The sequence below is a fragment of the Perca fluviatilis genome, chromosome 10 (genome assembly GCF_010015445.1).
Source record: "Perca fluviatilis chromosome 10, GENO_Pfluv_1.0, whole genome shotgun sequence".
NCBI lineage: Eukaryota > Metazoa > Chordata > Actinopteri > Perciformes > Percidae > Perca > Perca fluviatilis.
The window spans coordinates 19,257,049-19,318,877 of record NC_053121.1 but is presented as its reverse complement, the minus strand read 5'-3'; the positions used below and the strand labels follow the sequence as shown (position 1 = coordinate 19,318,877).

General features: G+C 39.5%; 3 protein-coding genes and 4 long non-coding RNA genes across 10 annotated transcripts; 5 read left to right on the top strand and 2 right to left on the bottom strand.

Moving 5' to 3' along the window:
- Positions 1-587: 587 nt before the first annotated feature.
- Positions 588-6,128, bottom strand: tcof1 (treacle ribosome biogenesis factor 1). Of its 2 annotated transcripts, XM_039812545.1 has the most exons (9): positions 6,029-6,128; positions 5,810-5,910; positions 4,453-4,505; positions 4,299-4,351; positions 3,729-3,787; positions 3,424-3,598; positions 1,258-2,367; positions 1,058-1,170; positions 588-965 (listed from the first exon to the last, which is right to left on the bottom strand). In XM_039812545.1, coding segments are annotated over exons 1-9 (1,701 nt in total). In that variant the 5' UTR covers positions 6,030-6,128; the 3' UTR covers positions 588-929. The 2 variants fall into 2 exon arrangements, with proteins under 2 accessions (XP_039668479.1, XP_039668478.1); XM_039812544.1 differs by having other exon boundaries at positions 5,810-6,070.
- A 7,684-nt stretch (positions 6,129-13,812) lies between these two features.
- Positions 13,813-17,073, top strand: arsia (arylsulfatase family, member Ia). The gene is made up of 2 exons (XM_039812734.1): positions 13,813-14,468; positions 15,433-17,073. The coding sequence occupies exons 1-2, from the start codon at positions 14,131-14,133 to the stop codon at positions 16,826-16,828; spliced, it is 1,734 nt and encodes a 577-aa protein (XP_039668668.1). The 5' UTR covers positions 13,813-14,130; the 3' UTR covers positions 16,829-17,073.
- Positions 17,074-23,797: 6,724 nt separating this feature from the next.
- On the bottom strand, positions 23,798-24,580 carry LOC120566719. Its single transcript, XR_005640449.1, has 2 exons — positions 24,476-24,580; positions 23,798-24,168 (listed from the first exon to the last, which is right to left on the bottom strand). It is a non-coding gene; the product is annotated as an uncharacterized LOC120566719 (long non-coding RNA).
- Positions 24,581-30,408: 5,828 nt separating this feature from the next.
- LOC120566721 lies at positions 30,409-31,802 on the top strand. Its single transcript, XR_005640451.1, has 3 exons — positions 30,409-31,097; positions 31,276-31,380; positions 31,470-31,802. It is a non-coding gene; the product is annotated as an uncharacterized LOC120566721 (long non-coding RNA).
- Positions 31,803-36,203: 4,401 nt separating this feature from the next.
- Positions 36,204-41,747, top strand: LOC120566716 (hepatocyte cell adhesion molecule-like). Of its 3 annotated transcripts, XM_039813322.1 has the most exons (5): positions 36,204-36,389; positions 37,852-38,199; positions 38,388-38,627; positions 38,712-38,834; positions 40,671-41,747. In XM_039813322.1, exons 1-5 carry the CDS (start codon positions 36,341-36,343, stop codon positions 40,829-40,831), a joined length of 921 nt encoding a protein of 306 aa, XP_039669256.1. In that variant the 5' UTR covers positions 36,204-36,340; the 3' UTR covers positions 40,832-41,747. The 3 variants fall into 3 exon arrangements, with proteins under 3 accessions (XP_039669256.1, XP_039669257.1, XP_039669258.1); XM_039813323.1 differs by lacking the exon at positions 40,671-41,747 and having other exon boundaries at positions 38,388-38,605; positions 38,712-38,942; XM_039813324.1 differs by lacking the exon at positions 38,712-38,834 and having other exon boundaries at positions 36,205-36,389.
- An 11,654-nt stretch (positions 41,748-53,401) lies between these two features.
- Positions 53,402-55,965, top strand: LOC120566720. The gene is made up of 3 exons (XR_005640450.1): positions 53,402-53,502; positions 54,538-54,713; positions 55,799-55,965. It is a non-coding gene; the product is annotated as an uncharacterized LOC120566720 (long non-coding RNA).
- Positions 55,966-56,005: 40 nt separating this feature from the next.
- Positions 56,006-56,848, top strand: LOC120566722. Its single transcript, XR_005640452.1, has 2 exons — positions 56,006-56,076; positions 56,171-56,848. It is a non-coding gene; the product is annotated as an uncharacterized LOC120566722 (long non-coding RNA).
- The last annotated feature ends 4,981 nt before the right edge of the window (positions 56,849-61,829 follow it).

Here is a 61,829-nt window from a genome sequence, read left to right as displayed (position 1 = left end):
TGGAGTTTAATTTGTATTAAAAGCACAATGTACAATGCATATGCGAAAGCTTTATCAAATATTTAAAACTTTTGTTTACAAAACATGTTTTTCACAAACATAGGAATTTAACAGCCTTTTAAAACAATTGTCCATATATTTTTTAATAAATATAAAACTGGTCAAAAGTTGTGATGTGTTCTTTTTTTTTTTTTTCCCAAAAAACAAAAAAAAAAAAAAAAAAAAAAAAAAAAAAAAAAAAAATGTGTTAAGAATCGACATTTTTCGGTTCAATCAATGACCGGATTTCACTCAAAGAAATATCACGAGAGGGCTCATCCATTCCATTCAACAATCAGGTATAAATCCCTTTCATATATTCATGCCATTAAAATGGCAATATCAGATAAAACCATAGACTGTATATTAATGGACAGTGCATGTGTGACATCACCCGTTGGTTTGTGGAGATCTGTTATGAGTCGTCGAGTTTGCCGTTATGGGCGCAGCCATCCTGGTTGCGGATGTGACGATTTTAGACGAGAGGGAGGAGTGAGGGAGGAGCTGCTTACACTCTACGTTACGTTACACACTTTCACTGGCAATCACATCATAGCCTTTCTACAGAAACAGACCTCCTTTTGCAACCGCACGTGTCGCCCCCTGCTGGAATTCAGATAGAATGCAGGTTCAAGGCACTTCCGCATTTGCAGCACTTGGCCGAACCGGATGCGCTGTCCCTTAATATTAACAGTCTATGGATAAAACAGTGAAAAATAACAGCAGTACACACAAAACAAATGAAAAAGATTTTAAAAAAATGTACCAAAATAGAAAAGTAATTTTCTCTTTACAATGTTTAAGTGATCCTTCTAACCATTAAAATATGATTAGAAATAAGGCAGACCGGATGTGTTGCCTTCATCCTTTGGTTCCGTAGGGATGAAGAATCAAACATCTTCACAACTCTTGGAGGATTTCTTTTTCTGTGAAGAATGACAGAAAAAGAAAAAAAGATTCAAGCAACTGAAGAACTATCTAAAGCAGAGAGTTGGTTCAGACCGGGGTTCTGGGATACCTTTTTGTGGCTGGTGTCACTTGAGGGCGTTTGGAGGGTTAGTGTGGCCGAAGCATCTTGGACAGAAACTGCAGGGGTTTCTGGGACCTCGGCGGATTTCAACTTGCTTTTTTCTGACAGAATGACAAATTAAAAGGTGAATACAAACGTGCAAAAAAACAACTGCATTTTGTCATGATTAATGTGACTTATCTACTCACTTTTCTTCTTCTCTGTTGGAGGACTTGATGTCTCGGGGTCAGGTGGAGGTAGTGGTTCTGGGTTATTATTTTTCAATGATGAGTCCTTTTTCTTTTTCTTCTTCTTCACTTCAGTCACCTGCTCTGGCGTCTCGGATTCATTGGTCATTGTTGCATTTTCTTCAAATATCTGCTCTGACGTCTCCTCATTATGACCAGATTTGTGCTTTTTTTTCTTTTTCTTTTCTTCAACTGTCTGCTCTGAATTTTCTTCATCAGGTTTCTCCTTTTTCTTCTTCTTTGCTTTCTTTTCTTGAACTACCGGCTCTGAATTTTCTCCGTCTTCTACTACTGTTTGCTCTGAATGTTCCTCACTACCAGCTGTCCTTTTCTTCTTTGCTTTCTTTTCTTCTTCTTCTTTATTTTCCTCACTGTCAGTTTTCTCCTTTTTCTTCTTCTTGGCCTTCTTTTCTTGCACTGTCGGTTCGGAAATTTCCTCGTTCTCAACGTCCCCATTTTTGTTCCGCATGATTTCTTCTTCCGTCTTGCTCATTTCACTATCTCCCTTTGTTCCTTTTGCCTTTTTCTTCTCCTCTGCAGGTTTATCAGCAAACTCTTGCTCTGTGACTACAGTCTTCCTCTGCTCTTCACTGTCGTCTTTTCCATCTCCACCGGCCTCATTTGGATTCTCTTCCACCTTATCTTCAGTCATCTCCTTTTTCTTCTTCTTCTTCTTGGGCTCAGACGTCTCATCCGTTTTTTCTTCAATCTGGGTTACATCTTTTTTTCTTTTCTCTTTCTGTGGTGTCGGTTTTGACGAGGAGAGAGTGGATGCTGCTGGCCTGTCCTCTACAGTGTTGATGTTTTGCTCTTGGCTCGGGGGGGCAGACGAGGTCACAGGTGAACTCTTTTTTGGCCTGCTCCTCTTGGGTTTACTATTCTTTGTTGCCGTTTGTGTCGTGGCTTTCTCCTCCGCCATTTCATTCTTTCCAACTGTCCTGTTATTCTGTTGAACTGGAGTGTCGGTTTTGGCAGGAGGCTTAGCCCGCGGCTTCCTCACTCTCTTTTTAATGGCGGGCGGTGCAGACGAGTCCAGAGCATTGATGGTGTCCATCTTGGCCATGTCAGACTCTGTGGACAGAGTAAACACGGTGAAGGCATGGAACAAACATTGCTAGGTGGCACAAATGCTTAAAATAAAAAAAAAAAAAAAAGGGCAGCCACACGGCTACTGTACACAGCTCTGTTAGTATGACATCACTGTTTTCCCATGGTGGAGTCGTTCACGGGAGGGGTTCTTGTCTTTCTCCCTTTAAGTGAGAGGACCCAGATTTTCCTGTCTTTTTATTTCCCACCATGTCCTGCGTTAGTCAATCCCCTTAATGATGTCAACCTCGCCACCCTTCATTCGGTCTCGTTCAAATGTAAACAACAGAAATTACCTAGACTAGAGTATCTGGCTATCTGAACTGGGGGTCAGCCCTATGGTCCCACATTTCTAAGAACTATTTTTCACTGAAAATTAGGCCCTATGATCCCACATTTCTAAGATTTTTCTTAAAATTAGGCCTTATGTTAGGGTTACATTCCATCTGTAGTCCATTACTACTGGATAATAGGTTGGGTATATTTGGCTACCAAATTGGGAGAAAGGGGGATAAAATCTGATACAAATTTATGAAAAACTAAATGTGGGAACATAGGGCCTAATTTTGGAAAACAATCTTGGAACTGTTGGAACATAGGGACTAATTTTGAAAAAAACGTGGGAACATAGGGCTTGGGGAATGTAGAGCCTAATTTTCAGTGAAAAAAAACATAGGCACGCTCCCCTGAACTGTTTCAGTGCTTGGTCTTTGGAAATATTAGCAGTAACTTACAAACCCCAATTACAATGAAGTTGGGACATTGTGTAAATGTAAATAAAAACAGAATACAATGATTTGCAAATCCTTTTCAACCTATATTCAATTTAATACGCTACAAAGACAATATATTTAATGTTCAATCTGATCAACTTTGTCTTTTTTTGTGCAAATATTAACTCATTTGAATTTGCAACACGTTCCAAAAAAGCTGGGACAGGGGCATGTTTACCACTGTGTTACCTTTCCTTTTAACAACACTCAATAAGAATTTGGGAACTGAGGACACTAATTGTTGAAGAATTTAGTCTGTGGCACCTACCTGTCATCTGTAAGACCATTTTCTTCCATTTATCTACATCCAGACTGCTGTCAGAGTCTGAATCATCCCCTCCAGCGGCCACCAACTTGTCGTTTGTTTGGGTCTTTGATTTTTTCGCATTGATGACATTTTCTGCAGATTTACCTTCACTTTTTTTCCTTTTCGCTGGCACAGGCTAAAAAAGAAAAGAACAGACTAATTAGTAAAAAAGTTAAAGAACATGTTGAAGACCAGTTGTTAGACCAGTGGCTTAAATGTCACATTCAAAAAAACTTTACGGCTGAAAAAACAAAATAAGAAATCACCTTCTTTTTTTGTGTCTCTGCTTTGTTTGCAGGTTTGTCCTTCTTTTTCTTTAGAGTGGCTGTACATAAAAAGTTTGTAGAAAGGGTTAAAAAAGTATTGAAGTGCACAACCAGATTATCATTTCGTAGTTCTTCTGTGACTGGGGTAAACCTCGTAGCAACAGGAGGTGCTGTTAAAACTGCTGATGATGCAGCAGCAGCTGGAGCTTCCCGCTCAGAGGTGCTGCTGCGTTTCTTTCTTTGATTCACACAATCATTTAACTTCCTGTAATTTAAACTTGACTTAACCACTCAAATGTCAATGCAAGTTGAGGAACATTGAATAATAAACAGTAGATCAGAAGGTTTTTTGATAGAAGGAAAAACCCAAGTCATCCTGAAACAAGTTGGAGGCAAAGAAGGAATGAAACGGGGACTAGTCTGACAAATCAGACCTCTCAACAGCCCCCCACATCTCCGGTTTTGACAGGATTCAAAAATGAAAAAGCAATTCAATCTAATTATCAAACAATGCACAAAGAGTTGGACCATCTCCATGCTGTGTAAGGTTGAAGAAAGAAGCAGTCATACCCTTAACTGGAGTCCCTTTGGCTGACTCCAGCTGCTTTTTCTTTTTTGAGGCCCTGACGGGAATAGAAACAATACTTGGTACACATGTCATCACTACCAACAAAGTCAAATTGAGATGTTTGATTCCTGCAAAGAATTAAGAAATCATACTCACTTTAACCACGAACTGTAGATGTCCAATAATGTTGCAGATGTTTTTTTCTCCCCCTGCAGAAAAATAACATCTAAATATCAAACCATGCAATGATTAGGCAGTTTATTAGGTATACTATTTAATACCATTATACAGTCCTGATGTTGATAGCCTTACTAGCACGACAATATTTTTTCAACATTTCCACATGAATCAAATTCACAGATCTGTTTTTGACATGTTATAGCAGGAAAAGCACTTGATCACTGATCACATTATTGATGCCTCCATTCCAGCAATAATTGTTATGCAATGGAGCAAGTAATAATGATATTACTCAATCCTGTGTTTGACAAAAAAGGGTGTGGTTTTTTAAATTGCTCTGTGTTTACCAACTACAGTAAGGTTAGATTTAGCTGGCTGGGCCTTATGAACTAAAGGCAACTCGTATTATTAATTTCATCTTTTAAAATGTCCCAGATTAAGTTTGAACTGTACAGTACAACTATACACTTTCCATTCTTTTCTCTCTCACAATTTGAACTGCTGAAAAAAAACATGATGTGGGCAGCACTTAGGTCTGTCTACACATGTCATAATTACTGTGAAACCATTTTTAAGACCTAATCACCAGCAACATTACTAGGTCCTGACTGGCTGACAATAACAGCTCCTAAATGCACCCCCAAAAAAAAAACATGAATGCACATGAAACAAAAATACAGTGGGATGAACAGAAGACTAGCAGTTTGAAAACTGCAGTGTGGGAGTTAACTCTGAAAGAGTGTAGGAATGTAAGTAAGCACACTGTTACACTATATTTTAAGTAATGTTATACATTATCATAACAACGTCTGTGTGACGATAACTGGAGGATAGTTTCAGGGTTCTAAATTAGCACCGTTTACCAGCCAAATGCTGGTGAAATATGCAAGTGGCTGGTAGATTTGCTTCACTCACCAGCCAAAAAACCCAATGGTAATCTATTGAATGGCTGGTAATATTTGAACATTCATTAGCCATTTGGCTGGTAGACGAAAATGTTAATTTTGAAGCCTGGATAGTTTAACGCGTGACAAAATACTGTAGTAGCCTACCTAGACTGTAAAAAAGAAACTAAAGTCGTTGTACACTTAACAGGTTGTAACGGCAATTCAACTTTTCAAGTGAGTGATCACTGGAAGTGTTTCCATTTCATCACCGGAAACATTGATGCAAACTCCACCAGAGTACGTTACACAATGTGTGTGTGTGTGTGTGTGTGTGTGTGTGTGTGTGTGTGTGTGTGTGTGTGTGTGTGTGTGTGTGTGTGTGTGTGTGTGTGTGTGTGTGTGTGTGTGTGTGTGTGTGTGTGTGTGTGTGTGTGCGTGTTGTTGACCTGTAGGCTGTGCCTCTGTAGCTCATCTGCAGCTGAGTGGAAACCATGCTCCTTCAAATGGCGGTAGATTAGATGGGTCAGCTCGTGCTTTGATGCGTCCACTGACATGTTCGACACACGAAGACAAAATAAACACGCAAAAGTCACGACTAACTTAAAAGTATATTCATATTAAAACAAACTGTACACACACTGCAGAGTCACTGCTACTCCACTTACTGAAACAAGCATGTTAGCATGTTGAACTCTGAACTCAGGACGTGGTTCCTTTTGCCGCAGCAATGCACTGTGGGATATGTAGTTCTTCCGCGAAACAGCCCATATTAAACCAGGGCACAGGCTGTCAGAAGTCCATGCAAAATATTTATATTTCAAATAAAGCCCTCCTCTGCTAATACAAAATATCCCATTAAGTTATTATGTAGGGAAGTCTTTTCAGGGTCCTTTGTAGTTTCTGGTCAGATTCTTTTTTTGACTGTCTGGAAGATATGTGGCTTCACACCAAATGTTAAACATGTATTATTAGCTGATTTATGGGGAAATGCTAGGAGTGTGCACATAGCCTGTAGTCAACTTACACCAATTAAAAATCCAATATTGACTGTAGGCCTATGTGCTGTTGAACTGGTAACATATAATAGGATTAATACATCATTCCTTAATATTGACCTTGGATTTTGGGATTGTATGATCGATTATTATTTAAACGTCGGATTTGTATATTGTTAAAAAAAATTCATTCATTAGTGGGGCTTTTTTTTTTACCCATTAGGTTTAGCAAACATTGTTGTTCCAGTGGTTTTTGGAGAGGGATACTTGCATTGACTGCATAAGCACTTGCCTCCGGTAGCCTAATGACAAAGAATAGCCTCCTGCAGACTGGACTATAATCATTTTCCCTGCCTGATTTGGCTGGAGGGCGCATGGTCAGAACATTTGGCAGCAACCAGATTAAAATACTTGGCGAAGGTTGATTTAAAGAATTTAAGCGCTGACCCTTTTTCGTCAGGAACGAGCGCAGTTACGTCGGAAGAGCAGCACGAGCCGGTATTGCGGTGACTTTATTAGACAGAAACCCCAATTAATCTGTTCGATAGCCTAATAGATAATAATAACGCGAGAGTTTGCAAGTTGCCTCAAGACTGTAGTTGCAATTAACTGTCAAAGGTGGAGTGGATACGCGCATGACCCAACACACATTACTGTAATACTGTAGGCCGCCGAGATAATATCCGTATAAAAAGCGAAATAATCCCGAGGTAAGGAACCGAGGAGTGAACCAAAACCGACCGAGGTTTGGCGTTTCTGCTCATTTTCAAAGCAAATAGGTGAAACAACAGACTGATCAGTTGCATATTCTGTCTCAGGAAAGAAACTTGTTAACAGATGAGCGACTCCCTTTGGTGGTGGTTCCACATCATTGATAATATTGACATACTTGGCTCTAGTAAAAGTCTAGCAACTGATCTGATGGCTTGTTCTCATTTCCTTTAGATTTTGTTGTTCATTTAGTCTACTTGTTCTTGGAACTTTTAAAATACAAACTTACAGACACTTTGTCTTAGAATAAAATTAACTTCTGTCCTGGATGACAAAGATCCCCTAAAATCATAGTATAACAAAAACCTTGTCAAGTGACCAGTGGTGGAGGATGTATTCAAATTATATTCATTCAATAGCTTACTTAAATAAAACGGATTTTCAACAAATTAAAGCAACGTTGTCTGTAGTTGACTGCCTGTCCCTGTTAAAGGTGCATAACTGAACGGTGGCATTTAGCGAGCAAAGCAGGGCCTGATATCTCCAGCTGTGATGACTGTGTGCACACACAAAAAGGTGAGAAATAAAAGAGAGGACCAACATAGACCACTGGGTCGTACTTTGGGAAATAACACTGACATTATCCTGTAAGTCCTTAAACTGCCTCTTCTTGTCCCTTCTGGCTGCCATTTAAGTTGTTTTCTCTTGTGGTTCTAGGTTTCTTGACTCAGTTCTCTTCTCAAATCTCTTAATGTTGTAAAAACATCCTTCAACATCAGAACCAGACAATCCACAAGGTAAGTCAAACTGACAAATCAGACTAACTTTTCAAAGGCTGCCAGGAAGGTCGATCTTCTGTTGATCAGGTGTATTTGGATAAATGCATGTCTTTTTTTTTCCGCTGGTAAAGGTGTCTGGGCAGTGGATCTGAGAGAGCTGGTGGTGAGACCTTTGGTCAAACTGGAGGAGAGTATTGGGTAAGCAGAGGGTCAGCAGGAGCAAACAGCTGAAAGAGTCCCATTCATGGAGCAAAACCAGGAAAGGAAAGCAGTGTGTATTCCAAACTCAACATCAGTGCTCAGAGGGTCTCACCAAGCTTGACACACACACACACACACACACACACACACACACACACACACACACACACACACACACACACACACACACACACACACACACACACACACACACACACACACACACCATGGGTTTGGCAAAACGGTGTTGGTTATGAGGCTGACTCAGCTCCCATTCGTGTTGATGGGACAGACCACCAAGGATTTATGGAAGAATAACAATATGTAAAATGGGAAATGTAATATGTCCTTAGCCCACTTTTCTTCTAAATGTCATGATATATTAAACTAACAACTGATAGGTGTTACAGTAAATAGCATTTTAGAGAGTGAGGTAAAGTTATCTGAGATGCAGAGGAGACCAAATAACTTTACATCCTTGATCACAAGAAAAAAAGAAGCTGGACATTTCCCTCGGCTTTGATGACATGTCGCAGTAAAAATATTTGCACAGGTTACCCTTGTAAATGGCACTCTGTTTCACAGGAAATAAATCTACTTTACATTCCACATGTTTAGCAGCTCACGTCTGCGCTCACTCCGCAGGTAATTACCTACAACTATACCCGGTGAGACTTGTTATTCCTTTACTGTGCCACAGCCTGCCTTTTTGTAAGTAGAACACTTTAAGATGTATTAACATCTCGTTCTAAAAGATTATGACTGATTGCTTCATTAGTTAAAAAGCAAGAATCCTTTAAGGAAATTTCAAATACACCTACAAAAAGTTTCTAATTTTTTAAGTGTTAAAATAATAAAAGCCTTGTTATTGCTGTGTGCAAGATCTACCGTTCTCCTTATCTAAAGGTTACCACTATAAAGGTACGTGTAAGCTCAGCAGAGACTTCGAAGATGGAGCTCTCTCCAAATGGAACATTAAATATAATTCTGAATACATTCTATAATGTACATTTAAATTATGAATACTATAGTGCACAGCATCTATCTTTCTCCTTATCACACTTTTACTGACATGGCTCTTTTACAGTAATTATCTAATGTAATAGAGCTAGCTGTCATTATGTATCTGTCCGATTTGTTGCGTGATGCACCGCATGCTCTTCCGCTCTGCTCTGGAGCCTTGCGGTCTAAAACTAATTTAAAGTGATAACAACTAATTACTTAAAAAAAAAAATGAAATTATGAAACTCCCAAGTTTAAATTGATGTATATCAATATAGTTTAATACATTTTATCTATCCATTAAATAACCTGACACCTGCTTTACAGATGTCAGCTGACTCTGTGAAGTTTAACCTTAGTTTAAATATTGAGATGACCTTTCAGAGCCCTCAGAGGTCAGCTGAAAGAGAACTGTCCACAGTCTGAAGGTTGGGGGTTCAAATCCCACCTTTGCCATTTGTTTTTCTGTTTCAAAAAGGATTCTCTTATTGTGAAAAGCCTGTGCCTGAACTCATTAAAATGCCTCAGAGGAGGAAATCAGTCCCAACATTTTTCTGCCATCTTTTAGGATGAAGAGTAAACACATTTTATCAACTCACCAAACAGGAAGCGACTCATAACTCAGCTAAAACGTTTGGCCACGTTTTTGCAGTGCCACAAATACATACTGTCAGGTAGCCTATATTTTGAGAAACAAATGTCCACTAGAGGTGCCAAAGAGAAGAACTGTAATGTGTCTGAAATGGGTTGTACTTTTAATCAACATTATTTTTTTAATTTTTTTTATGACACAAATTACAAACTAATTTTAATTAGAAGTGGCTTATATTTTGTGCATGTACCACATATTGTCAGAAAACTTACTCAACTTTACTAATGATGGACTGCCACAACAGCAAAAAAAGTAAATAAAAAAAATAAAATCAAAGTTTATTTAGGTTTTCTCTCCAGAGGGATAACTCAGCCAATAAGGGCAAAAGAGCTGTTGCCCGGGCAACATCAGCCTGTACCTGTGCATGTCCCTTTCAGATGTCCATCCAGGTGGCTCTGCTAGAGGGACATAATGAAGTGTTGTGTCTGGCCTTCCTGCCCAGGTGCTGCTGCAGATCCACAAGAGCCAAATCAAACACACCTTCAGTCTGGGGCTGAGGCCAGCACTGGAGCCCTGGACTGCCTCACCTGTGAGGTCCCAACCTGGTACGGCATGATGTGTGGATGTTAAAATTGTCGCAGAGAAGAGACGTTATCTGAATACAACTGAGTGCTATTTATACGGATTGAAACAGAGCTTCATCTTTTTTTTCCAACATATACAAATGTTTTTTGCACTGCAGATCTACTGAAAGTTGTGGCTGTGGCTGTTGAAGGTGACATGGTAAACCACATCCACTGTTAGCGTGTGGCTTACCCACACCCACACCCAAATCTCGTAGACCATAACAACCAGATTAAGATTAGTTGTTACATTATTGTGCTGTTATTAGCATATATTTGTCATGTCTTTACAAAGGCAAAACAAGTAACTGCCTATTTGGTCCAAGTTGAATTAAGACCAGTGAAAACAACTTTTCTAATTAGCAGTGCAGTAACAAGCAAAAAACCAAGCCAGTAAATTGTAACTGCACACTGACTGCACTTTGTCACAGAGAAACTGCCAACTAGACAGCTTAAGCAGAGTGTGCTATACAGTATCAAGGGAAAGCTAGCTGGTGGTGCCACAGCTAAACTAAAACTACTGTGTAATTTGACATGCTGTTATAAGCCTGAATGAAGCCGAGGTCTTTGAAATTCAGTTTCTCATTCCACATAACTAAATGAAGCTGGAAATCCAACCATGATGGGAAAATCCAAAGAAAGGTTGTATCTGCATCCATGCATCTCCGTTTTTAAGTATTTTAGGGGTAAAATAATTAACCTTAAAAATCATTAAATTAAGGTATTACAAAGTTTCTATCTGTCATGCAGGCCAGCCAGAAAACATTAAACCTTTATCTCTCAACATCTGTGCTCCTGTAGTTACTGCTGTCTGCCTTTGTAGGGCAATATAATCATTGACTCTTGCCCTAAAATGACCGGATTTGATGAAGGGATGTTGAAAAATTATAACAGATGAAAAAAGAGATGTTGCTCAGACTCTCGAAACAAAGGTACTTTTGTAGTAGAGGGGCGACAAGCTGAATACACCCCTATTGAAGTGAAGGTTTTTGGCTCAAGGTTGGCGCACAGGAAGAAAGAAAACCTCCATCCACTCTCACTCAGATTAGAAAATTGGGCAAAGAGGGGGAGAAATGTGCAGGTTTACTGGCAGGGCTGCGTTGATTAGAAAGAGGGTAGTGTTCATGGCAAAGGGAAGCAGCTGTATTCAGTAACAGCCCCTCTTCCTTTAGCCAAAGCCAACATCTGGTGCCGACCGACACAGAGCAGCAGCAGCAGCACCCCCAGCCTCTGCTTCCCTTTCAACTCATTGTATTTTATGATTTCCCAGAAAAAGGCTTAGAACCTTGTCAGAAATTGGCGTACAAGTAAGGAGATGCTGTGAACGTGTATGTCTGTGTTTCTGTGTGTTTGTTGGAGTTGGTTAAAACTATTTCTTGGAGCTAATACACATATGAGTTTATACTGCTCTTGCGTTTTGTTCATTACGTCTAAACTCTTGATCTGACAACAGAAGAAAAGGTGAAAGTAGTTTGAAGTAATGAGCTCCTGTTTTATATATCCTCTTTCAATTAAGAAGTGGAAAAAAGGAAGCGTTGTTAAATTTACGATGTTCCACGACACTCTGTTCATATCCTCTAGAAGATGTTGGATAAATGAGGAGGGTATACTGCACAACTAACAAACACACCGCAGATGTTCACAGCACAATAAATGTAACTCAGAGTTTTCAAAGTAGCTTGATTTCAAAGTCACATCTATCTCCATTTACTGTAGTAAAGATATATTTTCCACTCAGAAGCTCACTTTGAAAACGTCCTTTTCGTATGTAGTCATTTAGGAAAGCAGGAGAGAGTGATCGAGGAGATGAAAAGACTAAACTAAGAGTCTGAGAATGCAATCTGCAGTTTAGACTTACATTTCCACTGAGTCACAAATGGGTCAACAACAACTCAACATGACTGGTTCATTAAAGGAGAGTGACCTTCTTCAGTGTGATTGCCCATTGTTTCTCTGATGTTTGGTGGGATTTTTGCGAAGACCTTCGGCTGTCCAAGCCATTCCCTCTAGGAAAACTACATAAATAAACACAAGCGTGTAAAACTTCAGGTGCAGCTCAATCATTTTTTCTTCTCCTTACATGCCCTAAACTCAAATGATGCTTTTGCTGCTGGGCAAACATCCCTGGCCGCAGCTTCATGCCCTTTACGGGAGGCTCATACTTCCTTTTGCTCCCCTCCAACCTCCACGCCCACAAGTCTCTCCGTAACCAATATCAACATTTGCAAGGTGTGATGTTTTACCTTCCAGCGTGTGTTTCTATGTGCAGGCCATGTTTCAACTCAACAACTTGAAGTCATTCAAAGGATTTAGGGTTTAATGTGAAAATGATATTCGGACATATACCACAGTGAATGTAGAAGCTGATCATATTTGGGCCTCCTAAACAATCAATACAGTATTTTTGCACAAAATCCATGGTGTCCCTGATTGTGGTAGCACACTTCACAAGGCCATGATGGGATGCCAGATTTTTTTTTCACCTAGTTTGGCAGTATGTAAGCTACAGCGTGCTCCATGACACCATGGTCGTTAATATTTCTGATCTTATAAGTCTGGGCCCTCCTGCCTGACCACCTTCTTCTCACATCATACAGAATGTGAAGTTTGACAGCACATGGTCAAAATGTTACAATTTAGCACATAAAAATGTGAAGTTCTTTCAAAATGACATATGAGAAACTAGATGTTTTTACCAAGTGGCTTGCCATAGTAAAAGACTGCAACATTAGTCCGGGTTCAATGTGTAGGCTGTTGTGTCTCTCGACAGGGTCACGGTAGGAGTTTAGGGCAACATGATCACTTAATCGTGACCATCTTAAAAGACATAAATGTTATGTTGCCTCACCTCGTACACTACATTATTAGCCATGTTCTTTAAAAATCGATAAAATCGAAAATGTATTTATCCTTCTTTACAAATGAGTGTCCTTAATTCCTTGTTTCACGACTCTCCACAGAACGTTCTTGGTTCCCAGTTAATCTGCAGCATGTTGAAGGTCTACAGACAACATGCTGTCGGGTAATACGTTCACACAGGATCTGTGGCTGAGGCTGTGCAGTCCTGCTGCTCTCTGTTGACACGCTGGATGATTTGTAAAGTGGCTCTTTGAGGCCTGGTTGGAGATGTTATCAGAGTCTGGGAAGCCTGCTCTGTCTCTCTCCTCGGGTCTGCAGCACTCATAAAACAGCAGGAATAATACGAGAGTGTTGGTGAGTGCAGGGGAGTGGAGTGTGGAACAGTGTCCGTGATTGTGTCTGTAGGGCCCCGTAGCTGCCCACAGACTCAAATCTCCCCCACACATCGTGTTTTTCTGAGCGAGGGTCTTTCTGTGGAGTCTCTGTCACCAACGGCTAAACCAGGTCAGATGGGAATGCTTTTTTTCTTGGTTTCTAGTAATTTGTGCAGTGTGGTTCATTGAAATCCAACCACGAATGGTAATATGAAGTTTTCAGAAGAATATCCAAATTTAGCAAACATATCAGTGTTAACTGCCTAGATATTATATAGATAGATATATCTATATTAAAATGATACCACAAGAGATCAAATATGACATGTAAACTCACTGTTGGATGTAGCAGAAACATCACAATCTGTGAGTGTTTTTGGGTGCTAGGGCGCTGATGTTATTTCAGTGAGGCAGCGGGGCAAAGAGGCGGAGTTAATGGGACCACAAGGGAAAGTGAAATATTTTCAAAGGAGGCTGAAACAGTTTGGAGAGTCTGTAAGGATGGAGGTGTAGCTTTTCTTTCTGATTGCTGGACTGCATTTCAGTGCCAAGAGTTTGAAATTTGTTCACCCTCAGCCTCACTACACAATGATTTGCTGACGACATACTGAAAACTTGCTTAGTTTAACTGATGTCAAGTGTCACAGGAACCATGGCAACAACAGCTCTGACCGGGTTCTCTATGATGAGCCTGCTCAGCCTCGGGTACCTGACCTGGGACCTGAGTCTGAGTCCTAACCAGGTGGAAAACGAGCCCATGCACGCTTTTGTTGAGAGCTCTCCCGTCCCGCAGCCTCCTCACATCATTTTCATCATGACGGACGATCAGGGATTCAACGACATCGGCTATCACAGCTCTGACATCAGGACACCGTATCTGGATAAACTGGCTGCTGACGGAGTGAAGCTGGAGAATTATTACATTCAGCCCATCTGCACGCCCTCCCGCAGTCAGCTCATCACTGGCAGGTAAAGTGTTTGTCCTCGGACTTGAGACTGGTTTATTTAATTATATTGATGTACAACACAAATGTAGCTGCTATATATCTGCTGAGTTGTTATGATTTGATTAAATGTAAAACGTTTAGGCTGTGTTTTTGTATTCTATATTCTTTTGGACTGTGTGTCCTGCATGTTTCTGAGAAAATAACTGCAGTGGAAATGCCCTCTTATGCAGTATGTTTATGATAAAATCAAAAGGAGCATGATCATTTATCTGGGCTTGAAAACTGTATTATTACAAACCAGTAAATAACCTCATATTCCCATCTTAATTAAATAAATAAATTGAATGGAAATAATGTTTAAAACCTTTAGCCTTAAATGAGATCTGAGAATACATATGATAATATATTGCTATACATTTAATTAAATAATTCTTAAGGCCCTGATGATAGCCTACAACTACTGTTTATTGAGCACTGTTTATTTTTATGTGAATCTACCTTTTATTCACAGACATTTTGGCTTGTCATAGTAGGAAAAGCACAGGTCTAATTGATGACATCAAATATGACCGCATTCCATTTATGTGAGCCAGTTCCAGGGTGTTGGTATTGTGCATGCAGGCTCACTGTCATGGTTTTATGGGACATTTAAAAAGTAGTTTCACTTGTGTTTGAACTACTATGATGAGTCAAAATGTCTATTGTATATCTAACCTGGGATAACACAAATGTTCTGATCAAAGCTCTGATCAAGTTTGTTTGTTTTCACAGCTCTTTATGCTGCCTTTCTGTCTTCACCTATTCAACATTTGTTAACCGTACATGAAGTTGAGGGAGGAAATGGGAACAATCTCCCTCTCCCCTCCTCTCTTCCTTCCTGTCCCATTCCTGTGTGTAATGATCTAACCATCTGTTGGGTCTGATTATTCATTGATAACATCACACATTTGTCCCTCTAACAGTGGTCTGAATGATTAACCCTACAGGTACCAAATCCACACTGGCCTGCAGCACTCCATCATCCGTCCCCGCCAGCCCAACTGCCTGCCCTTTGACCAGGTCACCCTCCCTCAGAGACTGCAGGAGCTTGGCTACTCCACCCACATGGTCGGCAAGTGGCACCTGGGCTTCTACAAGAAGGAGTGCCTGCCCACTCGCCGTGGCTTTGACACATACTTTGGCTCCTTAACGGGCAGCGTGAACTACTACACGTACAACTCCTGTGACGGCCCCGGGCGGTGTGGCTTTGACCTCCACGAGGGGGAGTCGGTCGCCTGGGATCAGAGGGGCAAATACTCCACCCATCTCTACACACAGAGAGTCCGCAAAATCCTGGCAACCCACAATCCTCAGTCCCAGCCGCTGTTCATCTTCCTCTCCTTCCAAGCTGTTCATACGCCCCTGCAGTCTCCGCGGGAGTACATCTACCCGTACCGTGGGCTGGAAAACGTGGCCCGCAGGAAATACGCTGCTATGGTCTCAGCTGTAGACGAGGCAGTACATAATATAACGTACGCTCTTCGTAAGTATGGTTACTACCAGAACAGTGTCATCATCTTCTCCACTGACAACGGTGGCCAGCCGTTGTCTGGCGGCAGTAATTGGCCGCTCAGAGGACGTAAAGGCACCTACTGGGAAGGCGGCGTCCGGGGTCTGGGGTTTGTCCACAGCCCTCTGTTAAGGAAGAAGAGGAGGGTGAGTAAAGCCCTAGTGCACATCACTGACTGGTACCCCACACTGGTGGGATTAGCAGGTGGCAATGAGTCCCTGACGAAGGGGGTGGATGGGTATGATGTTTGGGAAGCCATCAGTGATGGGAAGGAGTCACCCAGGTTAGAGATCCTCCACAATATTGACCCTCTGTACAACCATGCACGCAGTGGCTCCCTGCAGAAAGGATATGGGATTTGGAACACAGCTGTTCAGGCCTCCATAAGAGCTGGAGACTGGAAACTCCTAACAGGAGACCCCGGCTACGGAGACTGGATTCCGCCGCAGATGCTTCCGGGTTTCCCCGGCAGCTGGTGGAACCTGGAGCGCCACACTGTACAGAAATCTGTGTGGCTTTTCAACATCTCCGGAGATCCCAACGAACGTTTTGACCTTTCTGAGCAAAGACCAGATGTTGTCAAAGAGCTGCTGGCTAGATTGGTGTTCTACAATCGCACAGCGGTGCCAGTAAGGTACCCATCAGAGGACCTACGGGCTGACCCCCACCTCAATGGAGGGGCCTGGGTGCCCTGGGTAGGAGATGAGGAGGAGGACAGCTGGGACACCGTCTACCAGAAAAAGAACAAGGATTGGACGAAGAAGCTGAAACTGTCCAAAAGCAGGTCGTTTTTCAGGAGACTCAACACTAGGATCATGTCCAATAGGATATAGAAAGGACATGACTAAAAACAGGTTCAGAGAAGACACTCCTAGGATAAGATTATATGAAGGAGAATATTTTTATTTTTGTTGAGTAAGGATCCAAGCTTCTGCAATCCAGCTGCAGTTACTGAGTTGTAGCTGCAAGTGTATGTTCAGTCTCTATAGAGGAACTGTCTGATGAAAGAAATCCAATGAAAGTATTAATTGTTCAACTGGTTTAATTATTTTGAATAAAAAATGTATGTGCCCCTAAATTTAAATTAATTAATTAATTCTGTAATGAAAAATTATTCCATCTTACAAGATGATACAAATATGTAAGCACATGTGTGCAAGAGAGACATACCAGATCGGGTTATTTTGTAAAATCAGAATTGCTGTATTTGACATGGATGGAAGGTGATAAGGAGAAATCATCTGCAACTATTTATAACTATAATGAATATAAATGATTTTAGTTGCAAGCTTTATTTCTTTTATTCAAACTCAAGTTCTCAACGTCTTCTACCTATTTATTTATACATTTTCAAATAAAAAAATACAAAACATATTAGTTATTTTCTACTCTGACTATGCCAAATGTGTTTTTGTATGTGTCATAACTCAGTTTTCTGATCCGAAGAGTTTTTTCTTCTACTTCTATTCCATTTAAATTAAAATGAGCTTTAGGTGTTCAGAAACATGACTCCAAATTAATGTTAATGTTGCAGTATCCGTTGGATGTGCTCACAACAGCAATATGATCTAGATTCAAGTCATTATTCTTGTGGACAGCCTGGTTTGAATCATTCACTCTACAAGCAGAAACAAAAAGCATCAAACCAATTCTGAAAAGGTCAAAACATTGTGTGAGTACTTGTGTTGGCTCATCAAGGGATACTAGCAAATCAGTGAATCTTTCATCATGTACAAAGTTGTGCAGAAATGTTTGCTGATCTGGAACTCAGATGGGAAACATAAAGTTGACCTTCTGCAAATTGGGCTGAAAGTTAAGGTTACCCTAACAGGTAGGTCTGTATGAAAGTTGTGTGACCATAATTATATTTTGATTAAGGGCACTGACAGATCTCTGGCTTCCTTTTTTTTTTTTTTTTCAAACAGTTTACTTTTGTCTCATGTAGTCACCCACATGTGCATGCATAGTTACAATTTTCACTTCAGTTTTTCCCAGCAGATGTACTAAAAACAGAACAAATCTCAAGGTTGCCTTGGCAAACTTAGCCTACTGTGGTTGAAACATGTTGAAACGGCCATCCCAGTCAAAGGATGTTGGCTATTGCAAACCTGAGACTCAGTTTCACATATTTCAACAGAGAGGGTTGAAATATGATTTCTTTACATGCGGTAAGTATTTCCGAAAATTGGTACACTGCCCTACAAAGACAATAAACAGTTACTACACATTTGGTCAAAATGTGATAAATTACCTTTATTTCACTTTCTGACATCTGTCTGTGTGACTCAAGTAAATTTAATGTGATTTAGTGTGGTTAGGTAATCACATAGCCTACTTAAATGTGCAATTGTAAAGACTTCAATACTTAAACTTAAACTTGAGCCAAACACAGAAACTACTTTCCTATACGAAATGTACTGTAAATATTAATACAAGTTCCTTTTATAAGAAAGCTGAGAACACATTTTGTTGGTAGATATGTCTTCAGTTTCTCAGAGCTAATCAATGCAGAGTGCAGTGTCTGCATTTATTAGGTAGGCCTATATGGATTCTATGGCAATGATTTTTTGGGGTAAAATAATCAGCCTATTAAGACATAAAATTATAGCTTTGTGGGGTACTACACATGTATACAGCATGTTGCTAAAGACTGTGTTTGCAGGGAGAAGTGAAACAGGTCCCTTCATTTCCTGCCTTCAGACCGCTGTATGAAACCGCCACTTTGTACTACTTCCTGTCAGTATCTGTGACAACCTGAGGTTCATCACCTCACTTTTATTTCAGTAACTTTAACAGTAATGAGTTTATCATTTCTCTTGAGCATTTCTTCTGGATGACAGATGAGTATGGAGCCAGTTGTAATTCTTCTTGTGATGTTAGCTGGAGTATCGCATGGTAAAATCCTTATTATTGAATACACATTGTAATAATGTGTAAAAGTTGAATTACTTAAGCTGATTTCTTTTGAATATGCCTTTTCCTAGCTTTCTCTTCAGCTGCTGGGACAAAATGTAATGCCACACAGAACACATCTCTGTGCTCTGTTACTCTCGGAGGATCTGTGTACATCCAAGTGATGACCAATGCCAGCGGCCATAAGCTGGAGTGTAAGAAGCAGCTTCCCACTGGATCCATAATTGTGTTCTCTGTGAAGGGATACAAAGTGAAGATAAAGGAGTCTTTTAGAAACAGGACAGAGTTTTTCATCAACAACGGGACCCTGAAGATCACAAATGTGGAGAAGAATGATTCAGGTCAATACATCGTAGATGTCTTTACTCAAGATGGGCTCTTCATGAGAAGCACGAACGTGACACTGGATGTTCAAGGCAAGTCTTTAATAATATAACCTTATCTTCCATCTTATTTATGCTTTAATAATGCTATAGTATTATAAAGTTAATCCAACAAAAAATAACAACACAATGAACCCACTTGTGCAAAAGAAGATTAAAGGAGAATGTATGTACTGTAATCCAAATACATGCCAGTATAAAGGCTGTATAGTATTTTTTCTACTTTCAAGAACTTCTTTAATTCCTCAATGTGGTCATAGTTACTGTTGCTATAGCAACATGTAGCCTACGAGTCAAAATCTTCAAAATGATGCAAAGTGTGTCCTGCATTGCACTGTAGCAAATTACTCCTGAGAACATTCTTAAAGATAAGATTTCCATTTGGTCACTGATTATTTATACATTACTAAATATACTCTGTGGGTGTCACTGAGGTAAGGTGCTGTGAAAAAGAGGTGCTGGGTTCACAGGAACTGGCTGTGGTTCAAAGGGAGCTTTCAGTATTTGTCAACTTGGGTCTCATTCTCATTTTAGTCCATCATTAATTTTGGTCATGATAACATCTACTGACTTTTTTGCAGGGGTGTGAACCTATTATAGTTTTTATTTATGCATTTTTTGAAGTGTTTGTTTTGTTGTCAGGCTAAATGTTGTGTTTGGTCTTTTGATGTAGGACAAATTGCAGAGAAATCTGACAGTAAAGTCAAATCAAAAAATCTAATTAATGCTTAGAAAAAGCTCAACAGTCACCTCTAACACGTCTTTAAGCGTGTAAACCTAAAGTACAGAAGGTATCCCTGTTGTTCTTGGAGTGATCTAAATACTTTAGCTCCTGCACACAAGGAGCAGCTGGAGATTTCTTGGTGTTTTTGGTGTTTTTAATCGGACTCGTCTGTCAGATGGAGCTCCTTGGTTCTTGTTGGATCTGTTAATAGAGCCCATACTGTAACTGCCACACTGCAGGGTGTGTACCTTTTCATTTTTTTTTTTGTAGTTATGAAACTTGCTGCGACAGCCTCAAACTAACATAACTGGTGCACGCTTATATAGTGGATCTAGTTCCTTTTTGTCATACTCTGCATCAGTGTTTACAGTTGAGGCGGTGAGCCGTGTAGTAAAATGTAATATATGATACCCAGGTTGACAAATACAAAATAATTACATTTATATATTGTAGAGGTTGTAAGTACATATAATAACCATTGTGGTCTCTTCTCCCCAGAATACATTTTGCCCATCTGGATCCCAGTCTGTTGTGCATTAGGTGCTCTACTGGTAGTGGTGGTGTGCTGCTGTGTCTGCCGGAGAGTGAGACGCCATAAGAAGTCAAGTAAGATATATATATTATAAAACAAATAAGATAATGGCAGCATTTCAATCAATACATAGTGTTGTTGTCAGAGCCTTTTGTTCTGCTTTAACTACAAAATAATTTAGCTTTATTCTGTCTTTTGTTCATCCTCAGGTAAATAACCAAGAATAAATGCCTTCAGTTTGGACTCAACTAAGGCTCAGTATCACCGATGGACTCTGACCTGAGGACTCCAAGAAAGAACAGGACTTTCTGCATAACTCGGGAACTGGAAAATCCATCTTTTATGTTTTATTTTTGTATCTTGCACGAGTGTTTAAATAGGAACCACTGACTTGAGCTATCACTGAAGTGTTATGTACAATTTGTTCTTCATGTTCTTAGTATAGCAGCAGCAGCAAGGTAACCTGAGGTCACTGATTTACAGAATAAAATGCTGTAAATCATTGTAATTTTGATCTGCTCTTTGTTAAACATAAATAAAAGATTGCTTTTCATAATTGACACCAACATTGTTTTAAAAAAGAATCTGTTGTATAAAATGACTAACTTCAGCTAAATCTCTTAGAACAGCAATTAATGTCATCTATTTTAAATACAAGTTAGGTTTTGTAATTCTAAAATTGCAATTTATAGAAAACCTACATTTTCGATCTCCTCTTAGACTATGCGACCGATTGGCACGAAATTTTGCAGGTAGCATTTCCAGATGGGCCTGACAAAAAGTTTTTTGATAGGATAAAAATTGCACATATTATGCACAAACACATTTGTGTAGCTATGAAAACACCAACTTTGCCATATCTCAGCCAAAATAAATGCTATCAATGCCAAACTTTAGATTCTTGTTTGCCGTGACCATCCGGAGGTCGCTCACGCGTTTTACAAAAATTGGTCACTAGGGGGCGCTACAAGTACAAAAAGTTTATATCTCATGAACCGCTCATACGATATTTACTAAATTTGATCGGTACCATTTAGGGTCACTCCTGAGGCCAACCCTAGAGTGGGGGTACTGAGGGGTCAAAGTGGGCATGGCCTGTGGGACCCAAGTCTAAATTTACTACTTACACTAATGTGAACAACTTTAAATTTACAGGGTAGATGGACAATGGGTCATGGACCACACCTACCAAAAAATACACATGTGGACCACTAGTGGTGGCGCTATAATGTTTTTTTGCCTTTAACTCCCACATTACACATCACACATTAGAAAACCGTACATCCACGTGTTCCTTGAATCAAGCTGAATCACATGATATAGGCCACGCCCATTTCTGCTTAAAAGACTTCGCAATATCGCGCAATGCGCAAAAACAACTTTTTCAAACTTGTCCTAGGCCGTGCGACAGATCAGCACGAAACCTGGTACATAGCATGTCCAGATGGACCTGACCAAAACTTACTCAAAGAATTTTGCTGTTAAAGTATGCGCATTTGACGACCAAACTAATTTTCATAGCTAGCTACCACACACATATCATATCATATCTCGGCCAAATTAAATGTTATCAGCAATGAACTTGAGATCATTGTTCAACATCCCACTACGATGCTCTGAACCAAAGATCGGCCTTTAGGGGGCGCTATAAGTAACGTTTATTTGTTTTAGCCAATAACTCAATGCATTTAAATGGGAAATTTGCAAATGCAATATCTCTGCCACAGTAAAATCAATCAACACGAAACTTGTGGTGCTCGTTTGGCATGCCGCTCTGAGGTGCTGTACCAAATTTGGCGAAGATTAGGGGGCGCTATAATCAACGTAGATGTGTTTTTGCCCTTTAACTCAATCACTGTTAATGGCATATTTGCAATGGGAATGTATATGGAGCTAGATTTGTTTCTTTATTACATGCGAGAAAATAAATAATCTGAGAGGAAAAAAAAAGGTTTGAGAGCAAAAGTTATCACACTGATAGCAAAAAAGCATTTTATGAGAGAAAAAAAATATTTGAGAGAAAAAGTTTTCATACCAACAGCAAAAAATAATATTTGAGACTAAAAAAAGTTTTGAGAGAAAGTATTTTCTCATAGAACATAAAAAAATATAAATTTGAAATTTTTTAAATTATTTCTGAGAAAAGAAAATCTCTCTCAAAATACTTTTTTAAACTCTCAAATATATATTTTTTGCTATCAGTGAACTTGAAAATCTTTTCAAAAAAAAAAAAAAAGTGTTTCTCTCAAAACGTTTTTCTTCTTGCTCTCAAAACCTAAGTCTTTGCTCTCGATGCAATTTCTTGCTCTCCTGTCAGGATTTTGCTCTCGCTGTGAAAATAATGTCATGGGCGGGGCCACGTTCCTATTGGCCAGTCGGGTGAGCACCGTCTTGTCTTGGGAGTCGAACTGAATCATTACACTGGCTGAGCAAGCTCAGCATCACTGAAGATTAAACATTAAATAGGCTAACCCTAAATGTAAGCTAGTTTGCCATTACTGATGCGTTTGTCAGATTGACATGGACAAAGAATAGCACTCATATTTATGAATGTGTATTATATTATTAGCATGCTAATTGCTAGAAAAGCTAATCACTAATTAGCCATCATGCTAGGTAAACTTGCAAACTCACCTGGTTTGTACCATTTTTAAATCAAATGCCAAATGAATGTTGATTTAGATAGTTTCACTCCTTATTTAGTGAGCTAGTTTCTACCTTTGCCCTTGCTAGCCTCAAAGCACCTGAAGAGTAACTGCTTGATCATCATATACAACCTCCTGTACAACTTTCAGCTAGTCTGCATGGAAGGTGGCAACCCTATAGCTAGCCGACGTTAGATAGTGATTGATATACCGTTTGAAAGTGTCCCACCTAGTTTTGTGTAAAATAGTCTTTGTATGGTTGTTGCACTACACGTTTAGCTACATTGCATGTGTAGCTTGCAAACTCAGCTACACAGGGTTTATTCTAAATATTTTTACCATCTAGCCGAGGTTTAGAGCTGACAAAGTAAATTGCAGATCTAGAACTATCATCTTACCTCTTCCCCTTCGTCTCACCCCTAGCCCTTGTCCCTCGAAACGGTAAGGGCTAGGGGTGAAAACATACCCCTATGAAATGAGACGCCACTTGGGTACATCATCATATATACTTAGGTCTGTTTGCAATCAATATTTCTATACACTGCATGGTGTGTTTATCTGTTTCAGTTATCACTGTTTTGAATGTCATTGATGTTCAGAAACACTTTGTTAAAAAAAGTCTTTATTTCCCAAAAAAATAAACATAACATGCAAAAACATTATAGAAAAATGTAGAGAACCATTATCAACTATTAGAACAATAACTTAGATGTCACACTAAAAAAGGCACTCAAATGTATAAAACTAAAAGACACACAAGACCACAAACAAACAAAACTACAGCTTTTCTGAAATTCCAGACCATAGTGTGATGCCTGTTGGCCAGTAACCTTTCCCTCCAACCCCATTTCTTTCATTAGAGTCCTGTATCATAACCAACAACAATGTACAGGTACATGAACAGGAATGAATTCAAATGATTACTGCTCGTTTTCAGCCAGAAAGTGGATCAGCTGCTGGGTTTCCTCCGGCGTCCCTGTGTGATACAGGACGGTATATGTAAAGCATTTGTCTCCAAAGCAAGTAGTGTTATGCACTGATATCAAACTAATTTCGCTGCTAATGGAGTTTAGTTAACAATGTAGACATGCATGCAGTCAAGGCAGAGAAATGCGGGACTGCAAATCAGCAATGTAACGTTAACGTTAGCATAGCAAGCTAGCGATTTTTAAAAACGTTTCAGTTACAAATATAGTTGCAAATATCTATGTACATGATTGTGTAGAGCACAAAACAAGACTGTCGTAATTTTTAAATCAATTCTTTAAGCCGAAAATACTTACATTTATGGGTCTCTCTGGTCGACCTGGCAGCCATTGTTCCTTGTTGCGCAATGTATCTGGATACCCCTAGCTGGCATTGCTCAGCCAGTGTAATGATTCAGTTCGACTCCCAACACAAGACGGTGCTCACCCGACTGGCCAATAGGAACGTGGCCCCGCCCATGACATTATTTTAGCAAAATCCTGACACGAGAGCAAGAAATTGCATCGAGAGTATGGTATGGAGCTAAATCGGGGCCAAATGTTTTGTTAATTTGAAAAAAATATATATAGTTGAAAAACTAAAGCTTGAACTTGAAAATTTAAGTTTTGTTCAAAACTTGGAAAAAATAAAACCATGTATTCAAACTAAAAATAAGTGTACCAATTTTTCTTTCAGTTTGAATAAAATTTAGATTCAATTCTGGAATTATTTTGAATAAATTATAAATTTTCATTTTTCACTTTTATATTTCTTTTCAGTTCCACATTTCATGTTTTCAGATTCAAAACTTATTTTTTTTACGGCTTCAAATCTTTTTTTTTGGTTTCAAATCTTTTTTTTTCGGTTTCAAATCTTTTTTTCACTTTCAGATCATTTTTTTTCGGTTTCAGACTTTTGGCCCTGATTTTGCGTAGGGGGCGTGGCTTCAACTCAGAGGGGCGTGGCATTATGAATGACAGCCTAACAAAGAAGGCATGTTGCCTTCAGGAAATTGTGTTACTGTGAGAACTATGACTGAATGCTTTCTATCCACTATATACATGTGCTTTTTACTTAACAAACTGATACCAGTGACAAAGTTCCATTTAAAAAATTGGTTTGGACAACACATGGTACCAATTACACTATAAGAGCAATAAACTGTGCCAGATTGTGCAGTTCAGCAGGAACAAACAGATCCTTCTTTACTCCCAGTAATGGAACATTTAGGATCAACAACCTGAGCAGGACTGATGGAGGTGAATATACACTTCAAATCTCAGATTCAGAAGGCCTGGTATCAGAGCAGTGGACTCTACAGTTGACCATTAAAGGTAAATCACTCTTTTCCGAATTTAGTGGTATAAATAAACACACATGTCATATTCTATTGGTGAACTACATATGTATTTCATACTCTACACATATCTCTGTATGTATGTCTGGGCTGCTCTGTATTAGAAACTGTATAAAATGACCAAGATTCTGTTAATATGAAAAGTCATCTGAGTGTGTTTCCTTCAGCTCCCGTGTCCTCTGTCCTGTTGGTCTCTGAGTGTCTGTCCCAGGGAGAGATGAGGGTGTCCTGCTCCTCTGAGGGAGGGGACAGTCCTAAGTACAGCTGGATGTTTTCTTTCCCACAGGCTTCATACACATTAATTAAACAATAATACCCTGTGTATTCAGCCAACAACTACTCCTGCCTCCACCGTGGGTAAGACGACTGGCATCACAGTGTCAATTAACCTCTGCACTAAAAACACATCATCCAATCCAATCCAATCCCCGGCAATAGATGCCTCGTGTTATAGTAAGTAAAAGTAACTATGCTGCAGTGGATTTATTAAAGTCATTCACCCAATGGGATGCACGTGTCAAAGTGGGTGTTTGCAGCCAATAACAACCTGTGTATTGAACCAACAACAGCTCCTAACACGAGGACAGAAACTGTGGGTAAGAGACATCAAAGTGTCCATAAAAGCCTCCACTCACATCACACATGCCAATCAAGCTGTTGCTTCCTCCAGCAGAGAGATGACCCCTTATACTTTAGTAAAAACTAACTCCCCTGTCAAAGCGCTAACTTGACATGGGATTTTTGTGTCTCTTTATCCAATCAGATCACTCCCTGCTCATATGTGGTGTGCGAGCAGCCGGTGGTTGTTCTTGCATTAATTGGGATCGTCGTCTATTTTGCTTGGAAGGAGAGGAAATACAAGATGGTCCGTAGAAAGATGGAACATCAAGAGAACTCTGTTGTGATGGTTGAAATGAGAAGTTGAACTTTAACTCTGTGACTCCAACACCTTAGTGTCGTCTGACTCTTGTCACTCCTCACTAGTTGTTGACTTGGTAAAGTGATCCTTCACATAGAATGAATTCGTGTGTAAAGACTGTCTTGTTGTGAAGTGTTCAGTGTGTCACTGACTTTGGAGAGTGATAAAGCTTCCAGAGGCCCACAGCTCCAAAGCACAGTTTATTCTTTTTTTTTTTTTTTAACATGGTTTATTTAAGTTTTGTTACAACAAATTAACAATTCACCATGAGGACACATTGGGCTTGTGTACACCCACCCCCCTCCCCCACCCGTGAAAATATCAGAGGGTGATCAACTTAAGCAATATTGAAAATAAAAACAACAGGAAATAAATAATAAATAAAATAAGGTAACAAAGGTAAATAAACAAACCAAGATCTACAGAACTCAAGTTATTCACATTGATATCTGGGGCACTAACATGCACATGGACAGCACAGGATAGAAAAAATAAAAGATCAATAAACAATGCCATGACATAATCAGCAGACGTTTCAGTACTACACGTCCAACACTGCTAGCTGCGTACCGAAATCTTCACTCAGCCATAAAGTCATCGGGGGCCAAAGCGTCAAGGCGACTAAGGAAAGGTTGCCATATCAACATTAATTTGTCAGCTGACTCCTTGACAGAATACCTTATTTTCTCTAATTTAATAAAATACAGCATGTCCCTTACCCACTGCGCAAATGTTGGGGGATTACATTCTTTCCACCTGATCAAGATTTGTCGTCGGGCTATCAGTGTTGCAAATGACAGAAGTCTTAGTTTATTATTATTTAAAACAAAGTTTTGTGTCACCACTCCAAACAATGCAAGAAAAGCCGATGGTTCTAAGTGTTCATCAGTGCTCCTGGAAAGCATATCAAATATCAGTTTCCAATAGCACAGTTTATTCTAAAGCAACATGTGATATTGTGACCAAAGCTTATATTACATTGTGACCAAAGCTTATATTAACACATTATATGTACCATGTATCTCCAATTGTGTTGCATTTACTTTTGCATAGGTACCTGACCTAGTAGCTACATATATGTATATTTAAAAAAGTGGTGATTTTGCATTCAGAGCATGTTTTTACCTTTGTCTATTAAAGTCCAAACTATAATTTTACGCCATATAAATTACATGCCTTATCACATATATGATTACAGTTTTTAACTCTTAAAGATTGAATTATGTAAATACTAGTTTTGTTTTTCTTATCTTATAAAATATAGGTCTTTTTTGCCTCCATGTTCACAAAGAGTAATAATGTGTTTACCATTGAAGCATTTATTAGAAAAGAGATTTAATTTAGTTGCTGTTGTGTGTTATGTTTTCAAAACCAGTAAGTAAATCAGTCATGTGTCCTCAGTTAATGTAGGTTAGATAACCTTTTGTTGACATTTTGATCACAGACTGTACCTTGATGAGAATTGAATAAAACTTGCAGACTCATCATCAGTATTACAGTTATTTTCAATTGTTGACAGAACTCTTCTGAGAGCATTGCACATATTCTCAGAACTCTCCAACTCCAAACTAACATCCACCCAGAACGAAGGCTAAACTATAGAAATCTCCTACAAAATGAAACGCCACACTCAAAACAAGGTTATGTCTTCTCAAGATTGGATTTCGTGTTCAAATATCACGCACACACATCATATAAATGGATGTTTATAAGAACCAATTGAACACTAGGTGCACAAACATACTGTCATATTTCTATCCCCAAAATACTGTATTCATGCCACAAACACAAAGTTTGATATGTAAAGTTCTACATACAAAAGAAATAACAGAAAAATTTACTGTAATCAGTAAAAAAAAACAAAAAAACTTATAGGATGGACCCTGTCAACCCTGAAAAGCTTGTAGAGATTTATCTACACCTGCATCTTCCATAGCTTGCAGAAGAGGTAAACATGTTTGGGGATTGTGATCATAGAGCTACCTGTGTGTACTTTCTGCCCAGCCTCTCTCACTGTTAGACCATGGTTGACCAAAGTGACCTGAATCTCTCTCCTTGAGCTCACCTGTGGACCTTTTACTGTATTGCTGAAGCTGATTGCTAATTGTACAATTAGTGCAACATGTGTTTGCCCATGTGAGCAGTCAGAGGGAATAGAAATAAATTAGAATTTAGTATTCTGAAAGGCATTGTGTTCCATGTGAACACAAGAGATTCTATTCATAAAGATTGTGCCAAATGTAGAGAATTTTGTGTTTTGAAATGTGTGGTTTAGAACTGCAATATGATTGCAAAGCAGGAAATGTGCTTGCATACTGTGTCTCAATTACCAGTGTTGGTGTGTAGACAAATGAGAAAAACTGGTGTGAGGTTTCCCTCTACTGGTTTGGCAACATGAACACTTTTCAGAAAGACTAACTCAATAAAAGATGTTAAGATGAAAATCTGTCTATAAAGTTTTATTTTGTATCTTGCAAGAGTGTTGAAAAATATTTGAATAGGAAACACTGACTTGAGCTATCACTGAAGTGTTATGTACGTTGTGTTCTTCATGTTCTTAGTACAGCAGCAGCAGGGTAACCATATTTATGAAGTAACTGATCAGAATAAAATATAAATAAAAGATTGCTTTTCATAATTGACACCAAAGTTGTTTTTTTAACGTCTGTTGTATAAAATGAGTAACTTCAGCTAAATCTCTTAGAACAGCAAGTAATGTAATCTATTTCTAAAGTTAATTTTTCTTCTTTTTTCATTTTGTTTAGTATCATTGGTCTGTCTACATCCATGTTCAACTCTTGCTACATGATATGTCAGTTAAATGTTTGCGCTGTAGTCCTGAGACAAAAGGTCAAACTTTGATGTACAATTATAGACACCACATGATACATATTGGGACTGGGCTTTTGAAATGATGGGAGGATGCTTTATAATTATTAAGTTGCTTCATTATTAATATTATTATTAACAGTATCTTTGAGACCCCTCCCCAACAGTCTGCAGTCACACCACCTCAGCCCCAACCAGCCCCCAGATCCCAACCACTGACTGTGCAGGCACAGGATGTGAAAGAGATGCTCAGCAGGGTGAACCCCAGGAAAGCAGCAGGACCCGATGGTATTCTTGGGAAAGTACTCCGGGCCTGTGCTGACCAGCTTTCACAGGTCTTCACCAACATTTTCAACCTCTCCCTGACAGGCCCCACCACAAAGGTGGTGGGGCTGATCTCTGAGGAAGATGAGTCAGCCTACAGAGACGAGGTCCTGAAATTGTCCAAGTGGTGCTTGGCTACAACCTGGCTCTGAACACAGCAAAGACCAAGGAGATCATTCTGGACTTCAGAAAGCACAGGGCAGATCTGCGTAGAGAGGGTCCACAACATCACCTTCCTGGGCACCATGATCTCTGCTGACCTCTCCTGGACGGCAAACACCACAGCTGTCATTAAAAAGGCACAGCAACGCCTGCACTTCCTGAGAGTGCTCAGGAAGAACAACATCGGCAAGCAGCTGCTAGTGACCTTCTAACGCTCCACCGTTGAGAGCATCCTAACGTACTGCATCATGGTGTGGTTCTCCTACTGCACTGGGGCAGAACAGAAGAAGCTCCAGAGAGTGGTCAACACCGCACAGAGTATCATCAGCTCTCCCCTCCCTGAAGGACATCCATTCATCCCTCTGCCTCAGCAGAGCTAAGGCAATCATCACAGACTGCTCCCATCCGACCCTGTTTGACCTGCTGGCTACAGGTCAATCAGGACCAGGACAAACAGACTCAGGAACAGCTTCTTTCTACAAGCCATCACCATACTGAACACTGAACCAATGAACAGTACATTTAGTGTATATATTTCTTTCTATTGTTGTGTATATATTTCTTTCAAATTCTGTGTGTATATACATTTTGTATATTTTTTTCTAATTTACTGTTATACTATTTATTTCTTGTCTTTTAGATCTAGATTTATAATACTGAGTGAACTGCTGCTAAAAATTCCGTTGTTCCTTTTGCACAATGACAATACATCTTCTGATTCTGAACATACCAGAAAACATCACTAACTATATTTAGCTGTTAATGATTGTGCAAAGCTTTAAAGACCAGCAGGAACTATGCTAAGTAGTTTATTTCTAAAGGTTATTAGTTGATGGTGCAGCTTCTTAATCATGTTGTGTTCTGTTTGGGTTTTCACTCACATTATGTTTAGTAGCATTTGTTTACATTTTTCCTTTAAATTTAACTTTCTGTTACATTTTCCGCCCTGGATATAAAAAGATAGAAGAACATATATATTTCATATTTTACATAGCTCTGTATGGATGTCTGGTCTGTTCTGTATTAGAAACTGTATAAAATGACCAAGATTCTGTTAATATGAAAAGTCATCTGAGTGTGTTTCCTTCAGCTCCTGTGTCCTCTGTCCTGCTGGTCTCTGAGTGTCTGTCCCAGGGAGAGATGAGGGTGTCCTGCTCCTCTGAGGGAGGGGACAGTCTTCAGTACAGCTGGACTCTGGATGGACGCATACTGACAGACGCTGAGCTCCTCTCTGGAAATACTGAGACTAACAGCATCACTCTGAAACAAAAGGTCTCAGGACGACTGGTCTGCTCAGTCAGGAATCAAGTCAGTAATGTCTCAGAAGAAAAGACAATATCTACATGTGGTGAGTGAGAACATTATTTGTCAGTTTGAAGTTTGTGACACTGATAATTTACTGTAGATCAGTCATTGATAAAGCTGTTGCTTCCTCCAGCAGAGAGATGACCCCTGGTACTTCAGTAAAAACTAACTCCCCTGGCCAAGCCCTAACTGGACATTTTTGTGTCTCTTTATCCAATCAGATCACTCCCTGCTCATATGTGATGTGCGAGCAGCTTCTTCTGGATGACAGACGAGTATGGAGCCAGTTGTAATTCTTCTTGTGATGTTAGCTGGAGTATCACATGGTAAAATCCTTATTATTGAATACACAATGTAATAATGTGTAAAAGTTGAATTACTTAAGCTGATTTCTTTTGAATATGCCTTTTCCTAGCTTTCTCTTCAGCTGCTGAGACAAAATGTAATGCCACACAGAACACATCTCTGTGCTCTGTTACTCTCGGAGGATCTATGTACATCCAAGTGATGACCAATGCCAGCGGCCATAAGCTGCGGTGTAAGAAGCACCTTCCCACTGAATCCATAAATGTATTCTCTGTGAAGAGAAACAAGTTGACGATACAGGAGTATTTTAGAAACAGGACAGAGTTTTTCATCAACAACGGGACCCTGAAGATCACAAACGTGGAGAGGAATGATTCAGGTCAATACATCATAGATGTCTTTACTCAGGGTCATGACCGAAAGAACGAGATCCAGGGTACAAGCGGCCAAAATGGGTTTCCTCAGCAGGGTGGCTGGCGTCTCCCTTAGAGATAGGGTGAGAAGCTCAGTCATCCGTGAGGAGCTCGGAGTAGAGCCGCTGCTCCTTCGCGTCAAAAGGAGCCAGTTGAGGTGGTTCGGGCATCTGGTAAGGATGCCCCCTGGGCGCCTCCCTAGGGAGGTGTTCCAGGCACGTCCAGCTGGGAGGAGGCCTCGGGGAAGACCCAGGACTAGGTGGAGGGATTATATCTCCAACCTGGCCTGGGAACGCCTCAGGATCCCCCAGTCAGAGCTGGTTAATGTGGCTCGGGAAAGGTAAGTTTGGGGTGCCCTGCTGGAGCTGCTCCCCCCGCGACCCGACACCGGATAAGCAGATGAAGATGGATGGATGGATGGATAGATGTCTTTACTCAAGATGGGCTCTTCATGAGAAGCACGAACGTGACACTGGATGTTCAAGGCAAGTCTTTAAAAATATAAAGGGTGAGGCTATTTGCACCCCTGGTACAATTAGCATTGTATGCTATTTGCACCCCTGGTACAATTAGCAGTATGCTATTTGTACCCTGGTGCAATTAGAAGTGTATGCTATTTGCACCCCTGGTACAATTAGAAGTGTATGCTATTTGCACCCCTGGTACAATTAGCAGTATGCTATTTGCACCCCTGGTACAATTAGAAGTGTATGCTATTTGCACCCCTGGTACAATTAGCAGTATGCTATTTGCACCCCTGGTACAATTAGAAGTGTATGCTATTTGCACCCCTGGTACAATTAGCAGTATGCTATTTGCACCCCTGGTACAATTAGAAGTGTATGCTATTTGCACCCCTGGTACAAATATCAATGTATGCTATTTGCACCCCTGTGCATTTACAGTACCTTGGCATATATTTACACACAGTTATCCATACTACTCATGTATTACACCTTTTTGGAATATTATTGCCCTGACATTCTTACCCTAACCATAACCATCCCACTCCTCTTGCCTAAACCTAACCAACCCAACCAGAGCAGGCATATTCATGAGTCTTCCCCTACCACCCTGCAAAAAAAATAAAAAATACGCGTTCGCGGGTCCTGACTTGCGCAATTGCATGCAAATTATCCAATCCAAATTTTTTAAAAAAAGGTCATCACACAGGGGAATCAAACTCCAAACTCCCATACCAAAGGCAAGCACACTAACCACTCACCTAGCAGTTCTTTCAGGAAAATAAACAACTTTTTACCACTTGGTTTCTTCAAGCCTCGGTTGCTAGGTAACCATACTGTATACAAAAAAATAGGTACTAACTAACAAACTAACGGTTGTATGCTTTCACTGAAGACAGAAAGCGTAACTGTAGTATCCATTTTCCGCTAGAAATTCAATTGTTATAAACTTTAGAGACAAAACTTCCCTAATATGCCAGTTTCTGCGGTCATGGAAGATGAACGTCCGCCATGATTTCGGTGCACGCGAGCAACGTTATTTTGTTGTTACGTCACAGGGTGTAAATAGCTCAGCTGTGTGGCCGAGGCTATTCGTACCGGGGGTGCAAATAGACACTCCGAAATAGAAAACACAATGAACCCACTTGTGCAAAAGAAGATTAAAGGAGAATATATAAAAAGTCTACTGCACACTCAGTATTTACTGTAATCCAAATACATGCCAGTATAAAGGCTGTGTGGTGTTTTTTCTAAAAACTACTACTTTCAACATAGATATACTTTCAAGAACTTCTTTACTTCCTCAATCTGGTCATAGTTACTGTTGCTATAGCAACATGTAGCCTACGAGTCAAAATCTTCAAAATTATGCAAATACAAGTGTGTCCTGCATTGCACTGTAGCAAATTACTCCTGAGAACATTCTTAAAGATAAGATTTCCATTTGGTCACTGATTATTTATACATTACTAAATATACTCTGTGGATGTCACTGACGTAAGGTGCTGTGAAAAAGAGGTGCTGGGTTCACAGGAACTGGCTGTGGTTCAAAGGGAGCTTTCAGTATTTGTCAACTTGGGTCTCATTCTCATTTTAGTCCATCATGAATTTTGGTCATGACAACATCTACTAACTTTTTGCCCGGGGTGTGAACCTATTATAGTTTTTATTTATGCATTTTTGAAGTGTTTGTTTTGTTGTCAGGCTAAATGTTGTGTTTGGTCTTTTGATGTAGGACAAATTGCAGAGAAATCTGACAGTAAAGTCAAATCAAAAAATCTAATTAATGCTTAAAAAAAGCTCAACAGTCACCTCAAACACGTCTTTAAGCGTGTAAACCTAAAGTACAGAAGGTATCCCTGTTGTTCTTGGAGTGATCTAAATACTTTAGCTCCTGCACACAAGGAGCAGCTGGAGATTTCTTGGTGTTTTGGTGTTTTTAATCGGACTCGTCTGTCAGATGTAGCTCCTTGGTTCTTGTTGGATCTGTTGATAGAGCCCATACTGTAACTGCCACACTGCAGGGTGTGTACCTTTTCATCTTATTTTTTGTAGTTATGAAACTTGCTGCGACAGCCTCAAACTAACATAACTGGTGCACACTTATATAGTGGATCTAGTTCCTTTTTGTCATACTCTGCATAGTTGAGGCGGTGAGCCGTGTAGTAAAATGTAATATATGACACCCAGGTTGACAAATACAAAATAATTACATTTATATATTGTAGAGGTTGTAAGTACATATAATAACCATTGTGGTCTCTTCTCCCCAGAATACATTTTGCCCATCTGGATCCCAGTCTGTTGTGCATTAGGTGCTCTACTGGTAGTGGTGGTGTGCTGCTGTGTCTGCTGGAGAGTGAGACGCCATAAGAAGTCAAGTAAGATATATATATTATTAAACAAATAAGATAATGGCAGCATTTCAATCAATACATAGTGTTGTTGTCAGAGCCTTTTGTTCTGCTTTAACTACAAATCATTTAGCTTTATTCTGTCTTTTGTGCATCCTCAGGTAAATAACCGAGAATAAATGCCTTCAGTTTGGACTCAACTTAGGCTCAGTATCACCGATGGACTCTGACCTGAGGACTCCAAGAAAAAACAGGACTTTCTGCATAACTCGGGAGCTGGAAAATCCATCTTTTATGTTTTATTTTTGTATCTTGCACTAGTGTTGAAAAATATTTGAATAGGAAACACTGACGTGAGCTATCACTGTCGGTTATGTACGTCGTGTTCTTCATGTTCTTAGTACAGCAGCAGCAGGGTAACCATATTTATGAGGTCACTGATTGGAATAACACACTGTAAATTATTGTAATTTGTATCTGCTCCTTGTGAAACATAAATAAAAGATTGCATTTCATAATTGACACCAAAGCTGTATTTTTAAAGTCTGTTGTATAAAATGACTAAATTAAGCTAAATCTCTTAGAACAGCAAGTAATGTAATCTATTTTAAATACAAGTACATTTTTCTTCTTTTTTCATTTGGTTTAATATCAGTGGTCTGTCTCCATCCATGTTCAACCCTTGCTACATGATATGCCCTGATACAAAAAGTCAAACTTTGATGTACAATTATAGACACCACATGATACAAATTTAGACTGGACTTTTTAAATGATGGGAGGATACTGCTGTAAATGAAATACTGCATTCAATGCTGGATACATAGAATTATTAAGTTGCTTCATTATTATTATTATTTTTATTAACAGTAACAATCATTGTATTAATATAAACATACCAGAAAACATCACTAACTGTACTTAGCTGTTAAAGCTTGTGCAAAAGCTTTAAAGACAAGCAGGAACTATGCTAAAGTAGTTGATTTCTAAAGGTTGTTATTAGTTGATGGTGCAGCTTATTAATCATGTTGTGTTGTGTTTGGGTTTTCACTCACATTATGTTAAGTAGCATTTGTTTATATTTTCCTTTAAATGTAACTTTCTGTTTCATTTTCCACCTAGATATAAAAAGACAGCAATGTTTCATGTTTGTTACAGAGACCTGCTTGTTTTCAAAATGAAAAACAACTTCTCTGTGTATTTATAAAAATAGTGAAGGTATTAGTAATTAAATATCGAAATATCTTGTTTCTGGATTGTTGTCTCATTTCCCACATATTATTCAAAATACAAAGATGTCACACTGTGCACATGTACATACCGTTCAAATGTTTTATAACATCCACAGTATAGAATAAAAGAGAAGATCTTTGTGGGAAGCTGTGTTAATGCTGTATGATGACACCTTGTTTCACTTCCTTTATAGCTGAGAGAAATGACTTTAATGTGCATGGTTAAACACAACATCTAATCTTAATATGGGGAACTTCAGAAACCATTTTCAGACTTCTATTACAGTAAAATATTTAGTCTTCTGCTTTTAAGGCCTTTGTCATACTGGTCTCAACATAAATGAGGAACAGAGATGACCAGTTGGCCACAGTTTCTGCTTCTTTTCTGATCTGAAGCTGATCACTAAGAGAAGACACGTCAGGCTGCTCAGTGTAGTGGGTGTGAACGTTTGCTGTTGAAGAGAAGTTGATCTGGAAGCTGCTGACTGAGTCAACAGAGGCTGAACACTGAGGAGACATGGAAGCTGTGATCGGACTGTTGCTGATGATACTCGGAGTCTCTCATGGTGAGATGTGTTTTTTTTTTATGTAGTCCAAAATTACAGTTTCACATCATCTTAAGAGATGTCTTATAATTAAAAATATTTTCTTTTAGCTTGAGCTTCAATTGACTGCATTAGACCTATGATGTTGAAATGAACCAAAAGCTTCCTCTGGTGTAATTTCTTATTTACATATGACAATAAATGTAAGCTCCAAGGTGCCAGATTTATTGTATTCTCACTCAATGACTGTATGTAAAAAGGAGGACTGCAGACTCAAGCATAAATCTAATGCTAAATTATAATCATTCACAGATACATCATGTGTCACCAGAAATACAATATATTTAATGAATCAAGAGGAGGGAAGTTTGTGCGTGCGTTGTTTAGTGAAATGTTTAGCTGTCACACATTTCTTTGTGGCTATTTTGCACAAGAACATTTACCTGTCTGCATAAAGAGAAGCATAGAGTTACAGTTCTCTCATACAATTTTCAGTTTTTCAAAAGTTAACAGAATTAAATAATAATATATTATTTATCTTGTTTTTCAAACATTATATTAATAAAACAAATAAGACATAATTTTTTTGGTGGCACCATTACTTAAAATGTTAATATTCTACATGTCTTCTTCATCCAAAACACACCGAAAAATATACATATAATATATATACACAACATACATATATATATATATACATATATATATATATATATATATATATATATATATATATATATATATATATAAAATATATATAAATATATATATAAAAAATATAGAAACCTGAAGCTTCACTGTATTTTAAAACTGAAGTTCTTTTGGTTTAAACAAAGTTTGTACACTCAGAAACACGAGTTTGTAATGACTGGGTGAGGTTAACTTGACTTTAATTTAAACACAGAATATTACTGAATATTAATACATATATACATTTATTAATATATTTTACTAACCTGTGCCTGGAAATCTGTTATAACTGGCTTCATATGAGTATTTGCATATGACTTAAAAAATTGGGATATTTTGATTTTTAAACTTTATTCATTTAAGATTTCAGGTGTGGATAACTTCCTGTGATGTTGTTAAATCTTAGTCACTTGACAATTTTAAATAAAACACTGTATGACATAGTACCATGTCGTTGCAGTTATATCATGCTTATTCATACTGAACTATGACTTTTTTAGAATTACTAAAATACTACTTAGAGTTTAACTATTCTCTATATCTTGCCCATCATTTTAATAATTTTCCCCAAACACACATTTTATTTAAAAATAAAATTGTGTCTGTGTAAAAAACCCAAACCACAGCATGAGTGCATAATGTGGTCCGAGAGTTACACAACTGTACCAAACCCACTGTAGTTGGCTTTAGATCAGTATTTGGTTATGCATAAAACGTTGTCATGGTAATTCATATTATAGAAATTAAATGATCATAATTGTCATGTTTACATTTTTTCCCCGAAACTTTCCAGGTGTCGAAACCTACTGTGATGGCCGACAGAATGGAGCTCAGTGTTATGGAGCTTTGGGAGGAACTGTGGTCCTCCAGCTGATGGACAATGCCTCAGAAATATCTAGATACACATGGTCAATCAAAACAACAACCAAAACAGATACAAGAACAACAACAACAATACTCATAGTGATAAAGAATGTGATTGTGTCTAATACGATAGCAAACAGATCCTTCTTTACTCCCAGTAATGGAACATTTAGGATCAACAACCTGAGCTGGACTGATGGAGGTGAATATGAACTTGTAATCTTTGATTCAGACGGAAAGATATCAGAGCAGCGGACTCTACAGTTGACCATTCAAGGTAAATCACTCTTTCGCGAATTTAGTGGCATAAATAGACACAGGTCATATTCAATTGTTGAACTACATATATATTTTATGTTCTACACATATCTCTGTATGTATGTCTGGGCTGCTCTGTATTAAAAACTGTATAAAATGACCAAGATTCTGTTAATATGAAAAGTAATCTGAGTGTGTTTCCTTCAGCTCCTGTGTCCTCTGTCCTGCTGGTCTCTGAGTGTCTGTCCCAGGGAGAGATGAGGGTGTCCTGCTCCTCTGAGGGAGGGGACAGTCCTCAGTACAGCTGGACTCTGGATGGACGCACACTGACAGACGCTGAGCTCCTCTCTGGAAATACTGAGACTAACAACATCACTCTGAAACAAAAGGTCTCAGGACGACTGGTCTGCTCAGTCAGGAATCAAGTCAGTAGGATATCTACCTGTGGTGAGAGAGAACAAAAGATATCTTCATAATTATTATACTGATGATTAACTGTACATCTGTCATTGATCTGTTTCGTTTCCACAGGATTCACATTTATTAACTGCACTTTACCCAATGGGATGCGCATGTCAAAGTGGGTGTTTGCAGCCAATAACAACCTGTGTATTGAACCAACAACAGCTCCTAACACGAGGACAGAAACTGTGGGTAAGAGACATCAAAGTGTCCATAAAAGCCTCCACGCGAAGTTTGAAACCAGCATCAGCTTTAAATACGGTCCTAATCTAGTCCTCACTAACAAGTTTCAAATAATTTCACTGGAGTTACCGTTATTATTTTTCACGTGATCAATACCGAATTCAATCTAATTGGATGGGAATATACTGTAGGCTACGTTGCATGTAACGCACCACTACAAGACGACTCGACAGATTCGGCTGCATTCATTTGCGGCAAATAATTGCAGCATGATGGTGGTAACGTTAGCACTAGTAGTATGGACGGCGACATGATTGAAAATGAAGAAAACAGAGATCCCAGAGATTAGGCAGACAAGCAGCAAGACATTCCCAATCATCCCTGGCCTTATCTGAGAGAGATGTTTGAGATAGGAGGCATCAAGTATGACTCCTGGCCAATGTGCTGTGTAACTCTAAAAGTATGGGGAACTTCTTAATTAATCTATGTTTAGTAATTCATATTGTATCCTTTATTTTCTATTTGAGCACACACACATACATGTAGATTCCTTTAAATGTTAAGGGGACGATTAAAAAAAGAGAAACTGGATCTGTGAATTCTCACAGAATCACAATTGAATTCATATCTTGCTACTCAGTCAGAATCTTATTAAGCTGGAGTCACAGTCTCTGTCACAATAATCATATATGTGATGTTTGGCAGACATTTAAAATGTAGACAATGGCATATAAAGAGCCTGGTTTTTATGTCCACTGAAGTTTCTCAGCTTGCACTCTAGTAACATGTGTGGTCCAGGTAGCTTTGCATAAAAAGTGGTTGTCATTCGCAAGGCTACTTTTACTTTTATACTTTAAGTACATTTCAAAGCCTGTACTTTCTTACTTTTACTTAAGTAAAGAAGTTAAATCAGTACTTCTACTTTTACCAGAGTATTTTTTAACACAAGTATCTGTACTTCTACTTAAGTACGGGAAGTGAGTACTTTTGCCATCTCTGCTTACGACAAGCCGTGGGACGTCCTGCGGAGTAAATGGAAGGCGCTCAAACAGCGATACACGGCTCAAAAAAGAGAGTTGTCTCGCAGCGGTACCGGAGGGGAAATATAAGGCAAGTTCCACCTTTTTGATGAGCTGGATCATATCCTCAGCCAAAGGTCCATCGGAGCTTAGGCTATAGCTTGGCTTCTAATATTAACAACTACTTTTGTCTAGCAAAACTTTGTTCGCAAAAGTTCGCTTGAATCTTGTGCGATTCAGTTCAAAAATGAATGGAAACACCATAAAATGTCTCAAATCAATTCGATATACCAATTTAATCGCAAAACAGCATGTGACGTCATTACGCACAGGTTTTTATTCGCTTTAGAGCCGTTGGATGGAAACACACTTTCACCAGCTTTATTCGCATGAGTTTTTTTACCGAACTTCAGATAATTCGATTGACAAGTGGATGGAAACTTAGCTAGTGTCAATTAACCCCTGCACTACAAACACATCATCCAATCAAAATGTGACCCCCACCCCCAGAGATGCCTCATGTTATAGTAAGTAAAACTAACTATGCTGCAGTGGATTTATTAACTGCACTTTACCCAATGGGATGCGCATGTCAAAGTGGGTGTTTGCAGCCAATAACAACCTGTGTATTGAACCAACAACAGCTCCTAACACGAGGACAGAAACTGTGGGTAAGAGACATCAAAGTGTCCATAAAAGCCTCCACTCACATCACACATGCCAATCAAGCTGTTGCTTCCTCCAGCAGAGAGATGACCCCTTTTACTTTAGTAAAAATTAACTCCCCTGTCAAAGCCCTAATTTTTGTGTCTCTTTATCCAATCAGATCACTCCCTGCTCATATGTGGTGTGCGAGCAGCTGTGGTGGTTCTTGCATTAATTGGGATCACCGTCTATTTTGCTTGGAAGAAGAGGAAATACAAGATGGTCCGTCGAAAGATGGAACATCAAGAGAACTCTGTTGTGATGGTTGAAATGAGAAGTTGAACTTTAACTCTGTGAATCCACCACCTTTAACGCTTCTGTCATGTCGCGCTCCACTCTATTCCTATGGGTGACGTCAAGCGACTTCAACGTGCACGCAAAGCATTCCGGGAAGGCGGTGCTACATTTGAGAAAATGTAGCCCGTCAAAAAGCTGGCCGATGCCCAGCTTTATGCAAATGAATCCGTTGAACGCGACGCGACTATCCAGTAGAAGTAGAGCACAAAGGAGACGGGGAGAACATCACTTCTCCCTGACACAACATTCCACGCTGGACCTGCCCATAGCTGTAAATTGAGGAACCCCCATCAACGTACAAATGAGGGGAGGCGTCGCGACACCACGCGACAGTCGTGTTGCAAAAGTGGATCTGTACCGTCAAAAGCGGCTAGTGTTGAAGTTAAAAAAGTTAAAACCATGCTTATGTTTTGAAAAGAATGTACTTTCTAGATTTAATCAGATAACTACACTAATTAGCATTTGTCTGCCTCACCCCAAACTCAAGCTTCTAAAGAATCATCAGGTCTTGTCTGACATTTAGCATATTGGAAAAGACTCATTGTCCTCACAGAAAAGGTAATTTGTTCCTGCTTTTTGGGGAGCCACTCCCTGCTGGGCCAGACTTGATTAGAAAAAGGAAATGCATATCTCTGTAAACTTATCGGCACTACCATGATAAACAACCTTTGTCTGGGAACTGGAGTAAACCTGAAATCAGAGGTGTGTCTTTAACCTGGGACAGTTTCCATTCAAGGAAACACCCACAATTCGACAGGAATACAATTCTGATCCTGAGAATGATTCAGGACTGCGGACTGTGACCCCACAAGCATGTCTTGCAGTCCACTGCTGGCAGTGTTTTCATGTTTTATGTTTGATTGTTTTTGTCATGTTGTTTTCATCATGCTGTTTTATTAAACCTTTTGCTTAACTTTCAATTGGACCCAAGCCTCTCCTTCCTCCTCAGAAATCAAACGAACACGTCTTTTAGTTTTTCTTAACACTAGCGACAAATCTGGCGACTTTCTGTAAAAAAAAAGAAAGAGTCGACAGTATTGTCCAGCGAGCACGCGATGTATTTCTCTCCTGTGGCTGACGAAACAGTCACCTCTCTCTTCTGTTGTGTGACTGAGGAGAAAGTCAGTTTTCTTTGTCAAAGTCTCTGCAACTAGTGTACTTGAATTTTATTCATCTGCAACATTATGTTTTGAATAAATGTTCTCAAAACTACATACTAGGTTTCTTTCTCTTTAAAAAAAAAAATACATTTAGCAGTTTGGTTTTCCTTAGGGTCTATGTAACCTGGTCGGAAATGGTTCTATTATAATTTATATATCGCAATATATATCGTTATCGCAAGAGGCTGCAATGTATATCGCAATATGGATTTTAGGCCATATCGCCCATCCCTACATTCACGTAACGTCCTGTGGGAATCAGAGGTGGGAAAGTCGGGCTGGATTTTGATAACCGAGTTTCCCAGTTGGTGACGCGTTGTTGACAACTGACATTTGATGAAGGCGACTTTGGTTCACTGAACATATGACAATAAACTGTTTATTGTGGACAAATGCCTCTGCCAAGAAACATACACAGACATAATATGTTTCAAATTATTCCTAAATAGGCCCATGTATAAAAAAAAAAACCACATTATCCGTGTCTTTTCCCGTTCGTTGTCCTGCAGATAACACAAACAAACATCTGGCGATGTGCTGTTTGGATGCTCGTATAAGAAAACAGCAGAAAATCTTCTGTTATTGTGGCCTCCATATTTTCACCACCTGATGCTCTAGGCTACGGCCAACCATTGGTGGCAGTCATGCAAAAAGTTGTTATGCCAAACGCCAATATAACAGAAGAAGAAGAACACGCATCCCGACCATTATATATATGTCAATGTGTGAACGCTGCCAGTCGGAAAAACAACGTAACCAGGGGGGCGGTGCCTGTTATTCCGAGGTGGCATGAACGCAGGGTCTCTCGTCATGTGCAGCAGCACTGAGCAGGCAGGTAGAAAGGGGAGAAGGAAAAGGGTGCGGGGCCGGTGTAGGTAGGAGAGACAGCGGCACGCGACGGGAGAAAGACACCGCTGAGCTGGCCTGGTCCTGGGCAAGCCAGCCCAGTCACATTAGCTACAAAAGACAGCGACATGCACTCGCTTGTGGGCGCTCCTGGGCGTGCCTAGCCTACTCCTGGTTGCTTGGCAACAGTAAACAGAAATTCTTCGGTGCTACCTTCAAGCACGTCTTAAAAGTTAGTTCAGAGGTATTGTTAAGTCACAAGAACAATGTTTTTGGATTTAAAATTATTTATTTCTCGATAAAAGTAACAAAATATATGAGATAAAATGCCAAACTTATCAGATATATACAGAAATATGATGTCCTGAAGTGTTTTCCGCCATCTTGAATTATTTTCTTCGACTCGAGCCACTGACCAACGTCACGCTGTCCTCACGCTCCGATTGGCTGTCGCTTTGTCGCATCGCTCAGCATTTGCATAAAATAGACTTCTTGTCTATTTTGGCCCCGCCTTGCTCGTGGCAGCGGCGAGCTTGTCGCTTGTCGCTGGCAAATGGCCACTCCCATTGAAAATGAATGGCAGCCTGTCGCTTTGTCTCTGTCTCTTGTAGCTAATGTGACTGAGGGAGGGGGAGAATGCAACGCAACCAAGCCACGGCCGAGAGACGGTCCTGCCGCGACGTAAAGTTACCAGTGTTGCCACAGTTACTTTGAAAAAGTAACTTAGTTTACAGATTACTTGATTTTAAAAGTAGTTTAGTTACTTTACAGATTACTTGATTTTAAAAGTAGTTTAGTTACTTTACAGATTACTTGATTTTAAAAGTAACAAAGTTAGATTACAACTTACTTTATTAGTTAGCCTACATGCAGCAGCTGCCGACAACACCCCCACAGCCTCAACATAAAGATGACAACCGGTTTACTGTGAGGCAGCTCGGCGTTGCCAGTAGTAGGATCTGGTTTATTATGGCACGAAAGAGAGGGAGTCAACCGTGTTTAAGGGCAGCATTTCCGCTACAACATAGGCCTACTGCCCGACCAACTTCTTCAACTCTCCCCCACTTACTGGTTTTGCACCGAAGTCCAGCTTTTGTTGTTTGGGTGGTGGGGGACCTCCTGCTCTCTGCTTCGCACCACCTGCTGAGACTTGTTCTGTAAGTTTGACTGCAGTGCTGCAACTCCAAATGGTTCTTCAAATTTGACGTATAGTCGCCACCAGCAAAGAGTGTACAACGAACCTTAATACTGCCGTCTTTAGCTGGCACAAACTCAAAATAGTGACTGTATTTCCAGCTAGAAGCGCGCATCTCTCTCCTCCCTCCATTGTTGTTTACGTTTGTGTCGCTGCGTGGTACACGTGAACTGTCCACATGCTGAAAACGTGACTTGTCGCATACGTGACTTCACTCCCCGAGACGCAAGAAGAAAGCAAAAATATATATTTTTACTAAGGAAAATGACAAATAGTAGGCTAACGCACAGTGACTTGGATAAATAACTTTAATCTGATTACTGGTTTGGAAATAGTAACACGTTAGATTACTCGTTACTGAAAAAAGTGCTCAGATTAGAGTAGGCCTAACGCGTTAACGCATTACGTGGCATCACTGAAAGTTACATTTTGAAATGCGTGAATCTTATTTGAAAACGTTTACAAACACATTTCACTGATTCTTGAAACTTTGACAAAAACATGTCCCACCAAGAAAAGTGCTCATTCTGTTGGAAATGAATGAATAAAAAGAATCAAGGTTATAATCAGGGGGTCCTTTGCACATATGTTCTATATAAGGTTCTTTTATAGGTTTATTTTTATTTCTTTTAATTTAATGATGACTTGCTGGCCCATTACCTACAAAATCAGTTGTCCTCGGATAGGAGATAATCATTTCAACTTGATTAAAAAACTAAAAGTAATAATTGAATTGAAAAATATCTTTACCACATGAAATAGTATATTCTTATAAGTTTTAAAAACTACAAACAGTGAGTTTTTAACAATATTTACTATTATTTTGTGGTTGCTCAAAATGTGTCCCACATATTCGTCACCACCGTCAGATATTTATAAAAAGCAATAAAATCAGGAAACTACAAGGTCAACTACATTCATGAGGACCCCATTTTCAAACCTTCAGCTCTACTGCATGCTTCAAGATCACTCAAGCTCCCTTAAGTTTGCCATTTTCTCTTAAACTTGTTCATATTTTTGGACACTGTTACTGTCGCAACCATAACATGTCGACACCGGCTCTTTTGTATACAATTTTTTAGATTAGATTATGACATAAATGTATACTCTTTAAGAAGAGGTCTGAAGTAGCTAGCAATAGAGGGGAAACAAGATCGCTAATGTGAACAACTCATGCATATCATGTGAAAGAGTAGGTTTTTGTCACCACTGTCAGACGTCACCACCGTCAGGTTTTCATGAATATCCTCACGGCTGTGGTTCAACCTCGAGGTTGCGGCCGAACCACGGCCATCAGCCCGTATTTATTGTGATCAACAATTATATTCTAGCCTCCGTAAGGGACCATTTGGAGGTTTTTGTCACCACCGTCAGACATATACGTCACAGAAAACCTGACGGTGGTGACAAAAACCTACTCTTTCACATGATATGCATGCTCAGGATTGTTATTTTTTTTAACCCAATAGTTAAATTAAGTTGTTAAGCAAGAACCCATCTTGTGTGGTATACATTTTGGAATTGTATGTTGTTATGAGGCCACTGTCACCAGATTAGTGTCACCACCGTCAGTTCTAAAGTCACCACCGTCTGAGGGAGTTTTATTTGTTTTAAATGAATATGCTTACAATATGTTTCTTCAGTGCTGTTGAGTTATTAAAGTAATAGTCCCTTTTAATACAAATATATGTTTGTTAAATAAAAACTATTCTATTTAGGCTTAAAGTAAATGTTGTATGATGTTAGATCTTTTAAAGGAGTACACGTGAAACAGTATAAAAGGAACAAAAGTAATTATTCAACATTTAACAGCATATATCTGTACTAAGCATGCCAGATAATGATTTAAAAACTCTAAATACATATTAGACCAAATAAATAAAAAATAATTAGCTTTTTATTGTGTCTGACGGTGTTGACAAAAACAAAGTAATAACTGTAAAAACGCCTATTTTATGAAAAAAATACAAAATGGGGAGGTGACACCGGTACATTGCTGAACATCCAAGACCTTGGTCTATAATGATATACCTTCAGATGTTGTAATTTAACCAACTTTTTATTTTCAAAATTAAAACCTGTTTTTGGCAAAGTTTCAAGAATCAGTGATTGATATGAATATGAATGATATTCAAATAACAAAGTTCGGAGTCAAAGCCCTACCATACTGTAACTGTCACACTGCAGGGTGTGTACCTTTTCATCTTATTTTTTTTGCAGTTATGAAACTTGCTGCGACAGCCTCAAACTAACATAACTGGTGCACGCTTATATAGTGGATCTAGTTCCTTTTTGTCATACTCTGCATCAGTGTCTACAGTTGAGGTGGTGAGCCGTGTAGTAAAATTTTATATATGACACCCAGGTTGACAAATACAAAATAATTCCATTTATATATTGTAGAATTTGTAAGTACATATAATAACCATTGTGGTCTCGTCTCCCCAGAAAATATTTTGCTCTTCTGGATCCCAGTCTGTTGTGCATTAGGTGCTCTACTGATAGTGGTGGTGTGCTGCTGTGTCTGCTGGAGAGTGAGATTAAATACAATGTATTTAATGAATAAAGAGGAGGGAAGTTTGTGTGTGCGTTGTTTAGTGAAATGTTTAGCTGTCACACATTTCTTTGTGGCTATGTTGCACAAGAACATTTTCCTGTCTGCATAAAGAGAAGCATAGAATTACAGTTCACCCATACAATTTTCAGTTTTTCAAAAGTTAACAGAATGAAATAATAATATATTTTTTAACTTGTTTTTCAAACATTATATTGATAAAACAAATAAGACATTATTTTTTTGGTTGCACCATTACTTAAAATGTTAATATTCTACATGTCTTCTTCATCCAAAACACACCATAAAACATATATGTATATATGTGTGTGTGTATATATATATGTATGTATATGTATGTATGTATATATATATATGTATATGTATGTATATGTATATATATGTATATATATGTATTTGTATGTGTATATATATATGTATATGTATGTATATGTATGTGTATATATATGTATATGTATGTATATACAGTTGAAACCAGATATTTACATACACTTCAGAAAAAAACACGAAAACTTTTATTTCTTTACTGTCATACATTAAATCAGAGTAAACTTTTTTGTTTTATATCAATAAATATTAACACATTTTTTGCATTTGTTAAATGTCAGAATTACATATATTACAATACATATATACATATATGTATATATTTTACAAACCTGTGACTGGAAACGTGTTAAAATTGGCTTCGTATGAGTATTTGCATATGCCTTAAAAAATGCCACGGCCATTCATTTTGTAGAAATGGAACGATCAAATTGGGATATTTTGATTTTTAAACTTTATTCATTTTAGATTTCAGGTGTGGAAACCTACTGTGATGGTGAACACTGATGTTCAATCTTAAAGTCACTGACAATTTAAAATAAAACACTGTATGACATAGTACCATGTTGTTGCAGTTATATCATGCTTATTCATACTGAAACTATGATTTTTTAGAATTACTGCTGTAGTGTATTTGGTAGCGATGCTGTAATGTTGTGTGGAAAGGAATCCGCTGACACTGTTTCGTGATTATAAAGGTTTATTCACATCCAAGAAATCAGCATCAATTTACAAGCCCTGCAGAGCTCGGAGAGGACCGTTTTCCCCGATTTTCCAGTGGTCCTCTGAAGTTCTTTGTTCCAAACTGCATATCTATACTTGATAAATTGGGGTGGGATCAATAATTGACCAATGGCTACAAGCCAACTGGCCTTCTTTTCAACAATGACATCTGTACCTTGGGGGCCCCATTGATAACACTTTACAGATGTTTCCAGAGAGGTGTCCTCTGAAAGTAGGCTAAAGTTCATCTGAGTTCTCTTGTCGAATCTTAGATACCAGTCATATACAGCTTAGTTATAAAATGATCAGATAAAATAGGATGACAATACACCTCACTAAAATACTACTTAGAGTTGAACTATTCTCTATATCTTGCCCATCATTTTAATAATTTTCCCCAAACACATCTAAGTTGCTATAATTTAAAAAATAAAATTCTGTCATGGTAATTCATATTATAGAAATTAAATGATCAAAATTGTCATGTTTACATTTTTTCCCTGAAACTTTCCAGGTGTCGAAACCTACTGTGATGGCCGACAGGATGGAGCTCAATGTTATGGAGCTTTGGGAGGAACTGTGGTCCTCCAGCTGATGGACAGCACCTCAGAAATATTTAGATATGATTGGTCAATAAAAACAACAATCAAAGCAAATACAACAACAATAACAACAAGCAAAACAAATAAAGCAACAATACTCAGAGTGATAAAGAATGTGATTGTGTCTAATAAGATAGCAAACAGATCCTTCTTAACTCCCAGTAATGGAACATTTAGGATCAACAACCTGAGCTGGACTGATGGAGGTGAATATGAACTTGTAATCTTTGATTCAGATGGAAAGATATCAGAGCAGCGGACTCTACAGTTGACCATTCAAGGTAAATCACTCTTTTGTGAATTTAGTGGTATAAATAGACACACATGTCATATTCTATTGTTGAACTACATATGTATTTCATATTCTACATATATCTCTGTATGTATGTCTGGCCCAGGGCTGGACTGGCCATCTGGCATACCGGGCATTTTCCCGGTGGGCCGACGGACTTTTGGGCCGAATCGCCGATATAAATAGGCCTTTTTTAAATTTTTGGCCGGGCCGGCCCATAAAGAACTCACAGCGGCCCATTGGTTAATTTTTTTTATTGGCACTGGCCTGACCCAATGAAATCCAGGAACCCCCTTCCCCACTCCGGGCCGCAAATTTACGAATCCCACTATGGCCACGCCTCCCGGCCCTGAGACGTGACCCAGATAGCAGACACATTTGGGCCAAATTTGGGCCACTTTTGGCACTTACGGCTCAGTTCCGGCAATGGCAAATGTCGTGTGGGCCAGATGTGGCCCACTTGTAACCAGCCGCACCCAACTTGGGTTACGGCAACTGTCGTGTGGGCCAGATGTGGCCCAAATGAAATGAGCCAGGCCTGACTTGACTTACGGCGAGTGTCATGTGGGCCAGACGTGGCCTAACTATAAGGAGCCAAGCCCGACCTGGGTTACGGTGAGTGTCGTGTGGGCCAGAAATGGCCCAAATGTAAGGAGCCGGGCCCGGCCTGGGTTACGGTGAGTGTCGTGTGGGCCATACGTGGCCCAAATGTAAGGAGCCAAGCCCGACCTGGGTTATGGCAACTGTCATGTGGGCCAGATGTGGCCCAAATGTAAGGAGCCGGCACCAACCTGGGTTAGGCGACTGTCATGTGGGCCAGACGTGGCCCAAATGTAAGGAGCCGGGCCCGGCCTGAGTTACGGTGAGTGTCGTGTGGGCCATAAGTGGACCAAATGTAAGGAGCCAAGCCCGACCTGGGTTATGGCAACTGTCATGTGGGCCAGATGTGGCCCAAATGTAAGGAGCCGGCACCAACCTGGGTTAGGCGACTGTCATGTGGGCCAGACGTGGCCCAAATGTAAGGAGCCGGGCCCGGCCTGAGTTACGGTGAGTGTCGTGTGGGCCATACGTGGCCCAAATGTAAGGAGCCAAGCCCGACCTGGGTTATGGCAACTGTCATGTGGGCCAGATGTGGCCCAAATGTAAGGGGCCGGCACCAACCTGGGTTAGGCGACTGTCATGTGGGCCAGACGTGGCCCAAATGTAAGGAGCCGGGCCCGGCCTGAGTTACGGTGAGTGTCGTGTGGGCCATACGTGGACCAAATGTAAGGAGCCGGGCCCGGCCTGAGTTACGGTGAGTGTTGTGTGGGCCATACGTGGACCAAATGTAAGGAGCCAAGCCCGACCTGGGTTATGGCAACTGTCATGTGGGCCAGACGTGGCCCAAATGTAAGGAGCCGGGCCCGGCCTGAGTTACGGTGAGTGTCATGTGGGCCAGACGTGGCCCAAATGTAAGGAGCCGGCCCCAACCTGGGTTAGGCGACTGTCATGTGGGCCAGATGTGGCCCAAATGTAAGGGGCCGGCCCCAACCTGGGTTAGGCGACTGTCATGTGGGCCAGACGTGGCCCAAATGTAAGGAGCCGGGCCCGGCCTGAGTTACGGTGAGTGTCATGTGGGCCAGACGTGGCCCAAATGTAAGGAGCCGGGCCCGGCCTGAGTTACGGTGAGTGTCGTGTGGGCCATACGTGGACCAAATGTAAGGAGCCAAGCCCGACCTGGGTTATGGCAACTGTCATGTGGGCCAGATGTGGCCCAAATGTAAGGAGCCGGGCCCGGCCTGGGTTACGGTGAGTGTCGAGTGGGCCAGACGTGGCCCAAATGTAAGGAGCCTGTCAAGACCTGTGTGGCAAATGTTGTTTGGGCCACATGTGCTCCCAATGGAAAGATCCAGGTTTACAACAAGGGCTGTGTGAGCCAGACCAAATTTTATGGATGACAAGTATGCTGGCCTGTCTTGTAGAGCAGATAGCCTTAATATAATACACTGGGCAAGAGTTATCAGTCCTTCCAGAAAAATGCTTTTTTTGTTTTTTTGTGATTGTTGCGGGCAAAAATCCTTGATTATGTGGCACGTTTTCTTAAAAAATGCAATGGAATATGCAGGATATTTATGCTATTTTATGCGATGAAATTGCGGGAACTTGCAAAAAACTGCGGTTTGATGAAAAAGAGAAAAAAAGTGATTCCCCCAACACCCTGCTTTTCAATGATGTTCACGTCCCGACAAAGTCTGCATAAATATGCGGAGTTTGGCTGATTATGCATTGAAGTATGCAATCTCATAATCACGTTTTTCTGGAGGGACTGATTTATGTCAAAGTACATAGTGATGTTGTGAGGCAAATAAATCTAGGCTATTTATTTGATTATTGATTATTTTTTATTTACACTGCCCCATGATGCTGCACTGCATTGCATTATGTTATCCCTGATAGGTCATGTCATAGCAATATTTGGTGACATCAACTCAATTAGCCACAGTGGTGTGCACAAAAGCATCTCAGACACACAAAATGCATAAAATGTTGAAGATTGACTACAACAGCAGAATATTCCTATGCCACAGGATAGACACATTTTGAAATTATTCACTTCTACTGTAATGGTTGTATTTAGTTTCTCCTTAAATAAATGTAGAAAGCTATGAGTTTATAATATTTTATAAAATAATTAATAAGAAATGTAGTTAAAAAAAATCTTTAATCAATTCCAAATATTTTTAAGACTTAAAAAGGAAACATTTTTCTTTTAGATACTGTACCTAGTGAAGGTCGAATTAAAAGCCTTTTTCCTGGTCAATTATTGGATCAATCATTATTAGTATATTTATATTTTTATTTACTTAATTGTTGATTTTAGTTAGAATGTTTCCCCTGCCTTCAAATGAATGATAACTAATGTATCAAGGAAATTTTTTCTTTTCTTTCTCATTTTGATTTATTTGCAACCTTTAATCATACTTTGTAGTCAGATTTAATTTTTATAATTGTAGCATGTTCTTTGTTATACCTACCTTTTTGAGCCATGAATTGGAAAATATTTGTTTTAAATCAACTATATAAAATTCCAAGTACACAGAAAAATAGTGATTCTTTATAAGTTCTTCAGGACTCTATTTGGTTCTTTAAAGAACCATCACCAATTAAAGAACCTCTATATTTAGGGAATGGTTCTTCAAGCATTGTAAGGAGCCGGGCCCGGCCTGAGTTACGGTGAGTGTCATGTGGGCCAGACGTGGCCCAAATGTAAGGAGCCGGCCCCAACCTGGGTTAGGCGACTGTCATGTGGGCCAGATGTGGCCCAAATGTAAGGGGCCGGCCCCAACCTGGGTTAGGCGACTGTCATGTGGGCCAGACGTGGCCCAAATGTAAGGAGCCGGGCCCGGCCTGAGTTACGGTGATGGTTGTATTTAGTTTCTCCTTAAATAAATGTAGAAAGCTATGAGTTTATAATATTTTATAAAATAATTAATAAGAAATGTAGTTAAAAAAAATCTTTAATCAATTCCAAATATTTTTAAGACTTAAAAAGGAAACATTTTTCTTTTAGATACTGTACCTAGTGAAGGTCGAATTAAAAGCCTTTTTCCTGGTCAATTATTGGATCAATCATTATTAGTATATTTATATTTTTATTTACTTAATTGTTGATTTTAGTTAGAATGTTTCCCCTGCCTTCAAATGAATGATAACTAATGTATCAAGGAAATTTTTTCTTTTCTTTCTCATTTTGATTTATTTGCAACCTTTAATCATACTTTGTAGTCAGATTTAATTTTTATAATTGTAGCATGTTCTTTGTTATACCTACCTTTTTGAGCCATGAATTGGAAAATATTTGTTTTAAATCAACTATATAAAATTCCAAGTACACAGAAAAATAGTGATTCTTTATAAGTTCTTCAGGACTCTATTTGGTTCTTTAAAGAACCATCACCAATTAAAGAACCTCTATATTTAGGGAATGGTTCTTCAAGCATTTTATATGGTCTTTTGAGTACTAAAGGTTCATGGTAGCCAAAAAGTGTGACGTTAGGGCACAAACAATTATTTTCATTATTGATTAATCTGCAGATTTTCTCGATTGTTTGGTCTGCATAAAACATTAGAAAGCAAAGTGAAAAATGCTCAGCACAGTTTCCCAAAAGTGTTTGGCATGGTTAGTTTACTGCAGTAGTAGAAGTAGGACTCAGAGGTTATAATTAATAGGACTAGAAATACTTGGTAAATTACCTGCATTAAAAATGTTACTTAAGTAAAAGTACAAAAAATATGGATTAATGTAAATGTCACTTAAATTTTGCAGCTGAAAAAGGTAGGTGTAATAATTTAGAGATGTTCTGATACCAATACTAGTATCGGTATTGGCTCTGATACTACCTAAAACGTACTGTACAGTAACTGAGTAAATGTTTTGAGTTAGCCTGTAGGTCAAGTTTGTTTGTTCTTTTTCCCCTGATCAGACGCACGCACACACACAGAGACACGCACGAACACACACACACACACTCATGATGACATGGTAAGGGAAGAGTAAAAAAACGTGACATGAAAGATGTATAAAAAACGTTTGTTTCGTATCATTACAGATCATATCATATGTGTATAGCTTTAGCTTAAACAGACTAACGATTTTTAACCTGTTGATTTAGGTTTGTTTTATTCAAGAAACGTTAATAAATTTAAATCCAACACGATATGCGTTGCAAATATATACCAGCAAAGAACTATGGCGGGCGGAGACAGAAACACATTGAGGAGTGCGCTCTATCTGGCACCCCGCCCGCTGGAACTTCGCACAGGTGAAAAACGAGCGCGCCTCATCAAGCGTAACCCAGACGGCCACACATCGTCTCTCTGTCGGTGAGTTGGCATCGGACCAGCAGCTAATTTTCTCCTCTAAACGATAATTCAGTTCCTGGTGCAGGGAGGCGAGGTAAGCATTCATTTTACTGGTAGTTTGTTTGTAGTCTGAAAATCTGCTTGTTTAAACTGTGTTTCTAGAATAAACTCTATAACGTTACATTAGCTAACGTAACCCAGCTAGCTAGCTAGCTAGCTTTTGAAGGGTACTGACATTTAACTTGGCTAGCTAATTAACATTATTTCAGAAGAGTTGTTCATGGAGACATTTGGCTGTATATCGTTTTCATCTTCTATGTCTGTTTGCACATTCAAATTTACGTTATCTAATAATAGTTATTGGTTTTCTTTTTTATTAAAGTAAGACATATCTGAGTCATCGTATGCTACATTGGCTGGCTAGCTAGGTAGCTAGGTTAATGCTATGGGTTAATGCTAAGACAAATGTTAGCACGCTAAAACGTAGCTTACGTGGATTTAGCTCGGTTTAAGGAGAGGTTTATGAATAAAACGTTACTAACGATAGCTCCACCGACCGTTAGTAACGTATGGACATCAAAATTATTTTTGAATATTTCAATTTAGAAGTGTAAAAAATGGGCGGCAAAAGCTTTTTTCACCGGCAACTGTCACCGTCCTCAGCCTAAAATAGGCCTTTACGTTAAGTCTTTTAGATGAACGCCGCCATCTTGAATTGCTGAACAGTGAACATGCAAAAAAAGGAGGGAAATTTGTATTCAGCTATCATGTAGCCTATTTTGAATGCTTACATTTACCTACATATTGCATGTGTTTTTAATTGTTTGTGTAACGTTACTAAAAGTTACATAATAAGTAATTTATGTAGTTCCTTTTTAAATATAAAATGCAAAATGTAATGCTGACAAAGACAGGCGGACACATTGCCGGTTCCCGCCCGGGGCTGTGGTGTACACTCTGATTTATACACAACTGAGGATCCCAGAGCTGCTGGCTACGTGTGCATCCCTCTTTCCAAAATAGCTAAATAGTCCATCTCCAACGGAAGCATGACGTGCAAAGTGATGTGTCTTTGTGTTTGTTTATCTTCTCCGTGTGCTGAAATACTTTTTGTCTTCTCTTCCTTCAGACGACCTGGAGGAGAACCACACGCCGTCGCTGCGGTACCGTTTCTACGGCTTCTTTGCGGCCTTAACAGCCTCCATTACGGTCATCGCCCGGGGGTACTCAGCTAACTTCTAGGTTTGGGAGGTCGAGGAGGCCGCAGAGGCGCACTAGCCTGGGGATGAGGGGTTTGTGATCTCTGTAAGTATTAAAATCTCGACTCGTGTCCTGTTGTCATCACAGCTTGTGAGTCTGTTGTTTTTGTTATTGTTTTCTCTGAAAGAGTCTGTCTGTTTTCTGTGTCAGGGAACACAAGACAATTGTAATTTGGGGTGGTCCAAATCTTCTTGGAGACTGACTAGTTTCGCTGGCTGGAGAGGTGGCTGCAGCTGTGGGCGGCCAGCAAGCCACCAAACCAGCTGGTTTTCTTCACGCGTGGGCAGAGATGGGCCTTAAAGGAACACGCCAACTTATTGGGAATTTAGCTTATTCACCGTAACCCCCAGAGTTAGACAAGTCAATACATACCCTTCTCATCTCCGTGTGTGCTGTAACGCTGTCTGACGGCTCCAGCATTAGCTTAGCTTAGCCCAGCACAGAACATGCAGGTGAATGGTTCCAGTAATCCTACTGCTCCGAATTGTGACAAAGTGACAAAATAACACCAACATGTTCCTATTTACATGATGCGATTTGTAGAGTCACAGCATGTACAAAAAACAACGTAACATGAGACACAGCCATCTTCTAACCGTAAACAAACTGGGAACTATATTCTCAGACAGGCTTTCTAGCATATCACTCCGCCAAGTACTATATTCTTCCGCCTGAGAATATAGTTACCAGTTTGTTTACAGTTAGAAGACGGCTGTGTCTCATGTTACATTGTTTTTTGTACACGCTGTGACTCTACAAATCACATGTAAATTGGAACATGTTGGTGTTATTTTGTCACTTATTTGGAGCAGTAGGATTGCTGGAACCATTCACCTGCATATTCTGTTATGGGCTGATATGCTGGAGCCGTCAGAAAGCTTTACAGCACGCATGGAGATGAGAAGGGTATGTATCGACTTGTCTAACTCTGGGGGTTACGGTGAATAAGCTAAATTCCCAATAAGTCGGCATGTTCCTTTTTTAAAGGGTCCCCCAATTTCACCGACCTGAGGACCGCTGTGTCGGCACATGGGAGTTCTCCTCAGTCACTCATCTGTTCATGCTGGCTTTCATTAAAACTCTGCTGGCTTAACTAACAGTAGCAATCTTTTCTCTTCTACTGTTTTAAGGCCAAGAACAACCTGCCTGCCGAGCAGCGGAAGATGGTGGCCACCTTGTGTGCCACAACACGGCCACAGCTGACTGCTTCTAAGCCCTCAGCCTGAACGTGGCCCAGTCAAAGAGGATAAGGGAGCATTTCCACCAGGCCCTCACCCCCACTGGCCATCACCAGCGTCAACAGAGCGCGTCCTCCTCCAGTTTCGAGGACCGAAACCCCCGTCCCCTACTAGGAGTCAGGGACCTCAGGACTGGAGGAGCAGAGGGAGTTTATGGCGGGCTGCAAAATGTAAGTAAAATTCTAAGATATGTACTTTAAAGATTCAGTCCATTTTATGTCTGTTACACCAGACCTCACTCTGTGTTTTGTGTTTCCTCAACAGACACCAGAGAAGGCCCTCAGGACGAGCCAGTACGGCAGGCTGATGGTGCAGACTGCGTTCGAGGCTCAACTCCACCTGTCGAAAAAGATTTCGGAGAGGGCGAGAAGGGCACCGTATTGGGTGCAGCCCAGCATCCCTAGACACACAGACTCTCTTGCGCACACACACACACACACACACACACACACACACACACACACACACACACACACACACACACACACACACACACACGTAAATAGTTGTTTTATTGTGTTTCATAGATTGGTTCAGATTAATTTAGTATGTTCTTTTTTATTACTTTAAGATTCCTTTTTTATTAGATTTTCTTTTTTAGTAGATGTTAAGATTCATTTACTTTTAGTGTGTTTTCAAATGTTGTTCAATATTGGTATGTGTTTAATACAAGTTCCTTTTTACTTAATGTCAACTATAATACTGAGCACGCTTAGCCTAAACATGAAGCTAGGAACACCAAATTGGTCAGGTATTCTCAACACAGGCCCACCTTTGAGTTTGAAAAGGTTCAAGGCAATTTGTAGCTTGAAACAAGCTCCAAAGTAACAGAGTTAAAAAGACAAACAGCCAGAGAACTTGAGACAGAAACCAGCCAGGACCAGTCTTAACTGTTAAATGTATAAGGAGCACATATGCAAATAAAAAGCATTACAAAATTCAGTCCAAGCTGCCTAAACACTTCATTTTCAAGCTAACTTTTACCATACACCTGTCTGATTTTCCTTACTGCAGTAACTGAGGCATTTGAGGTATTTAGGGAACATTTGTAAATTGTAGCCACAGAACTTGTGGTTACATTCTAAACTGTTTGGGTCTGCGAATGCACATCAGTCAACCGCCACACCCTGATAGCTGCTGGTTCACTGTGTTTATATAGACCAGTGTTTGGGAGCAAGAAACTGCATGTAACTAGTTACATGTAATTACATTACAAAATAAATGTTTAGGTGCTAGAGGCACTGAGGAAAAATGTAATTAATTTAGTTACTTATCAAATATTGATGATTACAATGGGGTTACATCTGAAAATATTATTTTCGATTAAAAAGCTTTTATGTAGCTATTCTATTGCATTGCATTTTTTTAAGTCTGACTATGTTGGTACTACTGTGAGGTTTAAACTGCCTGGTTTAAATTTACTGTTATTCAGCTGTATAGCCCAGTTTGAAACATGTTAGAATACTAATCAAAAAGATGTAATAAATTTCACTACTTTGATAAAGTGACCGTGGTTGAGTTTTGGCCGCCACACTCACCCTGAGTCAAGGCCAAATGTGGGCCATAAGAAAACGGCATATTTGGGCCAAAGATCTGGCCCACGTTAGGGGGACCTGGGGCTGAGTTTCGGCCGCCACGCTTTCCCTGAGTCCCCCTAATGTGGCCCACATATGTAGTTCTCTTATGGCCCACGTTTGGCCTTGAATGACGGCGCTGACCTCAGGTGAGTGTGGCATCCGAAACTCAGCCACAGGTCCCAAATCTGGCCGAAGCCATGTTTTTGCGTTCAGCTTTCTTTACATTGCGCGGAGGTGGTCCGCAACCCAGTCACAGTCCCGTTCAGCTTTTGGGATGCCACACTCACCTGAGGTCAGCGCCGTCATTCAAGGCCAAACGTGGGCCATAAGAGAACTGCACATTTGGGCCAAAGATGAATTGCTATCTGGGGAGCTGTAATAGTTATGCTGGAAGTTTAGCATTCACGTTATAATGGACAAACGACCACCAAGTGCAAGGGAGGTGCAGAGAAATTAGAGGAGAAAAAGATTAAGAATCTACAGGCGGATTCCTCAAAAATTTCGGACATGTTTGGGTCTGTAGTAGCTGCTTCAACATCAGCATTACCTGAAGTAGAGGAGGAGAGGTGGCTGGCTATAGAAGCAGAAACAACGATGTCAGGGAAGAAGGCGAGGAGGAGGCGAGTGAGGAAAAGATGGAAGAGAGAGTAGATGACGATGTGGTAAGGAGTAGGCAAATTAACACAGACTCGGTTCTTGCATTAATTGGGATCACCGTCTATTTTGCTTGGAAGGAGAGGAAATACAAGATGGTCCGTCGAAAGATGGAACATCAAGAGAACTATGTTGTGATGGTTGAAATGAGAAGTTGAACTTTAACTCTGTGAATCCAACACCTTTAACGCTTCTGTCGTGTCGCGCTCCACTCTATTCCTATGGTTGACGTCAAGCGACTTCAACGTGTACGCAAAGCATTCCAGGTATACGTAATTGTATTCTTCACAGGGATTCCCTCTATTTCGGTTAGTTCACATTCCTTAAGTGGTAGTAAAACAGACTTACTCAAATTCATTCTTAAACCTGACACATCAGAGAATTCCTTAATACAGCTAATTGCTTTTATCACTTCATGTCTATTGGCTAGAAAAATTGTTGTATCATCTGCTAGTTGGGATAATTTCAATTCTCTGCCTAAGGCAACTATACCTTGAAAATTACCTTTTTTAAGATGTATAGCCATAATTTGTGTAACAAGGAGGAATAAGAAGGGGCTAAGTGGATACCCTTGTCTTATGCCACGACCAAATCTAGGAGTCGTACCGTGAGCTAACTTAATTGAACTGTTGCAACCCTTATATAGCGTTTCGACAGCTTTCAAAAATTGGTTCCCAAATCCAAGACACTTAATAACTTTAAACATAAATCAATGACTTATGGTATCAAATGCCTTATAAAAATCCACAAATAAAATAAAGCTATTGTCCAATATATATTCATCATAGTCAATCATATCCAATACTATTACAAATATTTCTTCCTGGCATAAATCCGGATTGCTCTTCATCAATAATATCATCCAATCCTGATTTCAACCTTTTAGCAAAGACCAAGGCGAATATCTTAGCATCATTATTTAACAGACTAATTGGTCTCCAATTTTCAATACTCAGTTTATCTTTTTTTGGTTTAGGAATCAATTTAATAAGACCTTGTCGAAGAGTTGGAGGTAATTCTCCTTTTCCTATGGCTTCTACAAACATAGCCGCTAAAAAAGGTGCTAATGACCCATTAAATACTTTATAAAATTCAGTTATCAACCCATTATTCCCAGGAGATTTATTTTCTTTGGGACAATCAATGCATTTTTGTACTTCTGTTAAACTAATCTTCTGATTGCAAACTGATTTAAAACTTTCATCAACGCATTTAATGTTCCTTTCCATATCTTCCAGAAACATATCCATATCTCTTTCATTTTCACAGTCAGCAGCATACAACTTTTGATAGAAATCAGCTACATACTGTGAAATACCTTTTACATCTTCGCATATTAGATTATTAATTTTAAGTTTAGACAGGGAAGACAACTCAAAGTTTCTCTTTTCCAAATTGAAAAAGTATTTAGTGCATTTTTCACCTTGTTCAAGCCACTTCCTCCTAGATCTGATAAAGGCACTCCTGGCCTTCTCCTCGTATATTTTGTATATATAGGCTATATTCAAGTTGCAGAAATGGGAAGTAACGAAGTACAAATACTTCGTTACTGTAGGCTACTTAAGTAGATTTTTCGGATATTTCTACTTTACTTTACTATTTTTTTTTGTGGCGACTTTTTACTTTTACTCCTTACATTTTAACACGAATATCGGTTCTTTCTACTCCTTACATTTTAAAAATTGGCTCGTTACTTTAGTTTTGTACAAGAGGTCGTGATAATGGGAATAAGCGCGGACACGCGCCTCACACCAGCGAGCGGGCGCGTGCCACACACAAAAAAAGTGAGAAAAAGAAAGAGAGACTGCTGTCCGGAGGATAATCAGTTGAGATGGTGTGTGTGCGTCCTTGAGAACTGTAAGTCGTATAACTTATGTTGTCAGTTAATGTAAGCCTGTTGTTGTATTGGTCTATAGTTCCTGCACAGTTAAAGTAGGTTAGCTAGTGATTTAGTTGTTTGTGTTCTTCACCTGTTAGCTAGGTTTCACGTTGCTTGTAAAGCATCAAAAGAGAGAAGTTGACTCTATCCGTGTTTTACAGACACACCTGGGGGCGAAGTTTGAAACCAGCATCAGCTTTAAATACGGTCCTAATCTAGTCCTCACTAACAAGTTTCAAATAATTTCACTGGAGTTACCGTTATTATTTTTCCCGTGATCAATACCGAATTCAATCTAATTGGATGGGAATATACTGTAGGCTACGTTGCATGTAACGCACCACTACAAGACGACTCGACAGATTCGGCTGCATTCATTTGCGGCAAATAATTGCAGCTTGATGGTGGTAACGTTAGCACTAGTAGTATGGACGGCGACATGATTGAAAATGAAGAAAACAGAGATCCCAGAGATTAGGCAGACAAGCAGCAAGACATTCCCAATCATCCCTGGCCTTATCTGAGAGAGATGTTTGAGATAGGCTAGGAGGCGTCAAGTATGACTCCTGGCCAATGTGCTGTGTAACTCTAAAAGTATGGGGAACTTCTTAATTAATCTATGTTTAGTAATTCATATTGTATCCTTTATTTTCTTTCTATATTTGAGCACACACACATGCATGTAGATTCCTTTAAATGTTAAGGGGAAGATTAAAAAAAGAGAAACTGGATCTGTGAATTCTCACAGAATCACAATTGAATTCATATCTTGCTACTCAGTCAGAATCTTATTAAGCTGGAGTCCCAGTCTCTGTCACAATAATCATATATGTGATGTTTGGCAGACATCCATTTAAAATCTAGACAATGGCATATAAAGAGCCTGGTTTTTATGTCCACTGAAGTTTCTCAGCTTGCACTCTAGTAACGTGTGTGGTCCAGGCTTTGCATAAAAAGTGGTTGTCATTCGCAAGGCTACTTTTACTTTTATACTTTAAGTACATTTCAAAGCCTGTACTTTGTTACTTTTACTTAAGTAAAGAAGTTAAATCAGTACTTCTACTTTTACCAGAGTATTTTTTAACACAAGTATCTGTACTTCTACTTAAGTACGGGAAGTGAGTACTTTTGCCATCTCTGCTAAACACCTGTTGCTGAATGTGGTCTGAGAGTTACACAACTGCACCAAACCCACTGTAGTTGGTCTTAGATCAATATTTGCTTATGCATAAAACGTTGTCATGGTAATTCATAAATTAAATGATCAAATTTGTCATGTTTACATTTTTCCCCCGAAACTTTCCAGGTATGGAAACCTACTGTGATGGCCGACAGAATGGAACTCAGTGTTATGGAGCTTTGGGAGGAACTGTGGTCCTCCAGCTGATGGACAACGCCTCAGAAATATTTAGATACACATGGTCAATCAATACAACAACCAAAACAAGAACAACAATACTCAGAGTGATAAAGAATGTGATTGTGTCTAATGCGATAGCAAACAGATCCTTCTTTACTCCCAGTAATGGAACATTTAGGATCAACAACCTGAGCTGGACTGATGGAGGTGAATATACACTTCAAACCTTTGATTCCGATGGAAAGATATCAGAGCAGCGGACTCTACAGTTGACCATTCAAGGTAAATCACTCTTGCGAATTTAGTGGCATAAATAGACACACATGTCATATTCTATTGATGAACTATATGTATTTCATATTCTACATATATCTCTGTATGTATGTCTGGCCTGTTCTGTATTAGAAACTGTATAAAATGACCAAGATTCTGTTCATATGAAAAGTCATCTGA

Excerpts from the sequence above, each read along its gene's own strand:
- tcof1 (XM_039812544.1), bottom strand. The coding sequence starts at position 5,917 with ATGTCAGTGGACGCATCAAAGCACGAGCTGACCCATCTAATCTACCGC. Across the intron at positions 4,506-5,809 it reads TACAGAGGCACAGCCTACAG|GGGGAGAAAAAAACATCTGC; the intron begins GTCAACAACACG and ends ATTTTTCTGCAG. Across the intron at positions 4,352-4,452 it reads ATCTACAGTTCGTGGTTAAA|GGCCTCAAAAAAGAAAAAGC; the intron begins GTGAGTATGATT and ends TATTCCCGTCAG.
- arsia (XM_039812734.1), top strand. The coding sequence starts at position 14,131 with ATGTCAAGTGTCACAGGAACCATGGCAACAACAGCTCTGACCGGGTTC. Across the intron at positions 14,469-15,432 it reads AGTCAGCTCATCACTGGCAG|GTACCAAATCCACACTGGCC; the intron begins GTAAAGTGTTTG and ends TTAACCCTACAG.
- LOC120566716 (XM_039813322.1), top strand. The coding sequence starts at position 36,341 with ATGGAAGCTGTGATCGGACTGTTGCTGATGATACTCGGAGTCTCTCAT. Across the intron at positions 36,390-37,851 it reads GATACTCGGAGTCTCTCATG|GTGTCGAAACCTACTGTGAT; the intron begins GTGAGATGTGTT and ends GAAACTTTCCAG. Across the intron at positions 38,200-38,387 it reads TCTACAGTTGACCATTCAAG|CTCCTGTGTCCTCTGTCCTG; the intron begins GTAAATCACTCT and ends TGTTTCCTTCAG.